Source organism: Euphorbia lathyris, chromosome 10 (genome assembly GCF_963576675.1).
Source record: "Euphorbia lathyris chromosome 10, ddEupLath1.1, whole genome shotgun sequence".
Classification (NCBI taxonomy): Eukaryota; Viridiplantae; Streptophyta; class Magnoliopsida; order Malpighiales; family Euphorbiaceae; genus Euphorbia; species Euphorbia lathyris.
In genome coordinates this window covers 67,180,278-67,252,366 of record NC_088919.1, presented here as the reverse complement: position 1 = coordinate 67,252,366, position 72,089 = coordinate 67,180,278, and the positions used below count along the sequence as shown (strand labels likewise).

At 34.6% G+C, this 72,089-nt stretch overlaps 1 protein-coding gene and 1 pseudogene across 2 annotated transcripts; both read right to left on the bottom strand.

Annotated features, from left to right (window-relative positions):
• Nucleotides 1–8,421: 8,421 nt before the first annotated feature.
• Nucleotides 8,422–12,592, bottom strand: LOC136208749 (nudix hydrolase 27, chloroplastic). 2 transcript variants are annotated; one of them, XM_065999900.1, is made up of 6 exons: nucleotides 11,358–12,592; nucleotides 11,219–11,269; nucleotides 10,889–10,981; nucleotides 10,253–10,347; nucleotides 8,954–9,068; nucleotides 8,422–8,871 (listed from the first exon to the last, which is right to left on the bottom strand). In XM_065999900.1, the coding sequence occupies exons 1-6, from the start codon at nucleotides 11,568–11,570 to the stop codon at nucleotides 8,716–8,718; spliced, it is 723 nt and encodes a 240-aa protein (XP_065855972.1). In that variant the 5' UTR covers nucleotides 11,571–12,592; the 3' UTR covers nucleotides 8,422–8,715. The 2 variants fall into 2 exon arrangements, with proteins under 2 accessions (XP_065855972.1, XP_065855973.1); XM_065999901.1 differs by having other exon boundaries at nucleotides 8,422–8,868.
• Nucleotides 12,593–23,908: 11,316 nt separating this feature from the next.
• LOC136208205 (uncharacterized) lies at nucleotides 23,909–39,699 on the bottom strand (annotated as a pseudogene).
• Between the last annotated feature and the right edge of the window lie 32,390 nt (nucleotides 39,700–72,089).

Genomic DNA, 72,089 nt, shown 5'->3' with positions numbered 1-72,089 from the left:
CATGAAAGAATAGAAGCTGAGTGGAGTAGAACTCAGTTTCAGAAGTCTTCTTCAAAGTTGCCAGAACGAAGCTGACTAAATTAGAAGACTCCTTCAAAATTGAATAAACAGAACAGAGCTGACTAAAAAGGAACTCAGCATGGAAGTTGAACATTCGAAGATAACGAATGAAGCTGAGTAACAGTCAGGACAGCATGAAGGATCCGTTCACTAAAGGACAAAGTCTACCAATCTTCTGCACCAATAATTGAAGCCTCGAAAATACACAGAAGACTAATTCCAAGAAACATGGGTCAATGGATTATTGGTAAAAGACAACTGGCACAAAAAGACAAGTCTGATGCAAGAAGACAAAACCTGACGCCTGAAGAAAACAGAGGAAGGGAATGGCGAAACAGTCTGAAGCTGACCAGAAGATGTTCCCTAAAAGAGCCGTTTTGGTGTTAACGGCTAAAACAATTCAAATGATCCATCTGCAGATTTCCATCTATAAAAGGACAATCAAGAACCTTGGATCATTGCCGAAGTATCAAAAGAAAAATACAAGAGAGAAAATCTTCAAAGCACTCAAATACACAAAGATCTTACACCAAATCTTCTATTCTCTGTGTAAATGCTAGAGTGATTCTGTGTAATCTTCTAAAGTGTTCTTTACTGAAAAGAGAACAAGTGTTTTATCAATTGTTATATTGAGAGTGTATGCTGAGTGCTTGGTTGTAAGCATTCAGTGGTAGAAAAATCTAAGTGCTGGGTTGTAGTACTTAGTAGGAGCTGAGTAGACGAATAGAGGACGTACTCTTGCATACTCACTGCCTTGTAAAGGGTTTGTGCTCTACCTTGAAAGAGCTCAGTATTGGATTGAAAATCCCAGGAGGAACTGGGGACTGGACGTAGGCAGAGAGGCCGAACCAGGATAAGTCGTGCTGAGTAACTTCTAAACTCTTTCTCTCAATATATATATATATATATATATATATATATATATATATATATGTGTGTGTGTGTGTGTGTGTGTGTGCATGTGTTGTTTGTTATATTTACTCAGCTTATAAATTGTTAAAACTGAAACTGAGTACATCTGAGTGCTGAGTTGGAAGCTGACCTCTCAAGTGTCAATTCCCAACTCTCAAGTCAAGCAGTCTTAGTCAGCATAGAACTAAAACTGTCTGACTAATCAATCGGCCGTGCTGACCAACACGCTGAGTTAATAAACTCTTAAAATAACATTTAGTCAACATAATTAAAAGCGAAAAAGTTACATTAGTTCCTATCCCCCCCTTGGAACTAATTACTAGGGACCAACACCAACTGCCCGACCTTGCGGTGAGGCGTGGGGCTATCACGCCCGACCACACGGTGAGGCGTGATATCTATACGCCCGACCATGCGGTGAGGCGTGATAGCCACACGCCCGCGTGTCGGATTGGCAAAAAAATAGAAATTTCCCTCCCCAAAACCCATGAAAGGGCATTTTCGTCCTTTCACAGGGCTAGGGGTGAGAATTTGGGGCTGGGTTTAACAACACCCGTTAAAAACCAACTACTCAAATCACTTGGAGCCTGCTTATCCTCTCTATTATTGAAGAGTTTCTCTTCACTCATAGTCTCATCCTTATTTCATTTTTTATTAATAATTTATTATTGAAGAGCCGTTCTCCTGTTCTTCATGCTCTGAGAACCTTTAATTATGCTTCCACTTCAGCAATATCTGACGTGCCAAGCTATTGTTTTTTTTGTCAAGTTGAAAAGAACAAATATATAGAAACTTGACCGCCAGCTTGCATTTAATTTAATCTTCACAAACTCCATGGTGGTTACTAAAGAAGTAAATCTCACTAATTGAATTAAATGAAATTTCACTATTAATTTTATAAAATGTTTTAGTGGCTACATTGGCTTTAATTGTACTTAACATAAACTAACCCAGTAAGATTTAATCTTCATTAAATGAATTAATTGAGGAAACAAAACATTCCAATAGTTCTTCATATAAGAGTGATTTTTTACTCATCCGAAAAAAAACATTTCATCTGAAAATTTTACTCTATGCCAAATTTTGTTCAGCGTCCAGAACTTCTGTTTCGATTCGTTCGTCTTATTTCTTGGTTTTTTGATAATAATATTATACACACGGTTAGAGTTTGACTCAACTCCGCCTGTGAGGGTCACTTGGTGGCCTTTACAGCCGGTCCCAAGCCTGGACAAAGGAGGAGGGTTGCGGTAGGTTTGTGGCGGCCAGCGTAAAACTTAGCCACATCTTATGACATGAACCATGATATAAATATCGTTGGGGCATTTCCTACTCAGCGATGCGCTGCACTTCCTAGACCCGGGTGTAGTGATAAATATGCAAGGGTTGCTAGGTCGTCGCCCCGAAGCGGCGCACCACCCCAGGACTCGGGGGTGGTGTCAAATATGCAAGGGTTGCGGGTAAATAAGCTAGTCCACGGTAATGGTAGGGGTAGGGGTAAGGGTAGTAGGTTACGCTTTGGGACATGGAACATAGGTTCTTTGACAGGAAGATTAGCTGAAATTGTAGATGTTATGAAGAGGAGGAGAATAAATATAATGTGCCTACAAGAAACCAAGTGGGTTGGAGCCAAGGCTAGAGAGATAGCTCATTGGGGTTATAAGCTTTAGTACTCAGGAAAGGATAAGGGTAGAAATGGAGTAGGTATTCTTATTAATAGGGAGTATATTGATGATGTAGTAGCAGTGTCTAGGAAGAGCGATAGAATTATGAGTGTTAAGCTAGTCATAGGGGATGAGGTTGTGAATGTCATTAGTGCATATGCGCCACAAATAGGATTAGATGTCTTTACAAGACAAGCTTTTTAGGAGGACTTAGAGGAAGTGGTGCAACAGGTTCCTAGGGATGAAAAAATGGTAATGGGGGTGATCTTAATGGACGCGTGGGTTCTAGGCGAGATGGGTTTGAGAGTGTTCATGGAGGGTATGGTTTTTGAGATAAGAATGAAGCAGGAAATGATATTTTGGAATTCGCATCAGCCTATGACTTGAGTATCATGAACACATGGTTTATGAAGAGAACATCCCACTTAGTGACTTATCGGAGTGGCGGTAATGCGAGCCAAATTGACTTCTTCTTAGTAAGGAGTGCTTGGAGAAAGAGTTATATTGATTGTAAGATGATCCCTGGTGAGAGTACGACAACCCAACATAGAGTAGTGGTGCTTGATTTTCGAAGTAGGAAATGTATAAGAAAACAAACACCACAAGTAGAGACTAAGATTAAGTGGTGGAAATTACAAGGGGAGAATCAACAAAAATTTGTGGATGAGATGACCAAAAAAGATATTTGGACTTGTAATATGGATTTAGATATAGATTCGATATGAACTAAGATGGAGCATAGTATAAGGGAAGTAGTGAAGGAAGTTCTAGGGGAATCTAAAGGTAGCATGCCATCGGGTAAGGACACCTCTTGGTGGACAGAAGAAGTACGACAAGCAGTAAAGAGTAAGCGAGAATCCTATAAAATATTGGGGAAATGTAGGAGTGACGAGAACTACGAAAAATACAGAGGCTAAAAGGGAAGTAAAGAAGGTCATACAAGATGCTAGAGCAAAGGTGAATCGGGATCTGTATACAAGATTGGATACGAAAGAAGGGGAAAGAGACATATATAGAATTGCTCGGATGAGAGATAGAAAGACGCGAGATCTCGAAAAAGTTAAATGTGTGAAGGATGTGGACCAGAAAGTCCTAGTTGGAGATAAGGATATCAAGGAACGATCGAGGTCCTATTTTGATGACTTATTTAATGGAGATCGCAGACAAGATGTTGGAGATATAAGTAAGATGAAGTTGAAGAAAGCAGTAGGACCTAATGGCATCCCTATTGAGATTTGGAAATGTTTGGGAGAAAGAGGAATCGAATGGTTGACGACGTTCTTCAACAAAATTTGGAGAAACAATAAGATGCCATCAGAATGGAGGAAAAGTATCTTAATCCCTTTGTATAAGAACAAAGGCGATGTCTAAGCTTGTGCCAACTATAGGGGAATCAAATTAATGAGTCACACTATGAAACTTTGGGAGCGAGTGATCAAACAAAGGCTAAGGAGGATGGTGAAGATCTCAGAAAACCAGTTTGGCTTTATGCCGGGAAGATCAACTATGGAAGCCATCCATCTAATGAGACAATTAATGGAGCACTATCGAAATAAGAAGAAAGACTTGCATATGGTTTTCATTGACTTGGAGAAAGCATACGATAAGGCACTAAGGGAAGTACTTTGGTGGGCCTTGATAAGGAAAGGCATTTCGCGGAAATATATTGGCATCATAAAGGACATGTATGAGGGAGCATGCACGAGTGTATGTACTAGTGTTGGGAAGACTGAAGAGTTTCCTATTACGATTGGAGTGCATCAAGGTTCCGCACTAAGCCCATTTCTTTTTGCCATCGTTATGGATGAACTAACAAGTTCACTTCAAGATGGTATACCATGGTGTATGCTGTTTGCAGATGATATTGCGTTGGTTGATGAGATGAAAGAAGGAGTGGAGAGGAAGTTGGAACTATGGAGACAAACTCTAGAATCTAGAGGCTTTAAGTTGAGCCGAAGTAAGACAGAATATTTGGAGTGTAAGTTTAGCGGCCATAGGAGTAGGGAGGCAGGAACAATCACCCTAGATGGGACAGGTTTTTCAGGCCTCGAATTGCTTCCGGTATTTAGGATCTATTATCAAACGGATGGAGAAGTAGATGGAGATGTTGCTCATAGGATTAAAGCTGGTTGGTCAAAGTGGAAGAGTGCTACGGGTTTCCTTTGTGACCCCGGCATGCCTAATAGATTGAAGGGAAAATTCTACCGGACGGTAATTAGACCAGCATTGTTATATGGTACGGAGTGTTGGACAGTGAAACACTGCCACATCCATAAGATGTCGGTGGCAGAGATGCGTATGTTGAGATGGATGTGTGGTCATACGAGAAAGGATCGGGTGAGTAATGAAATAATTAGGACAAAAGAAGGGGTCACATCTATTGAGAATAAAATGAGAGAAAACCCACTAAGGTGGTTTGGCCATGTGAGACGTAGAGCGTTTGATGCGCCGGTTAGGAGAACCGAAGAGTGGCAAAGGGATGTAGTGGTGAGGGGTAGGGGAAGACCTAAGCAAACTTGGAGGAGTGTGATCGAGAGTGATATGAGTTTACTGGGAATTGAGAAAAATATGGTAGTGGATATGACGGAGTGGAGGGAGCGAATTTGTGTCGCTGACACGACTTGATTTCACGGTTTTATATGATGGTTCATGTTAGCCGACCCCGAATCATTTCGGGACTAAGACTTTGTTGTTGTTGTTTTTGTTGTTGTGGTTAGAGTTTGACTCATACTTCTATTGTATCTAGAGAGACGGTTGTTGATTGCAACAAAATTTATATTAAAGGGACTAATCTCATCATGCCTCATAATTTTTTTCTTCCTTTCATTAAGTTCATCTGAATGTTTATTATATTTTGTAATTTCATTATTTATGTTCTTTAATCAATAAAATTATTATTATGTTCTTTAATTTGTGTTTTTCAACTAATGGTGAACTTAAAGGTAACATGTTCTTGAAAATTTGTGTTTTCTAAAAAGTCATTTTTAAGAATGACACATAATCAAATATTGATATGTAAAAAAAAATTAAAATCAAATTTCATTAATTGAATTAAATCGAATTAATATTCATTATCTAATTTTTTTTAAAAATGTTTTAACGTTTATACTGGTTTTAATTGTAGTTAATATGAATTAATTCAGTAAGATTAATTTCTCATTAAATTAATTAATTAAGAAAAAAAAATTCAATAGTTCATTTGTCATTTGTGCCAAATTTTTCAGAATTTCTATTTCGATTAGTGTTGGACTCACTCTTATGTTGTATCTTAGGATATATATATATATATTCATTTCTAAAAGTGACATATCACTAAACGTTGACTAATAAAACAAATTAAAATCAATATATAAAGCTCAATGGTGGTTATTAGAGAATTAAATTTCATTCGTTGAATTAAACGGAATTAATATTAATTATTAATGATTACACTGGTTTTAATTGTAATTAACATGAATTAATTCAGTAAAATTAATTTCTCCCAAATTAATGTTTATTATTAATTCTATCAAACGATTTAATGGTTAGAGCGGTATTAATTTCCATTTTTCATTAAAATATTAGTTTAGAATTCGCACAACACATAAAATACTTTATCCATATAGAAAAACCTAAAACCTAAAAATAATAAAACAAAAATTATTACAAAACTCAAACCTTTTATCAACCTCAATGATGACATTATCATCAATAAAATTACGCGATATAACCATATTAGATTGATATAAGTTTTCTTTGAAAAGTGATAATCCAATCCAATGATTGTCTCAAAACAGGAACATAATAGTGTTTTTTTCAAATCCCGTGGCTTAGCGCCAAGAATAAGTTGCTAACTAATATGGAAAGGAAGAGACGCCATCTTGTTGAGGCTGATACTTGTTGTAGGTGCAAAGTGCGGCCAGAGACCATCTGTCATGTTCTAAGGGATTGTGAGAGGAGTAAAATTGTGTGGGAGAAAGTGATTCCGAAGGAGTTGCTTCCTAACTTCTTTGCCCACTCTGATAACAATTGGTTATTAAATGGTATAAATGGCTTGTTATTGCCTCATTTGGAGCATGGGGCTATCCTCTTTGCCATTGTCTGTCACCATCTTTGGAAGTGGAGGAATACTGAGGTGTTTGATGGTAAAGCTATTGTGATTCCTAATTTGCCCGGTTTTTTCTCCAAGAGAGTTAACACTAATATCAATAGCTACAAAGGGGACTATTTAGCCAGCACTGGCCAGGGATCTGTGGAGCATCTTTTAGGCTGGTCTAGACCGGGGGAAGGGATGGTAAAATTAAATACCGATGGCTCGTGTCTTGTGGACGGCAGAATTGCTGCTGGAGGGGTTCTGAGAGATTCTGGGGGCAATTGGCTGGCTAGTTTTTCTCAGAATATGGGGATGGGCTCTTCCTTTTCTGCTGAGCTCTAGGGTATCTTCTCTGGTCTCAAATTGGCTATTGACCTGGGGCTTAAAAGACTGCTTGTGGACTCTGATAACCTTGAAGCAGTTAACATGATTGCTAATAACAAAGCTATGTGCTTGAGTAGCCGAAACCTTGTTAATGAGATCAGAAGATTGTGCTCTTCTTTCGAGACCATCTCCTTTTGTCATGTATACAAGGAACAGAATAGGGTGGCTGACCGCCTTGCGGCTGAAGGCCATGGAAGGATGCCGGGAATTTCAACCTTCTCTTCTCTTCCGAACTTCCTTTGTGCGATTCTGTCGGATGATCGGGTGGGGGTTAGCTTCCCCAGGCTAATCCCGGATTAGGTTTTGGTTTTTGTTATTTTTTCTTTCCCTTTCCTACCAAAAAAAAGAAGTAGACATCAAAAGATGAGAAGACGATTAGTGCATTAATTAAGACTATATAAAAAGAGAAATATAGGGAAAAGATGAGAAAACATATGTTAATAATAATTAACATATAGAAAGGGATGATTGAATGTATCCATCCGTACTAAATAATAAATATAAATAAAAAAATTGCACAATTTAAAAATTGAATGTTTTTTTAAATAAAACTAAAATAAATATAAGGTATTATATATAACGTGCAATGCACTGGTCTAACCTATAAAATTTATCTAATTGTTTATTATTTTTGAAAAAAATAATGACATCATTTCACAACTCGTACATCGCACGAGCTTTCAACTAGTTGGCAAATATAACAATATTAATGATAAAATGATAAATCATGAGTGAATATGAAGTCACACCTCAAATCACTAAAAGTTTATATTATTTTTAGAAAGTGAATTAAAAATCTCTCACTAATGCTCTTAATATTTTAAAATAGTTAAGTTGGTTTCAAATGTAACTATCGTATTTATTAATTAGTTATCATTCCCAACAACTCAAAACTTAATTTTTAAATTAAATTTTAATTTATAAAAATGACAAACAATTCATAACTAAAAACAAAAAAAAAGTATAAAAAACCATAATTTTTTAAAAATAACATTCGACATATAAAACATTAACGACATCCACTCTTTGTAGGTTATACGCTTTTAATTTTTTAGCCTCTAATATACCAAAACGACAATTTTAGGGTGTTGGAGGGCAAATATAATTTGCCCAACCCGTCACATTAGAAATTTTGCCAAAACTCCATAAAGTCGATGACAACACTGACCGCCAGGGAAATTCCTAACTCCGCCACTCCTATCGAACGATCGTCTAATATGATGTGCTTGCAATAAAAACCCCTAAATAGAAATTGTTGATTCCAAACATGTGATTGGAGGCATTTAGAATGCAAAAGACTTAGAGAATCATGAAAACTCTTGTTATTAATCATGTAGTTAATTTAGGGGCAAAAACCTAGCAACTAGGCTTTCATTAATTCAATAAAACTTTTCTTACAATTTAACATTTCAGCTTGAATAAAAGGTTAATTTGGTAATAAAGTTGGCAGCCAAGTTCAATTTTAGGTATCAACTCGCCCAGAAGTTGACAATATTTGATAAATTATTTGGACTAATTTGTTAAAAATTGCCAACTTCAGCGCTGAGTTGATACCTATACTTCGATTTAGGCAAACTGAACCTGTCTGGCAACTTCGGGGGACAAATTCACCCTTAATTCCTTGATTTATAGTGGAGCTGCCTCCATATGCATTTGATCATTTGTTTCATTTTGTTGTTGACAAGTTCCTTCTTTCTCTACATCTGCTTCAACTGCTTCAAGATATGAACTGAACATCTCCATCACTTGTTCATATACAGGCTTCTTGAAATCCACAGCCTGCTTCACACATTCAAACAAGGATCAAATTCCGAATCGAGAAATCGAATTAAACGTTTATGCAGCAGCATGATTTACTACTCACAAGATCCACGACTCGTTGTGGCAACATCCACGACCAGTCCTTGAATTCTGGCTTTTCAGTCCCGTCTCCCAAAAGGTTAATCTCTTCTTCCTTCCCCGTAAACTTGAAAAGGAACCTTGTTTTTTCATTTGACACGAGTTTCAGAATTCAAAGTCCAAAACTTGAACTAAATGGCTACAAAAACATCGAATAGATTGGAACTGAAGCGGAAACTATGACTTCATGTTCAGGAAATTGCAAAGAAAGCAAGTGATAGACAACTCTCGAGCAAACAACAGAAAATCACAGTAAACATACATGTACTCGAAGTCATTAATGAATACCAAATCGAGCAGCTAGTTATGGCATAATAAGATATGATAAATAAGACGTTTTTTCTTTCTTCACCGTAAACTCAAAAAGTAACCTTGTTTTTTCATTCCACACAACTTTGATTGGATGGGCACGATTCAAAGTCCAAAACTTGGGAAGAAATGGCTACAAAAACACCGAACAGATTGGAACTGAAGCAGATAGTACGACTTCATGTTCAGGAAATCACAAAGAAAGCTCGTGAATAAGTAGAAAACTCTCCACCAAACAACAGAAAATCGCAGTAAACATACATGTACTCGAAGTCATTAACAAACACCAAATCGAGCAGCTAGTTATGGCATAATAAGGTATGATAAATAAGACTATGTCTCTTCTTTCTTCCCCGTAAACTTAAAAAGCAGCCTTGTTTTTCATTTCACACAAGTTTGATTTGATGAGCACAATTCGAAGTCCAAAACTCGGAACGAAATGGCTACAAAAACACCGAACAGATTGGAACTGAAGCAGTAACCATAACTTCATGTTCAGGAAATCGCAAAGAAAGCAAGTAAATCTCGTGAATAAGTAGAAAAGTGTCAAGCAAATCCAGTAAACATACATGTAGAAGTCATTAACAAACACCAAATCAAGCAGCTAGTTGTGGCATAATAAGGTATGATAAACACGACTACGTCTTTTCTTTCTTCCCTGTAAACTTAAAAAGTATCCTCGTTTTTCAGTTCACACAACTTTGAATTTGAAGACCACAATTCAAAGTCCAAACATGGAATGAAATGGCTACAAAAACACCGGACAGAAACTATAACTTCATGTTCAGGAAAATCGCAAAGAAAGCAAGTGAATAAGTAGACAACTCTCCAGCAAACAACAGAAAATCGCAGTAAAAATACACATACTCGAAGTCATGAACCCGTACCATATCGAGCTGCTAGTTATGGCATAATAAGGTATGATAAATAAGACTATGGTAGTGAGTATGCTCACCATTTCTGTGCTTGACCTTTGTAATTTGTACCCCATCGCCGGTTAAGTCTCTCTCGGATTTGAAGAGGGAAGTCATAAGTCAGCCAGTATGGAGCCTGTATATCCAGTGTACAAATAATAGCGGTATCAAAACGTGTTATTGTGTTATAATCGTGTTATATGATGTGATTTATACATTCTGCATGATTATATATCACATATACGATAATCTTGTGAAACAGATTGGCTCTAAAAATCATGTTGTCGTGTCAGAAATTGCAAACTCTAACAAATAATTTCACTCATACAAGCATCAAAACAGGTCTTTCCCACATTCAAATATGGTATGCACTTATGCTATAAACACAGAGTTATGTTGCACAGACACGGAAACAGATAAGGACACATACGGAAACGTTATTTCTAAAATATAATCTTTCCCACATCCAAAGATGTCATGCACTTATGCTATAAATACACAGCTACGTTGCAGAGACATGGAAACAGATACAGAAACGATTAAAACATAACTTTCATAAACCAGCCTTCAAACAGAAACTGACACACGAAACACAGAAACGCTGCTAAAGAGAAGTGTCCGTGTAACATAGATACACTGCTAACATCTGACTAAGACGAACTGAAAAATCAAACTACCTCTGCTAGAAATTCAGCTGAAGTAACACCAGTTTCTTCTCTCAATTCTCTCATTGCTGCATTTATAAGCTCCTCACCTTCATCAGCTCCACCCTGTCAAACAACACAAGCACCTCACCATTTTTTCCCTAAATTGTAATTTGCCCAAAATCAAAATCTCAGGAGCTTCAATGAACTAAGCATCAATTAAAAGTTCGCTGAATTCGTCATTGAAATCCCAAATTACAACAAAATCAAATCCTTCAATCCGACATAATTTCTACTGCATTGAAGCTAAAAACAAAATTAACCATAAACGAAGAACAAAATCCAGAAAACAACTGAATCTACCTGAGGCATTTGCCATGTATCTGGTATGTTTATCCTCGACGCTGCAAATATCTACAAATTAACCCCAAAAATCGCTTAATTAGTCAATTAACAACCATCTTAGAATCTTAATACATATAAAATTAGCGATAACTCTGACCTGTTTCGATGGATTTACCAAACAAATCCCCACATTTCTTCTATATCCTTGAGGAGGCGTTTCCATGGATAAGGCTGGTAAAGATAATGAAGAAGATACCATAAATGGTGTATACCTAAACGTTACCAATGGCACGCCGATAAATTCGCCAAAATTTGAAGGGTAATTTCGACCTGTGAAGTTGCAATTCCCTTGAAATACATGATACGACATTGCGGCGTGTCGTTTTTGAACTCTCTTACTTGGTCCTCAAGACAGTATATGAAACGTCTAAATGGAAATACCATCTGGTTTCTACTTCTTTATCTGCTCTTTTAATTTCTTATATTCCCAAAATACCCCAACCGCCTTTCTTTATTTACATCTCTACCCTTCTGTTGCTTAAACCCGACATTCATATATAAACCCTTTCCTTCTTCCTCTGTTTTAACTTGAGAGCCAATCCTTTTAGCCTTCATGTCATATTCCTACCTGAACTCTTGATCTCCGGCGCAGCGATGATGGAGGCAAGGGGAGCTTCGTTCCCGGTTGTTTTCTTCGACGGTCAGCAGGAAACCAGCCTTGGTAAGGTATCAATTTCTATGTTCAATTTCAAACATTTTCAGTCGGCCGTCGGCGAGAAACTTGGTCTTTCTTCTCATCAATTCTCAATTTATCTCTCGAATCGGAAGAATCGTGGCTCGAGAGTACCTGTCACCGGAAAGATGGATTTAACGGCGGTTTCTTTAGAAAAGGATTGTATATTTCTCGTTATTCTTAAGCAATCGCGACGAGATAGGAGGCGAAAAAACCGTGGGATCGCCGAAATTATCCGCCATCGGTCCGATCCACCTGCTAATATGATTCTTTTGAGGCGAGACGGAAATACTATCGCCATTAACGGCGGAGGAGGAGCATTTTCCGGCATCGATTTAGATCGGAGCGGGTTTCAAAGGCGGATCAAAGAGTTGCAGATTGAGAAAGAGCGGTATTTAATGAATATGAGTTTCGGCATTGAAAGAACGAATACAACAGTAGTATGCCATGAATGCTTGAGAGCAAAAGAGAAAGGAAGAGATTCCGGATTCCATTGGTGTGTTCATGATACTATTACAGTAGGATTCCGATCACCGGCCGGACCGATTGCCCGTCCGGTGAAACAATCCGGCTGAGAATATCAATATCAATATCATCCCTGTTTAGCTGTTTGGCCATTTGTTGCGGTTAGATTTTACTCGCAGAAGCCGAGGAAGAAGAGGAGAAGAGACGGATATTCTATGGTACAGTGCGGTGCACGGTAAGGAACGGTGTACCTTACTATATGAGATATGGCATAGGGTAGAATTGGTAAAGTGTTTATAAACTTATTTAGGGGGTATATTGGAAGGTAAAATACCTTTTATACCCCTAGGAATAGGGTGATAGAACAACATATAGTTGGTGAGTTGGTAAAGAGAAAAAGAGGCATAAGATGGGTGAATAATGAAAGGGTTGGATTGTCTTTTTCTTTTCTTTTTTTTTCTTTTTGGGTTAAGCTTTAAAATTTATTAATGTAGCATCAAAATAGGAATTAAGGCATAATTGATGCTTTTTAGATTGAAATGTCTATTTTTGGGGGTTTTCTTTTTTTTTTTTTTCAATGGAATTTGTGAAGTGATTAAATGAAACTACTTCCTTTAATTTTGTATTTCCAATGAAAAAAAAGAGGTAGGTTGTTGTTTTCTCCTTTTACTTTGTTGCTTTGCATGAAAGTTACTATAATTGTGCAATGTTTGGTGGTTAGCTTTAATCTTTTATTAAAGTGATAATGTTTAAAATGGAATGAATCCAAATAAGAGCTAAGTTAATTCTTTAGAGCATTTCCGATATAGGATGCGTAAAAGAGTGTCAGCTGACGTTAGGGATGAGCAAAATAACCGGTAACCGATTATCAAATGGCAAAAAACATCATTAGGCCTTTATTTTTCATTTTTTTTAGTTCATTAAGCCCTTGATTTATTATTTGGATACATTAAGCCTCTGATCATTTATTTTTGGTCTCATTAAGCCCTTTATGACAAAAAAAAAAAAGTAATTTTGAACATAAAATTTGATTAACAGACTGTTAATCATTGCACCTGCATTCGAAATTTGTATTTTTTTCACTGGTTGAATGCAGTTTTGGATGTGTAATGTCGCGGTAGAAAAACTGTAGAAACCTTAATTCAAACTGTAAAAAATATGTTTTTAATAATTTCAAATACAGATGAAGTTAATAACGTATTTTTAACAGAATTAAATGTCCATAACTTACTAATTTGGTCGTAAAGGGTTTAATGAGACCAAAAATAAAAGATTAGTGGCTTAATGTATCCAAATAAAAGATCAAGGGTTTAATGAACCAAAAAATGAAAAATCAAGGGCCTAATGATATTTTTTGCCTTATCAAATCGATAACTGAACCGAAGTTTTAGTTTGGTTCGGTTATTTTAACATTCTGATTTGGTTCGGTTTTAATTTTGGTTTGGTAATTCGTTATCAGTTCGTTTACTGAAAAAATATATCGGTATAACCAATAACCGAACCGAACGTATTATATAAATATAATTTTATTTTTACATATATAAATAATTTATAAAATATAAAATCCAACCCCTAAAAAATATACTTTTATCTTTATATATATAAATTTTGGTTCATTAGTCTTTAATTTCTTCCATTGTAACTTTTATACAAGAGCATTATTTGAAAACCAATTAAACTAAAATATACAAAAATTAAATATTATGAGTTTTCGGTTATTCGGTCGGTAACCGAACTGAATCGAAATGTTTTGGTTAAATAAACTTCGATTACCAATCTTATTCGGTTCGGTTCGGTTATGAAAATAGCACCAATTTTGGTTCGGTTAGTAACCAAACCGAACCTATGCTCATCCCTAGCTGACGTGACATTAGGTTTGAAACTTTCAAATGGTGTCTACTATTGGAGTGATAGTGGGTGCCAATAAAAGTTGCCAATTTTTGGCAACCTTGCTTTAAGGTTGTCAAATTATCTCCTTTCACTATTAGTTGACAATATTTATAATTAAAATAAATTATATATAAAATAATAATTTGTGGGGTTATTGTGACAACTTTTAAAGTTGCTTACTATTAGACCTGGGCATGGGCCGGCGAGCCCGTCCGCCCGGCCTGGGCCCAGGCCCATTTAGCCGGGCTTGGACACATGGAAATACTGTTAGGTCTGGTCCGACCCAAGCCCGTATAAGCCCGTCAAAAACTGGGCGGGCTTGAGCTTTACAACTTTTATATCGGGTAGGCCCGGCCCGGCCCGATATACTATATATATATATAATATATATATATATATTTATATAAATTATAATATATTTTTATAAACATAAATATAAATAATTTTTTCAAAAAAAAACTTTGCTCTTATATATTTCAGAAAAAAAAATTTACTGTTTAACTTATAATATATATATATATATATATTATAATATATACATTTTTATATAAATTATAATATATAGATGGGCTTGGACAGGCGGGCTTGGGATTCATATCTTCGGTCCGAGCCCAGCCCGAGCCCGATTAAATTTCTTGCGGGCTGGCCTGGGCTTGGGCTCGCCAGACTTTATCAAAAGCCCGACAGGCCCGGCCCATGCCCAGGTCTACTTACTATTGAAACATTTTTTTTAACAAAAGTTACCAAGAGTGACGTAGATGATTAAATTAAGGGTAAATTTCAAATAAAACCCATGTGGTTTCACTAATTTTCAGATAAAGGACTGTGGTTTACTTTTTTGTCAAAACGAGGATTGAGGTTTTCAACTTTAGCAAAATAAGGACTTTTTCGATCGATACTATTAAAATCACCATTGACGACTTCAAAAATGACATATTTTAAGAACTACTAATATTCTAAGAAACTTTAATTCTTCAACCTTTTTATTTTGAGATTATTTAGATGATGTTTGGTAAAGAGAGAGAAAGTTAATGTTTAGAGAGAGAAAGTTCAAAAAAAGATGATTTTCGAAAATCGAAAATGTAGTTCCATAGAAAATATGACATTGAACGACTTTAATTCTTGAAAATTTTCATTTTCAGGTCGTTAAAGATGTGTTTAATAGCATTAATCCAAGTGTGAAACCTCAATCCTCCTTTTGACAAAAAGTAAACCACAATCCTTTATCTGAAAATTAGTGAAACCACAGGGGTTTTATTTGAAATTTACCCTTAAATTAATAAAATATTATATTTTAGTATGATGTGCTAATTTTTGACACTCTTTAAAGCAATCTATCCATTTTGGAAGGTCTACCAACGAAATAGAGTTTCATAATAGAAACTGTTTCACCATTATGATATTTGGTGTGGTAAGCGTGAAACTTATTTCTCCATTTTCGGATCTTGATATTTTCATACTCGAAACATTTCTCCACAACATGGAAGCATTGGTTGAAAGTGAGTTATCTTTGACGAAATGGCTTCTATGTTGGGAGGGAAAGAGAGAATTTCAACCATGATGAGCAAAGACCTTGAAATTCATAATTTCAAGAGATTAAAGGATAATATTTACAATAAAAGCTTGTTAGCCTTTGAGTTGGTTATATCGTATTGATGCAGTATCATAAGTGTTAATGAACGTTGATTCGTGCACAAATATTTGTTAATTAAGTTATAAAATTCAAAGAATTCTAGAAAATACGAAATAGTATTATTCAATATCGAAAGTTTTCTCATATACCTGTAAAATACTTAGCAAAATGATTGTTTCCTACAGAATCTGAAAAGATTTAAACAAAAACCAAGAAAACAATAAATTGCATTTTCGAAAGTCTAAATGAATGAATTTGGTTAAGAAAATACTACCAACCAAGTAGTGATTCTTGTTGGATAATCTGTTTCCAGCTAAAATAGGTTCTGAAAATGTAGAAAATCGAAACTAAAAAAGACGCAAAAATTACCAAATTGCTACTGAATTAAAATTTATCAAATTGTTCTAAGAACTTGCAAACCAATTTTTCACCTGCTTCATCATCTCGTACATTCATGATTATTGATATTAGAGCTGCAGCAGATTTGTGAGTTGGAATAAACTATATTCCAAAGGAATTTCTTTTGGAACCCAAGGTATTTCATTTTCCATCACGTAGCTCTAGTAAGTAGTAATTTGTTGACTTCGGATTGAATAATGGTCTGTTTGGTTTATTTGCTGTTTGTTGTTTTCTGTTACGGTTTATTGTTTGTTGTTGGAAAAACAAAGGTTCTATGCTTTATATATAAAAAAAAAAGCTAATTTTTTTAATTTTATATTTAGCACGGATGGATACATTCCATTAGCATTATTGTGTAGTCATTTTTTATATATAATATATATATATTAACATTATCAAATTTTAATATTTTGATTATGTGAGCAAAAAAATTCGACATTTTTATAATCTAATTTTTTTAAAAAAAAGCTTTAAATTCACCGTTAATTGAAGAACATAAAAATAAGAGTACCACATCAGCCAAGTGATAACATGTCAATTTCATTAAAAAAATTATTTTTTAAAAAACCTTTTGTCTTCACTCTTAAATTAATGGTTTTATTCAAATTATGTTAATTAATGCATTAACATATGTTTTCTCGTCTCCCCCTACATGCCTTTTTTTATTATATAGTCTTTCAACCATGGCTAATGTAATGATCCGTACTGATGAACGTGAGCAATATGCTCATGAACATGAGCAACATGTAATTCAGAAAGGGGAAGAGGTGTTGAATGAACTGCTTGTTTTGGAATGCATAACTAAAAAACAAGCTTTGAAAGTAGTTCAAATTCTAACTGCACACCCGAACAAGCTCTTGCTTTTTTTCAATTGTCCCGATGCTTTGAAAATCATGCTTGTCAAAGATTTTCTTGGTAAAAAGAACAATGAAGATGCTTAAACTCTTTCCGGTGATGAAGTATTATGCTTAGAAGACTATTGGCTTTTGTTTTTGTTTTTTTAATTTATATGAACTTTGTTAAGTTTAAATTTTAACTTTTATGAACTTTATGTTATTATCAATAAGGTTAGCAAGTGAGTGACGTTTTGGATTGTTTGGGATTATACATGAAGTTATTTCACGTTTTATGGAAACTATAGTAAAAGAGTTAGAAAAAATTTCTTTGCTTATATATGAAGTTAAAAAAAATAGTTTTGATTCCCTATTTGAACCAAACATCCAAAAAGGGAATGGGGTGGAATTGCATTCATTTTCCTAAACATATCTAAACACATAGGGAAATTAATGTTTATTCATTTCCTTTCTTTTAGTTTTCCTTTTTTTTATTCCTTTTTCTTTACCCCTTGTGAACGAAACGCCCCCTTAATGTTTTAAGATATATCTTCTCATCCTACCTACTTTTATTTATTTAATATTAAACAACTTACAAAGCACGTCCGGTTAAGGATTAAAAAAACTATTATCTTCATTTTATTTGTGGATTACTAAACCCAGCCATGAATTCCCACCCCTAGCCCCATGAAAAGACCAAACTACCCTTTACCCAAAATTTGAAAAAACACAAAACCTCTCAAATACCCTACACACTCTTTGATCAAATCCGGACTAATTTGTGAACCAAAACATGGAGTGTAACAACAACCGTAAAGGGAAAGCGAAAATAATAAGATTTACCGTTTTTGTTTTTTGATTTAAGCTTAAAAATTGAATCTGTGGGTGATTTTTTAAAAACGCCGGAATCGCAGTCGGGCGTATGAACATCACGCCCGACCTACGGTTCCGGCGTATGAATATCACGCCCGACCTGTGGTTCGGGCGTGAGGCTATCACACCCGACCTATGGTTCGGGCGTGATGTTCATACGCCCGCACCATAGGTCGGGCGTGATGTTCATACGCCCGAGGGGTTTTAATTAATTTTTTGTAATTTTTAGTTTGTTTAATTTAGTTTAACTAAATTTTTATGTTGTAAATTTTAGTTGTTGTAAATTTTATTTTGTTTAATTTAGTTTAACTAAATCTTTATTTTGTTAATTTTAGTTAAATTTTTATTTTGTTAATTCAGGTATTTACGGGTTAAATTCAATAGCGGACTAATTTTTTTACGGGTTTAATTCAACAGCGGACTAATTTTTTTTTACGTAACAGGTATTTACGGATTTAATTCAATAGCGGACTAGCTATTTTTTTTGCTCTCCCGACACGCGGGCGTGTGCCTATCACGCCTCACCTTGTGGTCGGGCGTGATAGCCCCACGTCTCACCGTGTAGCGATCACGCCCGACCACACGGTGAGGCGTGGGGCTATCACGCCCGACCACAAGGTGAGGCGTGATAGGCACACGCCCGCGTGTCGGGAGAGCAAAAAAAATAGCTTTTTCCTCCCCAAAACCTATGAAAGGATATTTTCGTCCTTTCACGGGGCTAGGGGTGGGAATTTGGGGCTGGGTTTAATAACACCCTTTTATTTTTGAGGGGATCCATTGGATTGGGCTCACACTTTTCTCTAAAAGAAAACTTATGTCAACCCAAGATGGTTATATCGAGTAATTCTGCAGATGACAATATCAATGATATTGCTGAGGCTGATACAGGTTGAGTTGTGCAATGATCCTTATTTTATTGGTTTTAGGTTTTTCTATATTGATGAAGAAGAATTTTGTATTGGGGGGATTCTGAACTAATATTTAATAAAAATTAATGATAATTCATATCACTGTAAGCACTAACATTTAATTACATTAATGATATTTAGTTATAGTAATATATATATATATATATATATATATATATATATATATATATATATATATATATATATATCTGAACTCAATGTAATTATAAGTAAAACTAGTGTAACCACTAGAACGTTTTACAGAATTAATAATGAACATTAATTTCATTTAATTCAATTAATGAGTTTTAATTTTCTAATAACTATTATTAAGTTTTTATGTATTGATTTTAATTTGTTTGACTTATATATATATATATATTCTAATTTCCAAAAAAAAAGGTAACTTCAAATTCACCATTAATTGAACAACATAATAATAATAATTTTATTAAATTGAAGTACATAAATAATAAATTATGATAAACTAGATATAATAAACCTTAGGATCAATGAAAGGAATAAGAAGATTATGAGACTCAGGACCGTCTCCAGCATTTTGGAGGCCCTAGGCAATCTTTATACTTCTTTCTACATCTAAATTTAATATTATTTTAAAATAATAAATGCCAAATAATAAAACCAGTATTTTATTAATTACAATTCAAATCATATGTTAATCTTGACAATCGAAATCAAATAATAATAATAATATAAAATTATGAAATTATTATTCTTCTTGTTTTTGTATATGTAAAATCAAGTTTATTCTCATCAGTCATGAGAGAAACAAGCAGACGATAAAGTACTAATTCCACCAAATTAATCTTGGACGCTTGAACTTAGACCTAATCGTAAAATTTTGTGGGGGGAAAGAGAATAATTTATCTTGATGTTTAGAGATTGGTTGAGTTGGACGTTTATTATAAATTACAAGGCCTAATATTGTAATTTGATCAGTTGGCCCTCAATCTATTCAAAATATTGTAATTTGGACTATGGCTTATCTCAATTGATGAAATTTCACCCCACTTTGAATGAAGACTTAATAGAATTGTTATTCTATTGACACTTGCTGATATTTTGATAATTGACAAATTTTAGTTGAGGGATTTATTTTTATTTGTTTTCTTGTTTTAATCTAATTAATTATTTCTACATAAGAAAATCTATGTAACAAATAAATTTTAAGACATGCAACGTGTCAAGTCCATATGTCAAAATATCAACATGTATCAGAGGGATAACGATTTTGTCAAGTCGCCATCAAAATAAGGTGAAATCTCAATTGGAATAGTTCAGAAGCCAAATGTGATAAAATAATAGATCAATGACCAGATAACAAAATTTTAAATAGATCATGGAGTAAATAACACTTTACATCAAATTACAAATTATAATTAGGGATATGGTACTAAAATAGACCTAGAAGTGTCAATTTAGGCACCACGTACAAAATAGCACCAATATAGGCTTAACGTTTAAAAAATGGTATCAATTTAGGCATCGATAACGGAATGTGACACGTTATTTATATTACTCCATTAAGTTCTGTCAATTGTACGTGGAGCGAGAAATCATAATTTAATGGAGTAATGTAAATGACGTGTCACGTTCCGTTACCGAAACCTAAATTGGTACTCTTTTTTAAACGTTAAGCCCACATTGTTGCTATTTTTTATGTGGAGCCTAAATTAATATTTTTCCAAATACCATAGACTATTTTGATACCTTATCCTTATAATTAATTTTATCTTGTTATTTATAAAAATTTAAGAATTTATAAATTATTACAAATTTGATAACAAAATGATACTTAGTCGTAATTTATGTTGTTTCTCAAAGTTCTAAGACAGCTTGCTCCAAAAAAAAAAAAATTCTAAGAGATGATGGTAAAGGAAAGGTCTAGAAAAAGAAAAAAGAAAACCAAGCGGAAATTGAAGGCCCCGTTTGTTTAGGGAAAAATATTGTGTTCTGGAAAATTTTATGCAGTGAAAATATTGTGCAGGAAAATAAAATATTTTCCTCTGTTTGGCAACAACACTGGAAAATATTTTCCGGTGTTTGGCTACAACACTGAAAAATATTTTCCAACCACTAAATATAGATTTTCTGTATTTTTTTATTTTCAATTATATATTAAAACACAAAAAATATCTAGAGACGTGGAAAACTGTGAAAACGTGAAAAGATGTGGAAAACACGAAAACATGCAAAAATATGAAAAACAGAAAAACGTGAAAAAACACAAAAAAAAATTATAAAAATTTATTAAAACCACAAAAAGTGGAAAAATGCGAAAATTACGAAAAGTAAAAAAATATTAAAAACATGAAAAAAAAGTTGAAAAACATAAATATGTGAAAAAAATAAATATAAAAACACGAAAACATTTTTTCACATTTTCGGTATTTTTTGTATGTTTTCTCGTGTTATCAACGCTATTATGTTTTTTTTTGCACTTTTTCTTCTTTTTTGTGTTTTCACGTTTAGCTTTTCGGTTTTCAGTTTTTCCCTTTTTCACGTTTTCTTTTTTTTTTTTGCGTTTTTTATTTTTCGCATTTTGTTACTTTTTCGTGTTATTCACGTTTTTTCATGTTTTTCGTATTTTTCACGTTTTTGTGTTTTTACGTTTTCGTGTTTTGTTTGCATTTTTCGTCTTTTCATGTTTATCGTGTTTTTCACGTATTGTCACGTTTTTGTGTTTTAGCATTTTTTGCGTTTTCGTATTTTTTCACATTTTTGTGTTTTTTGTATTTTTCTTGTTTTTGTATTTTTCGTATTTTGTCATTTTTTCGTGTTTTTTTTTGCGTTTTTGTATTTTTAGCATTTGTTTACATTTTCATGTTTTTTGCGAGTTTTTTTTGTCATATTCTCGTGTTTTGTAAGGTTTTCATATTATTTATATTTTTCGTGTTTCATATTTTTACATTTTTTAACGTTTTCCCAATATTTCTCTGAACGCGTATGTTTTGGGGAAAATGTTTTACCCTTTTGAAAAGGGTAAAACATTTTCCCTTATTTCTTCCTTGCTTTTCCATTGACTTGCAACTTATTTTCCGTTGACTTATTTTCCTGTCCAAACAAACACTGGAAAATTGGGAAAATATTTTCCTGCAGAATATTTTCCCCCAAACAAACGAGGCCTGAGTGAGAAACTTTTTTTTTTTGTATGAAACATTAACAGTGTTCATGAGGCATTTTTTTACTTAAAAAAAAGAGAGGCCCTCACCAAAGGTGAGGCCCTAGGCGCCGGCCTAGGGGAACTCCCCCTAGAGTCGGGCCTGATAAGACCTGATGAAATTAGTCTCTTTAAGACATATTTTACGACAATCGACAATCGTCTCTCAAGATATAACAGAAGTATGAGTCAAACACTAACTGTGTGTGTCGAACTATCACAAGAATATCCAGAAATAGAATGAACGAATCGAAACAAGGGTTTTGGAAAACGAACAAAATTTGGCACAATTAATATTGGAATGTTTTTTTTTCCTTCAAGAATTAATCTTACTACATTAATTCATGTTAACAACAATTAAAACCAGTGTAAGCACTCAAATGTTTTTCATAATTAATAATGAATATTAATTCTATTTAGTTTAATTAATGAGATTTATTATCTAATAACCACAATTGAGTTTTTTTATTTATTGATTTTAATTTTTTGACACATTAGCATTTGTTGATATATCACTCTTAGAAATGACTTTTCAGGTTAAGCTTATATATATATAATTTTCAAGAAAAAAGTATATTTAAATTCACCATTGATTTTCTTAAAAAAATCGCCATTAAAGAGTATAATTAAAAAAAATAGAATAATATAATTTTATTAAATTGAAGACCATAAATAATAATAAACATTTAGATGAACTCGATGAAATGAAAAAGAATATTATGAGGCTTAATGAGATTAGTCTCCTTAAGATAAATTTTACCGAAATCGACAATCGTCTTCCAAGATACAATAGAAGTGTGACTCAAACTCTAACCGTGTGTGCGAATTATCACCAAAAAACCAAAAATTGAACAAACGAATCGAAATAAGTTATGGACACTGAACAAAATTTGGCATAGAGTCAAATTTCCAGATGATCTGTCTTTCTATTTCGGATGAACCAAAAAACACTCTAATAGGAAGAACTATTGGAATATAAACTTTTTCCTCAATTAATTCATTTACTGAATTAATTTATGTTAATTACAATTAAACCACTATAACCACACTCAAATATTTTATAGATTTAATAATGAATATTAATTTTATTTTATTTTAATTAGTAAGATTTATTTCTCTTATAATCACCGTACGGTTTGCGAAAATGTAAGATGACGTGTCAACTTTCTATATAGCTGTTCTTCTCAACTTGACAAAAAACAGTAGCTTGACACGTCAAATATTACAGACATGATGTTTTCAGAATTCAACTATTATATATTATAGAGATTTGTAATTTGTTCCATGTTGAATTAATGGCATGTGTTGGATTAAGTATTGATAATTTCACAATTACCCTTCTACTATGTTTATAGAGAACATTTAAGTAATTAAGACCTTAGTATACTCTAAAAGATAATTTTAAGGTATTTAGGAGATAATGCAAGAAAATTTTATTAATTATATTTGTGTTGCTTAATCTTATATATGTTTGATTTTAATAGACAAAATTCACATTTTAAGTCATTGGTGAAAAAAATATAGGCTTAATACATCATTTGCCTCCAGAACTTGTCCCGGTAGCTCCTCAACTTGCATAAAATATTTAGTTAGCTCCCTGAACTTACGTAAAATGTAATCAATTGATCACTATGTTACAAAAATGTAAGTTAAATGTGGATGATATATTCCACGCATGATAATTAATATCTCTATAAATTAATAAAATTCCATAGTCCCAACATTATTAATTTATAGAGGTTTTACTGTACAAAATTGGGCTTTGCCGAGAACATCAAGACATAATCCAAGACTCACATTAATACTCCTTCCATATTGTTGAGGGCTTTCTTCGCAATCTTGAATTTGTTCGCAATAGCTTTGTTATTCTTTATGACAAACTCTTTTATGAAGAAGTTGATGCCATTGCAAAGGATTTCTAGGTCGGGATCGATAGCTATGCGAGTAAACATGTTCCAGACAAGATTATCAGGATAAGCAAATATCGCCTCAAAAAACATGTGAAAATGCATGATCGTTTTTTGGGCGAGCTGCCCAGCCTCCATCAGTTCTACCTTCTTTACCACTGAAAGAGATACGGCAAAAGATGCAACCATCTCCGCTTAGAGGTGTCAAAATGGCTAAAAAGATTGATCCAACCTATTTAATAAATGGGTTGACCCAATCCAACCCATTTAATAACTGGGTTGTAATAACCTATTTGTATAGAGGTCAAAATGACCCAACCCATTTATTAAATGGGTTATATGGGTTGACCCATTTAACCCATTTAACTAAATCTAATTAAAAATTAAATAAAAAAAAAACGTAGAAACATAAAAACATGAAAATGTAAAAATTACATGGATCGACTCATTTAACCCAATTAACTAAAATATAATATAATATCTGGTTATTCATCCTGTTATATGATATAGTCTCTTAGTGTAATTAAAATTCAATTTAAATTCAACTAAGTACAAAAAGAACTAGCGTAAAAAACCTAGAAATTTGTTCATTTGAATTTCAATTAACATACACGTAAAAAACTATTAGTCCAAATAATGTAATGTTCTATAAAATCAAACAACAACGTAGTAATCATCCAAATCATCAAGAATTTTTTAAATTCCAGAATTTTTGAAATTTCGGAATTTTCAAAATTCCAGAATTTCTAGAATTTCAGAATATCTAGAATTTCTGAAATTTTTGAAATTTCAGAATTTTTGATATTCCAGATTCTGAAATTTCAGATTTTGGAATTTTGGAATTTTCGAAATTCTAGAATTTTAAATTTTAGAATTTTTGAAATTCCAGAATTTTCATATTCTGGAATTTCAGAATTTTTGAAATTCTAGAATTTCAATTCTTCAGATTCTGAAATTCTAGAATTTTTCAAAATTCCAAAATTCCAAAATTTCTGGAATTTCTGAATATCAAGAATTTCTGAAATTTCAGAATTTTTTATATTCCAGATTCTGAAATTTCAGATTTTAAAATTTCAGAAATTTCGAAATTCTAGAATTTTTAAAATTTTAGAATTTTTGAAATTCCAGAATTTTCATATTCTGGAATTTCAGAATTTTTGAAATTCTAGAATTTCAATTCTTCAGATTCTGAAATTCTAGAATTTTTCAAAATTCCAAAATTTTTGGAATTTCAGAATATCTGGAATTTCTGAAATTTCAGAATTTTTCATATTCCAGATTCTGAAATTTCAGATTTTGGAATTTCAGAATTTTCGAAATTCTAGAATTTTTAAAATTTTAGAATTTTTGAAATTCCAGAATTTTCATATTCTGGAATTTCAGAATTTTTGAAATTCTAGAATTTCAATTCTTCAGATTCTGAAATTCTAGAATTTTTTAAAATTCCAAAATTTCTGGAATTTCTGAATATCTGAAATTCCAGAATTTCCAGATTCTGAAATTTCAGAATTTCAAAAATTCAGAAATTCCAGATATTCTGAAATTCCAGAATTTTTGAAATTCTAGAATTTCAGAATGTTCATATTCTGGAATTTTAAAATTTTTGAAATTCTAGAATTTCCAGATTTTGAAATTCTTCAGATTCTGGAATTGCAGAATTCTTCAGATTCTGGAATTCTAGAATTCTTTAGATTATGGAATTCCAGAATTCTTCAGATTCTGGAATTTCAGAATTTTTGAAATTCTATAATTTTTGAAATTCTATAATTTTTGAAATATGAAATTTCAAAAATTCCAGAGCTATGAAATTCTAAAAAATTCTAGAATTTCGGAATTTTAAATTCTAGAAACTTATTGAATTTTAGAATTTCTGATCTATGAAACCATGTGTTTTTTTAAATTAACCCTTAATTTTATAATTTTTCTTTTGAGAATATATATAATTTAATATTTCGTGGAATTAGAGAATATTATTTTTTGTTTTAGACGTTTTGTATGAGAAATAAAAATATATATTTATTAATTATTAAATAAATGAATGTTTTGACGAAATTATTTATTGGATTGTCGTCACAGCCTTACATCCTCACATTTTATAAATAAATATATTATTTCAAAGGAAACTATATATAATCAATTGAAAAATCTACTTATATTAAAGAATAAGTATGAAAAGAATAATATGAAGAGAATAATTCTGATTTAGTGGATAAATAATTCAAATTTCATTCAATAATTCAAATCTACTAATATTAAAGAATAAGTATTTGTGGTTGTTTTAAGATGAATAAGAAACTAATGGGTGATTCAAAAAAAAAAGAAATTAATGGGTTATTGGGTTGACCCTGCCAAAAACCTATTCAACCCTTTTATTATATGGGTTAAATGGTTCAACCTCTTTATGACCCAGTCCATAAAAGGGTCAACCCTAACCTATTTAAATGATGGGTTAAATGGGTCAATAAATGGGTTATGACTCATTTTGACAGCTCTATCTCCGCTACAAATTTTGCAAGGTGTAGGGATCTTAAAAGTTGCATTGACTCGAGCTCATTGTATTGGTCCCAAATGCAAAACTGTCCAATTGAACATATAACTGTTAGATTCTTAAGAAAACAAAACATCTATGCTAAAAATGTTAGATTCTTAAGCAAACAATTAATCTGCCTTAAGAATGTTAGATTCTAAATAATGATCTGTCTTAAGAATGTTAGATGTGATTAACCAAAAAAACAAATCGAACAGAGAAAAACATATGAACAATAAAACTAGAAATTAAAAGGAAAGAGTTAGACAAATATGAGGCATGTATTAGTAGTTTCCTTAAGACAGATGTCGTCGCTATTGACGATCGTCTCCTAGGATACGACAGATTACGCAAGCGAACTCAAACCATGTATATGTTCATTATCACCGGAGTACAAAACAAAAACCCTATGAACAGATAAAATGTTTTTCAACAGCTTTTTCAACAACTTTCAACCACTTATGAATTTGACAATCCATTCTATATAAATAGAACTCGAAAGGATATATTTTTTCACAAACGAACACGACTGTACACGGACAGACACGACTGTTCACAACGGACAGAGCTGGTCATGAAAGGAGGTACTTGTTGGTATTTAAATTAATATATAATTTTATTCAAAATTTTCCAACAATAACAACAACGACAACAACAATCACATATACTAATTGAGGTCCTCTGAAATCACCGAATCCACGGTTAAAACGAACACTATCACCGAATCCAACAATATGCCATCATTTTCCTAAAACTATAACAAAAATAATTACCTGTAACGTATATTTTTGGTCTCTCTCATGCTCGCATAACTTGGAAGCTAGAACAGTGTAGTACTTGTTAAACACCTTCTCTTGCAAGCAGCATTCCAAAAGGACCCTCATAATGTCTCTGTCCTGCATGGATATGCAAATAAACCTAGTGAGAAGTTATGAAATAGAGGAGAAGACAGCTCTGAATGGGGGAACACAAAGTAGGATGGCAACGGGTACTGTACCTGCAGGTATCCGACACTACCCGACCCTAATGGGCCTATCCGTATCCTGTATAAAATGGTATGAGACGAGTATGAGATCAAAACCATTACTTGTTAGGGTGATGGGACGGGTATGGGAATACCCCCAGGGTACCCGTTACCCGTCATAACTTTTTATATATTAATAAATATCATTATTTTTTTTAGATGTAAGACGTGAAATTTGAACCCCCAACCTTTTGTTTTTCAACCATTGAGTGATACTATTACTACTAAGCTACTTTATTCATATTAATTAAGGTTTAATTTGTTCAATTTTTTGATAGATGATTTATTAAATTTATACTTTGTTAAATTTGTAATATTTTTTGTTTTATTTATTGATTCGTAACGGGTAATGGTACCCGCGGGTACCCGCGAATTAAATGGGACTGGTATGGAATGCAAAAAGTATACTCGCGGTGTTGGATCAAATAAATAAACTTTCAGAGGTACAGAGGAAGAGTATAATTGCTGGAAGAAATTCTCTTCTGATTCTCTTGCCTTACTACATGTATTGATAGGTATTTATAGATTACAAACATGACTCTTAATAAACCACATTAACTCTCTATAAATACAGATACAGACACAGATACAGAAATGACTCTTGGACAATACACTGAACCAAATTAAACACTATTAATTATAAGTTTATTATTTCAACACACCCCCTTAAACTTATAATTTTTTTTATCCCTTCGTAACACCAAAAACAGTCAGTAGTCTGTAATCTATTTAAATCTTCAAACTTCATCTCTTCACTTTAGCTGCCATCAATCCCATAATTATCTCCAACGTTTTCTTCGAAATTCATTGTTATCGACATCTTCACGGTAGCTTCCATCATCCCCATTAGTATCTCCATCATTTTCTTCTTCCTCATCATCATTTTCGTCAGTACCACCATCATCACTATTATCACTGTCAACTGGTATTTTGGGGTTTGGATGTGGAACATAACTTGTAGTGCACCTTCTACATGACATTGACATAATACTACTCATGTCAGTTCGCTGGACTTCTTTCACTCTTTCCTTCCTCTTTTCAACTTCAGTGATGTCTTTGGGAAACATCTCACTTGATTTCTTCATTAACTCGACTTCACATTTGTTCTCTGGCACATGTTTGATTTTATCAGAGGATTTCTCAATACCTTCTGCACTTCTGTTGTCTTTTGCTTCTTCTTCCACATGCTTGCTCTGCTTCTCTTCTGATACTTTGATTTCTTTTTCAAGCCTCTGGCTCTTCTTAGATACTTCCGAATTTTGCACATTTTTCTTCTCTGGTTTTACTTCTTCATCTTCATCCTGATCGTCGTCTCTGTCTGAAGACTCTGAATTCTCATCAGCCCATTGCAATACGTCATCTATATGATTGCTTATATATTTGTTGAATGGATCAAGTGCAAATTTCTCAATTCCCATATCTTCCTCTAACAGTCGACAAAGACGGACCGTTGTAAGTTCCTCATAATTGGCTTTAATATAGGAAACTCTCTTCATCATGGCCTTGCTAATGTTGAACTTACTTGGAACTTCTTTCTTCTTACTGACTGGATCAGTTTCTGGCAAAAGACCCATCATAGGAGAATCTTTCATTTTCTCCTCATCATCAGATACATGTTCTTGTACCTTCGCATGTCTTTCACCAATTTCTCCTAAATCCTCAGAATTCTCATCATCATCATTTTCTAAGGATTCCACCAAACATTGCATGACAAATTTTTTCCGTCCATCCAATGTATATTTCTCCAATCCCAATTCCTTCTCCAAAAACCTCCTGATCTCCTCAAAGGTCAAAGAATCAACTTTTTCTTTGATGTCATCTATGCATAAGCGCATAGCTTTCCAAATCTGGGACTTGGTCTCCCACGAATCAATGGCGATTTCTCTTTTCACCATTATTCTTAATTTTCAGGAGAATTTTTGTTGGCTCTGATACCAATTTGTTGGATCAAATAAATAAACTTTCAGAGGTACAGAGGAAGAGTATAATTGCTGGAAGAAATTCTCTTCTGATTCTCTTGCCTTACTACATGTATTGATAGGTATTTATAGATTACAAACATGACTCTTAATAAACCACATTAACTCTCTATAAATACAGATACAGACACACAGATACAGAAATGACTCTTGGACAATACACTGAACCAAATTAAACACTATTAATTATAAGTTTATTATTTCAACACGCGGGTATCCGCGAATTAAATGGGACGGGTATGGGATGCAAAAATTATACCCGTTAGGATAATGAGACTGGTACAAATAATTAAAAAATAAAAGGGTAAGAGTTTGGGGCAATAATAGGTCTGTAATATCCTTAGATGTTCTGGGCCGCACGCACGCTACACTGATGTATTCAACGAGTCTATAGCCTTGGCCGATAGGCCCGGGTAATCTTTGAAATTGCATCGTGATGGGATAGATCATTGCAATTGTTGGTCTTCAACGAGGAATTCCTAGTAAGCGTGAGTCATCAGCTCGCGTTGACTACGTCCCTGCCCTTTGTACACACTGCTCGTCGCTCCTACCGATTGAATGGTCCAGTGAAGTGTTCGGATCGCGGCTACGTGAGCGGTTTGCCGCCGGTGACGTTGCGAGAAGTCCACTGAACCTTATCATTTAGAGGAAGGAAGGTTTCCGTAGGTAAACATGCGGAAGGATCATTGTCGAAACCTGCACAGCAGAACGACCTGCGAACATGTTTGCAGAACGGGGTCGGTGCGGGATCCGTCTGGGATTACCGGCGGATACCTTACCCTTCGCCATCCCTAAGCACAAGCGAAGCCAGGTTGTAAGAGAAAAGATCCAAGAGATCACACCTGGTTTCGAGGCAAATCCAATCTTAGAAGTTTCTGGAATGCATCAACATAGTCTTCTGCGCTCATTACTATACAAAAGATGGCCTTTCTGGTATCAGTATTCATCCTTTGTGATGCAGCAAGCTGCAGCATTTTTTCTGCTTCCAAAACCTCTTTGTCAATTGTATTGGCAACCTCTTCAACATTAGCCATATCGCCCAACAGCCACCATTGCCTCTTTTTCCCAGGATCTAGCAGCTTGCTCCATTTCAGCCCTCTAATAATAGTTTCCTCAACTCCTATCAGAAATGAATAGAAATCAGTTAAAATTCAGAATGATAATAACAGATAAATTACACCCATGGCCACTGAACTTTACCCGTTTAACATTGTGGCCACTGAACTTCAATTTTTAACAGTATGGCCACTGAATTTTACACTTTTTTAACACCGGTGGTTACTCAATGTCTCAAAACGACTGCTGACGGTCTGAAAATAAAAAACCAAAGAGTTAATGATATTCTAAGGAACTTTAATTCTTGAAAATTTTCGTTTTGAAGTCATTTAGGTGTTGGTTGGTTAGAAGAGATTGAGTGGATTTTTAAAGAGAGAAAGCTCCAAAAAATGTGATTTTGGAAAATAAAAAATGTGGTTTCATGGTAAATGTCGTTCTGAACAATTTTAATTATTGAATATTTTTATTTTGATGTCGTTAACGGTTATTTTGAGGACTTGGTTAAAGTTGAGTAGCGACCAGTGTTAAAAAGTGTAAAGTTTAGTGGTTATACTGTTAAGAATTGATGTTTAGTGACCACAATGTTAAAATAGGTTAACTTCAGTGGCCATTGATGTAATTTACCCTGATAATAACCAATGGAATAACAATGAATGACACACCAAGCACCCACATATGATCTTGTATAATCATGATGGAACATTCTTTTGAAACGGAAGCTCTTATATCATAAGAATGAGTTTACCTGTTTAGTGGCTTAATCTCCTGGTTAGGGTGTAAACGAGTATTGGTAGTTCGCAAACTATTCGAGACCGGTTCGGTGAAAGCTCGGCTCGATAAGGTTTGACTCGAGTTCGAAATCGGCTCGAGCACTAACAAACTGACTCCGAGTTTCCTCAGGTTCGGCTTGAAAGCTCGCGAAGAGACTCGATTATTTTTTGATATATTTTTCATTGGTTATTATTAGATTTCATCACAATTCACAACTCAAATAAAGATTTAACCCATAAAAAAATGACACGAAAAAGCTTAGACATTTGAGTCTTTAGCTAAACAATTAGGTTTTGATAAGGAACAAAATACATTACAAACTTCAATATATATTTCATTGTTTGAAAATTTTCTCCGAGTTTGTGTTTTCCGACAACAAATACCGTCTACTATTCTAAAATCTCGATAATAACATGATTGTTTTTCTTTATAAATATTTTAAACTCATATAGAATATGTTGTAAGGTTTGTTTTTTCTTTTCTACGCTACTTATTCTATGCAAGCTCGATAAAAACTCGGTTTGAGATGGCTCAACTCGAGATATTAACGAGCCAATACCGAGCCTACCTAGGGTTCAGCTCGGCTCGGCTCGTTCACACCCCTACTCCTGACACATAAAAGCGAATATGTTTAATGATTCTCTTCTTGTTGCTTTTTATATCACATATTGTTTCAAACATGTATTCCATCTGAAGGAGGTAAGAATAGCTTTGGAAGTAGCAGCAGAAACACTTAAATAGCATTCAAAACTAAAGAAACCTGCAACAAAAAACTTACTCTTTTGCCTGTTTTTGCTTGGTCTTCTCCAGAGGAAGCCTTATGTATACTCTGAATAAAGTCCTTCATGGCAGTAGGATCATCACTCCGTATAGTTTCATGCCACAACCTGCAAAGCCGGTGATCATTTATAGTAGACATGATTGATTTGCTTAAAAACACATAAACATGCTAGCAAGTAGGGGTGTAAACGAGTCGAGCCCAGCCGAATCCTAGGTAGGTTTGGTATTTGCTCGTTAATATCTTGAGCCGAACCCTCTCGAACCAAACTTTAACCGAATCTGACCGAGCCGAACTTCTAATGAACTTTAACTAAATGCATCATATATACATAGAACAAGTAAGTAGATAAAAAAACATAACATACTCCATATGTGTTTAAAATATTTATAACAAAAAACAAGCATGTGTTATTGTCGAAATTCCAAAATAATAGACGGTATTGTAGTCGGAAAACACAAACTCAGAGAAAAATTTCAAACAACGAAATATATATTAAAATTTATAAGTCTTATAACATACTCCATATGAGTTTAAAATATTTATAACAAAAAACAAGAATGTATTATTGTCGAGATTCCAAAATAATAGATAGTACTTATAGTCGGAAAACACAAATTCGGAGAAAAAATTCAAATAATGAAATATATATTAAAATTTGTAATGTATTTTTTTCCTTATCAAAACGTAATTGTGTACAGGGGCGGATGTAGGGGGTCAAAGGGGGCATTATTATTAAATTCACCGAATTTATAAATATTAATATCCAATTTTATTATTAAATTACAAAAAACATTATATCTTTTTTTAGAACAAATTGATATGCAATTGGTGCAAAATAAAGAAAAAAAAATGACTGTATTTTATAATAGTGTCTGAAATTGGAGTTCTTATATTAAGGACCGGGTTTTTCATGTCACTCGGAGGACCCCCAATTCACATTTGGACACGTGTATTGTGACCTCACGTAATAATTAAAATAGTGAGACGTCTTATAATATGTGTGAGTCCATGTTACACGTGTCAAAATATGTATGGAAGGTCCTCCCTTTGACATGGAGAACCGGGTGCTTTTAATAATTTGCCCTGAAATTGATCCAATCTATCAACATTAGGGGTAAAATTGCTCTTGGCTACAAACATTAGGGGTAAAATTGCACCATTTTAGATGTTAGGGGTAAAATTGCTCCCGACTCAAAACGTTAGGGGTATTTTATCACCTTAACCCTAAAAAGAAGCAGTATAGGTAGAGGCAGCATATCGTTTTCAAGCTATAACAGATCGTAGATGTCAATTGCCACCTCGTAATCGTCGATCTACCTAGCATTAGAAGTTTTTTTTTATTATTTTAAGACATTTTGTATCGAATAACAATTATGTACTAAAGTATAATTTTTTTCAATTAATGTTATTTTGTCTAAAAAAATTTTACATAGAGTTTTGTCCACCCCTTCCCTCAAATCCTGGATCCGCTACTGCTAAAGACTCAAAGGTCTAAACTTTCTTAAGTGATTTTTTTATATGGATTAAATCTTACGTGAGTTGTGAATTGTGATAAAAATTAATAATTAATAATATATTAAGATATATATTAAGATATATATAATAATTAAAAATAATCGAACATGTTCGCGAGCTTTTGAACCGAACCTGAGGAAGCTTGGACTCAGCTCGTTAGTGCTCGAGCCAAATCCGAATTCGAATCGAGTCGTATCGAGCTGAACTTTGATTGACCTTTCACTGAACCGAACTCGAATAGTTTACGAACTACCAACTCTCGTTTACACCCCTGGTAGCAAGTTAATAAAATGCTATAATTATCTAATAGAATATCACGGCTAATCCAAACAAAAGACCTACATTGTAAAACTGTCAAGACAGTTGAGACATCAATCTCTGTCAACTCCTTGCTCAACATGGTTAGAAAGTCGTATATCAAATCACTGAAAAGATGAAATTAATGCCATCAAGACATGTTTTCGTGAGGAATTAAGTAAATGTTTTGGGAATACAGCAATGGTGACATGCACCGTTAGATTTAGTCTTATTAAATTTAAGTCTTAGAATGTTTTGAATCTCTACAATAAGCTTAAATTTAATGGTGAACGACCAAATTTTACATGGTCATTAAGATCAATGTGATCAAAACCGACAATCTAATATCAGAAAAAGGATTGACCTCCATGTCAATAAGCATAATGCACATTTAAACTAGGCCTAATTCATTATCAGCTCTCTGAATTTGTCCAAAGTAGTAGACTGACTCTCCAAATTTTGCAAGTATCTCACCAGTTCTCTAACTTATTTTTTTATCACCACCTCCCTAAACTTGTCCATAAAAATAGATTATCTCCCTAAACTTTGCAAGTGCCTCATCAACTCCCTAAACTTGCTTATTATGTAACAACTAAATACAAAAACTGATTAAACCTAAATTCTAAAAACACGCCTTCATCTATTCGAGAGGTAATTTTTTCGCTTCTCCTACCTTTCAACCTATTATAAGAGTTAGTATTGCAGGTTTGAGATATTGAATGGATGAGGATCGAGAGTTAGTATTATGGTTTTTGTATTTAGTTGTTACGGAATAAGCAAATTTGGAGAGTTGGTGAGACACTTACAAAGTTCAGGGAGCTAATATATTTTTATGGACAAGTTTAGGAAGGTGGTGATACGAAATAAGCAAATTCAGAGAGCTGGTGAGACACTTGTAAAGTTCAGTGAGCCAATCTACTATTTTGGAGAAGTTCATGGAGCTAGTGATGTATTAGGCTTTTAAACTATTTCACATCTGAAGGGAAAATTTTAGGGTACTAGTAATACTTCCAACCAATGAATTCACGACACATGTATATATAGTTTTTTTTCAACCAATCATGTCCATGTAGTAGGATTCAAAATGATTTTCATTGGTTGGAAGTATTACTTTCCGGGTACGTACTATAAATTATATTTGTTCGTCTTATTAATTTTTGTTTAACAAGATAAAGAGGCAGCGTACCTAGAACAAACTCCAAATATATATAAATAGGATAAAAGAAGAGTGAGATTTCACGGAGAAAGATGGTCTTCTTTATGATACTCATCCTGCATGGCAAAGGAGAAATTATATTCAGTAATTTGGAATTATTCTGACGATACAAGCAATGAAATTTTGAATTCTCTCCAACAATAACAAAGTTTTAGTTCCGAAATGATTCGGGATCGGCTAACATGAACCATCATATAAAATCGTGAAATCAAGTTTCTCCTTCCACTCTGTCCTATCCACTATCATATTTTCCTCAATCCCCAATAAATTCATATCACTCTCGATCACCATCTTCCAAGTTTGCTTAGGTCTTCCTCTACCCCTCACCATTACATCCTTTTGCCACTATTCAGTCCTCCTAACCGACGCATCAAGCGTTCTTCAACCACTTTAGTCAGTTTTTCCTCATTTTATTCTCAATATATGTAACCCCCTACTTTTAGAGGGCGAGCCTTGGCGCAACGGTAAAATATTGTTGTCGTGTGACCAAAGGTCACGGGTTCGAGTTTTAGGAGCGGCCTCTTGCCAAAAAATTGGCAAGAGAAGGCTTGCCCCCAGTACACCCTTGTGGTAGGACCCCTCCTCGGACCCTCACTTTGCGGGGACGCATAGTGTACCGAGCCGCCCTATATGTAACACCTACTTTTGTCCTAATTATTTCATTACTCACTTGATCCTTTCTCGTATGACCGTACATCCATCTCAACATACGCATCTCCGCGACCGATATCTTATGAATGTTACAATGTTTCACTGACCACCACTCTGTACCATATAACAATGCAGGTCTAATTGTCATGCGGTAGAATTTTCCCTTCAATCTATTAGGCATGTCGGGGTCACAAAGGAAATCCGTAGCACTCTTCCATTTCTACCAATCAGATTTAATCCTATGAGCAACATCTCCATCTACTTCTCCATCCGTTTGGATAATAGACCCTAAATACCGGAAGCAATCCGAACCCTGGACAACTCTCCCATCCAGGATGATTGTCCCTACCTCCCTATTTCTATTGCCGCTAAACTTACATTCCAAATTTTGAATTCTTTGAGGCAAAAAAAAAAAACTAAACTAATGCTCTTCAAATGGGTAAATTACATCCATGGCCACTGAAGTTTTGCCATTTTAACATTGTGGCCACTGAATTTCAATTTTTAACGGTATGTCCACTAAACTTTACACTTTTTAACATCGGTAGCCATTCAACTTTAACCAAGTCCTCAAAATGACCGTTAACGATCTCAAAATGAAAATATTCAAAAATTAAAGTTGTTCAGAACGACATTTACCATGAAACCACATTTTTTATTTTCCAAAATCACCTTTTTGGAGCTTTGTCTCTCTAAAAAATCACTCTATCTCTCCTAACCAAACAACACCTAAATGACCTCAAAACGGAAATTTTCAAGAATTAAAGTTTCTTAGAATATCATTAACTCTTTGATTTTTTTTTTCAGACCTTCAGCGGTCGTTCTGAGACGTTAAGTGGCCACCCAGTGTTGAAAAGTTTAAAGTTCAATGGTCATACGGTTAAGAATTGAAACGCAGTGGCCACAATGTTAAATGGGTAAAGTTCAGTGGTCATGGGTGTAATTTACCTCTCTTCAAATACTTGAATGTTTTACCCTTTGAAACACAGCTAAAGGTCATTAAATTTGAAACCATAAAATCAAAGAAAAAGATGAGCTACAAGGATGTGATTTGTTTCAAAGAAGGTGCACCTGAAAAAGACTTAGCAAGTGAAGCCAAAAGCTCTGCACTGAAGCTCATCCCAATAGAAGAAGCCATACCCGCAACAAAGGCTGCAAAAACAGCAGCATACCGAACTTTAATTACTATATATATTTGATATATATTTCATTAGTTATTATTAGTTTTCATCGCAATTCACAACTCAAATAAGATTTAACCCGTAAAGAAGATGACACAAAAAAGTTTAGACATTTGAGTCTTTAGCTAGACAATTAGGTTTTGATAAGGAATAAAATGCATTACAAACTTTAATATATATATTATTATTTGAAATTTTTCTCCGAGCTTATGTTTTCTGATTATAAGTACTATATACTGTTCTGGAATCTCGACAATAACATGATTATTTTTCTTTATAAATATTTTAAACTCATATGAATATTTTAAACAGCAGCATACCTTTTCAAAAAAGCACACGCAAAATCAGTCATGTATTTTACCAAATAACAATAGCACTCGCATTATAGAGATTAGGGGTGTAAACGAGCCTTGGTAGTTCGCAAACTATTCGAGCTCGGCTCGGTAAAAGATCGATCAAAGATCGGTTTGATAGGGCTCGACTCGAGCATTAACGAGCTGAGTCCAAGCTTCCTCAGGTTCAACTCGAAAGTTCGCGAGCAGACTCGATTATTTTTAATTACTATATATATTTCATTATATATATATATTTTATTGGTTATTATTAGTTTTCATCACAATTCGCAACTCAAATAAGATTTAACCCATAAAAAAGATAACACAAAAAAAAGTTTAGACATTTGAGTTTTTAGCCAGACAATTAGGCTCGGGAATCAGTCTTTTGACTGATTCCCGGCCCCACGGCTCCATGTTTCGCCCACGACTTATCCACCTGCAATATGAAACAAACTCGGTTAGGTTTAGGACTCAAATTACATCTATAAATAGGATTTTTCAATTGTAAATTAGATATCTTTCATTATTTCTAATTTTCCTTAGCTTTCACCCTTGAAAAATCCTCTCCACCTCCTCCATCTCCTTCAACCTCCATTAAAGAACTTCTGAAGCTTCGCTCACCGAGGATTGTTCAAGGTCCATCTTTAAGTCCTAGGAAGACGCCTGCAGCGGTAGACAGGTTCCCTGAAAGGGATTTTCTCAATTCTTTTCATAGTTTGTTTAAACGCTTGATACAGTCTATGAATCCTAGGCTAATTGAATACATGTGACAATTTCTCTCCATCTTTAATATATATGTCATACAAGTAAAATGATATAGAACTCACTGTTCATTGCCACGAGGACCAGTAAAACAAGAAGCCAAGACCTGATCGCTAATAATTTGAGAACTAACACTTCGGTTAAGAGACTGAAATCAAACAAATTTAGAGTCTTAAAAGCCATTCAAAAACCACTACTTAGACTCTGATCTTTATTACTTAATTTCAGTATCAATCAGTTCAGTTCATTAATCAATTTAGTTCAGTCCAGTAAGTCATTTCATACATCTAGTACACTACTCAATTAGCTTGATTTGATATTTGCAGATAATTTTTTATCGTTATACTTCACTTTGTAATAGAGCAATAACTTCAAGTATTAAAGAATTACATTAGATATATGTCCTCAAAAGAATTGTTTAATAGCATGATTTTCTCTGCCAATGTTCCAAACATATGTAGAATATATGCAGGGGCGTATACAGAGGGGTGGGGCCCCGGCCCTTCCGGCCGCCGGAACCACTTTAATCCCAGGTAGTTTCGGCCCCCTTAAAAAAAAGGACGGCCCGTTGTATTACGCGTCCCCTCTTAAGCGAGGGTCCGGAATGGGTCCCACCACAAGGGTATACTGGGAGCAAGCCTTCCCCCTGTCTCAAACAAAAAAAAATATTATCCGGGTGTTGAATTAGCTCTCCAAAATGGCTCATTACGTGTTAGGCTTGTTCAAATTTCAATATTTTGAGCTGATAGGTACTCCCTAAGTCCGAATTTCTAATTTTTTTTGGACCTGTTAGATCTTTCTAAATCTAAATTTCTAATTATTTTTTTGCCTGTTAAGTCTTCCTAAATCCAAATTTCTAATTATTTTGGTCTATTAGACCTCTTTAAATCCAAATTATTAATTTTTTTTTACTTGGTCTATCCGGATAAGGTGTCTCTACTGGCCTCTTACTTGGTCTTCGACCTGAGGATGGGGGTGACCTACCCCATCGGGATGACCTCTACCTTGGAGGTGAAGGTGACTTTGATCGCATGTTGCTTCCCTTCTTCCTCTTTTTGTGTCTTCGGCCTCCTGATCCGCCTTCTGGGAGATTCGACCGTGGGCGATTCGGGGCACCTGATTCGCCTAGACGCACCCTATGGTTTCCTGGTCCCCTCGGGAGAGTTTGGTCATTCCTTCGGCTCCCTTCTGCATGATCAGAAAATAGTTGTCGATTGAGGGGCGGGTTACTAGCTGCGACGGTAGTAACTACCATGGAATCTGTAGGCTGAATTTGGAAGAATGAAGAATCATGGGCGTTTGATCCTATAGCTGCTAGTGGCCATTGAGATGTTGTAGGTGCCGTACGCCGAAGCTCTGGAATTATCATGAACGACCTTAGGCGGTTCTCCATCTCTACTCCAAACTCTCTTCTTATGGATTCTGCACATGTTTCGATGAATGTATCTGGCGACATACTTCTTTCGCCATGCGTCATAGGAGCATTTGTATCAACGCGACCAACGTTAGTTACAGGTTGGCTTGATGGTGTTACCAACGGTGTTTCAATCCCTGAAGAGGGATTCTGCTCTCCATTCGTCATGTCTTATTGTGAACGAAAACCCCCTTTTATTTGGCAAAGGGTCCACGCTCACCGCACCAATTGATGACTTGTGGAGAATTTCCGATCAGCTTTCGTCCCTGTGGGGGGCGTCGTTGGGTTCGACGGGGGGAAGCTCCGATGCCAAAGTCAGTATAAAGTTGAAAGAGTAAACTGAATTGACAAAGTAGGGTTTCTAGGATTGTGTGAATGTGTACCTTGATAGCTTGAGATGCAAGCTATATATAGTCATGAAGTTGTAACCTTTAGTAACTAGAAAGTCTCCATTAATGATTCATTAATGGCGGTTATTGGTTTCCTTTAAGTATGCCCGTTAGCTTATTAATAGCTCATTCATGGTCTTTATTGCGAGATCGGCTCAGCTGTTCCGCTGGCGGATTGAGAGGTTATGGCGGATCGCCACATAGACATGACTGCGGATCTCTTGTGGCGAAGTCTTGGTGATCCGCCTGTCAGATCTCTTTGCCTGATACGCCATCACATCTTGATATCAGGTGATCAATACGTGGCCGTTCTAGGCGAATATCTCATTTGATCCTTTGGATAATATCCCAATGTTATCACTCTTTTAACGATTCAAATAGTTAAACCATTAATCCAGAGTTAAACCATTTAATCTCTACAAACTCATTTATTAATTAACTGAATCATAAAACCAATTAATCTCGCCTTAATCGTTTAACATTTTCATATATGAAATAACGGATTTAATGTTCGCTCTTATACAACTGAAGAAAAATAGACAAACCTAGGCACTGCGGAATTATAAAATTTTATCTATTTTATCTATTTCCCTTTTCCAAGATCCATTAATCGTTATTTCATATAAAGAGAGATTAAACATATGTACATTTGTTGACGAACTATCTACTGTTGCAAACGAAGTGCCCACGAGGATATCACCGTCAATCACAAGCACAAACAAAGCCAAAACTAAAACGTTAGTAATCAACCAATTAAAGCAACCAAGTGTAGATTGCCTCTAACGGTATCCACACGAACTAAGAAACGAATGGAACGAGAAAAGTAATTTATCGAATGAGAGACATGAAGAATTTTTCTTCTCTGAGAATGGGCTAACCAAAATATGCAACATAGGGGTGTATTTATAGTGTTTGATTTTTCTAACTCTTATTCCCATTAGGTTTAATTAATTAGATTTTCAATTCCATTGGTTTTTCTAATAAATAAAGCATTTAATAAATATAATTAATAAATACAACTCCAATTCTATTAGAGCACTCAATTAAGTTAGGATAATAATTTAGAGATATAATCAAAATTATACTATCCAATTAATATTATTCTTTAATTGATTTAACCATAAATATAATCTAATTATAACTATCTAAATAAATCAATTAATTCAACTTAATAATCCTCTATATATATTTTGGCCCATACATGTTCTCCCTCTCAAAATTATCATTCCATCATTCGGTCTTAATTTTATGTGTGACCCATTAGGTTCTTATCGCATATAGCCGTATATGTTTATTTAAATTACTTTTACCAAACATATTTAAACTAAACATATAACGGAATAAGTGTGCAACCTGTTTTATCAGAATCGTCACATTCCCCTAGAGCGATAAGAAGTCAGGTTGATTCTGATGGTTACCTTTCCGTATTAGGTCCAATATACTTTGATCATTCATCAGCTACATCCGTAGACGAAAGTTGTAACTATGGAATATGTCAAGTTATATATAGCGAGACGTCCGTTTTACTTGTCCATGTAGAATTAACTCTGATTAGATAGGTTAAGTGAAATCTCCATTTCTACTTTTAACCCTATCACCTTGCAAGGATTTCCCGTTAGTTCTCCACAAGATGCCATGTATATATCTCCTATTTATCAGGAGTGATGAATGCTCAATCTAACATTAACTATCCTGCGATTATTTTATGTGATACCCAACCCTACTCTCACACACCCATTGGAAAAATGACGTTTATACTTGTTAGATTTAAGGCATAGTATCTATTTGGTTGTCCAAACTAAAGCTTCAAAGTCAATTAGGATCTTAAATTATTCAAATCATTAATCATGTTCTTAAACTAAACAAAAATCATTAATTGAATTCTTATTCTAAACAAAAATCATCAATTGAGGCCTCATCGAAAATCATTCAGTTGAACAGTATCAGACCATCTTTCTTAAACTCCTTTTGAATTAACGCGGAGATTATTACACTCTATAACAAATAGTCACGGTTTTTATTTTAAGATAGGATAGATACTCAGTTGATGTTTTTTTTTTCTTAATTCAGAGACTTGATTGATAATTTTGATAGTTTAGGATCCTAATGGACTTTGAAGCTTTAATTTGGAGAGCCAAATGAGTGTAATGTCTAGATTTAATATATCATTTGTCCTTTGAACTTGTTTACAAAGTTTGATTGATCCCGAAACTTTCAAAGTGTCTCGATAGCTCCCTCAATTTGCATAAAATGTCTGGATAGCTCTCTCAACTTCCTTAAAATGCAATCAATTAATCGCTAGCTTGGTTGTAAAAAAGTAAGTTGCATGTGAAAGATGTGTTGCACGCACCTTAAAATGTTGTTAGATAATTCACGGAACAGATTAAAACATATTAAAAAAGAAATTCTTATTTGCTCAAATGTAAAATTCGTCTTCCCTAATATTAGAACCGTATCCATTGACTTTGGTTTTACTTTTCCTAGACGCATGCAACATATATTCTGTATGTAACTTTTTTTTTTTTTTGCAATTGAGTGATTAATTGATTACATTTTGCAAGTTGATGGGGCTATTAGGACTCTTTGAAAATTTAGGGGTCAATCAAACTTTTAGACAAGTTTAGGGGGCAAATGATGCTTAAAAATAGGCTGTGGGTTTTTATTGCAAAAAAAGGACTGTGGTCTTTGTCCGTTTGCAAAATTAAAAACTTTTAGGTTTACATTTCTAATTTGACAGTTGATGATCTCAAAATAGAAAATTCCAAGAATTTGTGATATTCTATCAACTTTATTTCTTCAACTTTTTAACTTTTGATTCATTTAGGTGTTGGTTGGTTAGAAAAGAAAATTCATTTGTAGAGAGAAATTTTTTATTTGAAAAATAAAAAACGTGGTTGCAATGGTAAATATGGTACTAAATAAATTTGGATAAATAATTATAAGGTACCTGCGTTTTTACATAATATATTAGGTCTTTGTATTTTTAGAAATGATTATATAGTCCCTCAGTTTTTATTTTCGTCAACTCTTTAGTCCTTATATAATTTTGAGTGAATGGTCAAATTGGACTAAATAAAATTTAAAATACCAAAATTACCTTTTACTATATGCTTTAATAATAAAATACCTATTTTTCTATTTTATATTTTTTTCCTTCATAATAATAATCTATCCAAAATTAGTTAATTGTTTTATTAATTTAGTAGTGTAGAACTTATTCATTTAAAAATGAATAATAAATATTATGAAAATATGAATAGAACTATATAAAATTATAAAAGTGATTTTTTTTAAGAGAATAAAAAATATAATTTTTTTTATAATTAATATACACAATTATAAGAATTTCGGTGTATATATACCACATAAATTTCATTGAAACTATTTTGATTAAATTTGAAAACTAGAATATAAGTTGTTTTATTTATATAATTAGGGGCAATTTTGTATTTTCATGTATAAAAATAAACAAAGGGACTAAAAAGTTGATTAAGGTAAACTCTAAGGACCTTATAATAACATGATGGACCTACCACTACAAAAAAAATGGTCTATTACGACGCTAAAATTTCTGGTTTAACGACGCTTTTCAGCGTCTCTAAATGTTTACCCACACTTTTTAAAGTGTCGTCACAACCGTCGTTAAATCGCGTGTCGTTAAATTTAACGACACATAAATCTTATGTGGGTAAATTAAATCCGACGACATTTCATATACAAATGTTGTCATGTTGCCAACACTTATATTTTAAGCGTCATAATTTTCCAATACGTTTTAATAAAGCGTTGCAAATTTGACGGCATATAATTTTTATTACGTCGTTCTTTCGCTTCAGAAAATATTCATAGCGTCATAAACACATCAACATTTTAAATTAAAATGTCTCCAAATTCAGGACATTAAGTTATATAAACGTCTAAATTTAACTAGATGAAAGTCTATTATATCCTTTAATAATTAATGATACATATTTTTTAACCTCTCCAAAATTAAGAGACTTCAATATGATTTCTTTTTATTCCAAGTGTAATGAAATTTCTTTAATAAACAATTTCTGAAAATGAATCTACATGAACAATTATGCAGCATGTGAATGAATGCCAATAAAACAATACAAACATTTTATTAAACCATTTTAAAATCGGAAAAAAATATGTACACATAAAAGATCATTACAAAGATTCTGAATATTGAAAATGAAAAACATATACATATTCAGATAGATCTAAGTATCAGTGTACAACAACATCTGAAGCTTTGACTGTTAGATTTACTGAAAAGCTGAATTCAGCCCTCAACTTCTTTTCCTCAGCAGCAGCATCACGTTCTTTCACTTTTACTCCACCTCAAAAATCATGAAAAAAAACAAACCAAGAGAGAAAAATATATTAATAAAAAGTAACACCCATCTAAATTTTCAAAATTCACAAACTGAGGTGTGCTGATGTTCTTGCAACCTTTTGTCGAGCCAAATGCTTTTCTCGCTGCTCTTTCTGAAAAAAAAAATAAAGAAAATTAATACAAAGTAACTCAGAGGACAAATCGAAATTTATAATACTTTGTAATGATTCAAAGAGAGATAGAGAGGTACAAACCATGAGGAGGAGAAGAGGTTAAATCAATTTCGCATACCATGGATAGAGGCGGCCTTACATGGAAGATGGAGGAGAAGAGAAGACCATGAGAATTCAAAAGGATAAAATGCTACACGACCGAGTTAGTGGATGAGAGATGAGGTTATTTAATATTTATTGTGGGTGATTAGGTTTTATTTTGCAAATGAGGTTTACATTGTGGACCACGTTTAACACAACCAATTTTATAGGTTGTAACATGCTAGTTTAACTCTGTTTTTTTCAATAAGAAAAAAAACCATTTTTTTTTACTGATATAAATAAAGATCTTCATAAATATATAGAAAAATAACATAACTGTAAAATATATATTTTTTTTAATCAACTATAAAATATATTATTAAAAAATGAGAAATAATTTTTTTATATAAAAATAGGATTTTTTTTATATTTATGATATAGATATAAACGAGATTTAATATTAACTTTTTTTGAGAAAATTTAATTTTAAATTTTAAGATTTTTTGTAGTTATATTTTTAAAAGTAGCAACAAAAATTAAAAAACGTCACTAAGAGATTATAAAAATCGGCACAAAATGAAAAAGCGTGGTTCAATTTTTAGGTACAGAGATAATAAAATAAACATATGTTCAAGTAAAAACTATCGGGACACTTTCTCACGTCACAAACTATTAACTGTCTTTAACTAAAAGATAACGACACATTTTTTAAAAGCGTATTTAATTTTCTAAAACTACCATCAGATAAAAAAAAGCGTTGTTAAGTGATAACAAAATCCAACACAAATACAAAAATGTGGCTAAATTTAATAAAAAATCAAGACACGTACTGAAAAATGTCGTTAAAAAAGTGTCGTAATAGACCACTTTTTTTGTAGTGAAGGCGACACAAATTAAAAAGTGTGGTTGAATATTAAATACGGGAACAAAAAATAATATTATATTCAAATAAAAAGTATCGAGACACTTTTTCACAACGCAAATTCTAAACCGTCTTTAATTTTAAAAAAATGTCGATGCATTTTTTTAAAGCGTAGTTACTTTTTTATAAATACCAACGCATAATAAAAAGTGTCGTTAAGTGATAATACAAACCGACACAAATACAAAAGTGTCGTTAAATTTTAAAATATGGAGACACATATGATAAAGCGTTGTTAAAAAAGTGTCGTAATAGATCCTTTTTTTTGTAGTGTACTAGTGAGTTAATTAAAAACACAGGAATCTTATAATTATTTACCAAATAAATTTAATTCTTTGATTTTTCTATTTTGAGGTCATTAATGGTGAAATTGTTAATGTCAACCTATAAGCTCTTGGTTTTGCAAAGGGCGAGAATCTCGGTCCTTATTTTGCAAAGAAAAAAAAAATCACACACACTCTCATCTGCAAAGCAGCGAAAGCACAAGAGTTATCTTTGAAATTATCCTTTAAAAATATAGCGGAAAAAGTTTAGAATGTTATTCGCATGCACTATGTCATTGTATTCTACTCCATAAAATAATTTCAACGGTACATTATAAATTCAAAACAGAAAATAATGAATAAAAATTTGATACTCAAAGTACATCGTTTGGAATGACTTTGTTGATAAAAACGGAACTTATATCCCATGTTGCTAAAAAGTGAAAGAAGCAAATGGTTTATAAGTTGTTCTAATTTATTAACAAATAAATAATTAGACGATTCTCTCATGCACAACGGGTTCAAAAAAAGCCTAAAAGGACTTGGGGGCGCATATGCACGTTATGAGCGAGGTGAGTACCAGACCGAAATGGTTTTCTTGGCCGACCTCCTATTAATTTAGTTCTTTGGTTGTGTTTTCTTTTCATGTATAACTATTATGCACATGGTAGAGTTCGACTAAATATACATATTGTAATTTAGAAGGCGATTGCCAACCACGATAAATTTTGTCTTAAAAAAAACTGACTAGTTTAGGCTCCAACTTAATCTTCTGCTATTCTTCCTTTTCATTAAAAGGTTGACGTATTTTATATTTTAATTTGTAATTCGAGATTATAATTAACATTGTTGTTGTTTTGTTATTTTTTTGTTCGTTTTTTTATTTGAATTGATATTATTGTTAACAATCTTAAAATATAATCATATCTATCTATACTATATATAATAGCGGAAGCAGAGAGAAAAGAGGAGAAGTGTTTTAGAAGCCTTTTTGATGAGTTGTCAACTTAGTATAAAATCAAAATAAAAAAGATTTAATTAATTAAAAATAACAAATTTATATTTATAATATATTAAACAATTATTACCCTATTAATTAAAATAATAAAAGACAGTAAGAGTTACAGGAAGATGAAAAAACACAAAGCAAATGAAATCCAAAAGTCACAAATAAATTTTTATATAAAGCATGATAGGTAGTATTCCACCATGCATTGGCCATGATAGACAGTATTATATTCTGAAGGTAATTATTCGATTTTTTTCATATGTTGTAGTTATTTTGTTCTCAATTGTATTGTTGTTTTATTTTTAGTAAACAATAGTTGTTATAGTTTCATATTTCAGATCTATTTCTGCCGTTACTCAGGTTCTATACCTCTCGCTATCTTATCCATGTTTTCTTTTTTATTTGTCCATTTTTTTTTCCAAACCGATATCTCCAATTGAAGAAATCCGATAGAAATAGAAGATGCATGGACAACTAAAATCGGGAAACATAAAGATGTCAAAAATTACAAGAAATTATTATGTTTCTCAAGGTAATTATTCAATTTTTTCATATGTTGTAGTTATTTTTGTTCTCAATTGTGTTGTTTTATTTTTATTAAACAATAGATGTTATATTTTCATCTTTCAGAGATGAAATTCCATTTCTGTCGTTACCCAAGTTCCGTATCTCTTGCTACCTTATCCATGTTTTCTTTTTTATTTGTCTTTTTTTTCAAAATGATGACTAAAATAAAGATTTTGTATATTTGCATTCTTTTTTAGTATATGTTGGTAGGTGTTATCGTTTCGATTGTTAACTCTAACTAAAATTTAGATTTTCGGCTTTATATGAACTCAATTGTTAGCTTTAATGAAAGTTAGATTAATTTTTCTAATTCAGAACCTGTTAAAATCCACTCATTTTTAGTTTGAGTTTATCTAACTGATATGGATTATATTTTTTATTTTTATGCATTTTGGTACAAATAGATATAAAGTTTCACACAATAGTTGTTCATTGAAGTTAGAGACATATTGAAGAAAATATTAAAGAGGAATTTGAAATGTTATACTTACAATGAAGTTTATTTCAATTATAAATTATGTTATATTATTATTATTATTACTATTATCAAGAAGGTATTTCTTCTCAGTTCTCTAGACAAAGAGATTGTAAGCGTCTAATACACTTGATAAGATGTCTATTCTTGAAAAATTTGGATTATATTAGATACGGATTCAAAATGAATGTAAATAAAAATAAATTTTGATGCTCAAAATCCTAAAAATGTACATTAATTATGAGATATTGAGATAATTGTTTTTGCAACATTGGCTTATATAGTTTTTAATTATTATATTGTGGTTTGTACGAAATTGTTAGTATTTAAAGAGTTTTTAACAGATGAAAATGAAATATCATCATAGGACAATTGTTGGAAGTATTAATTAAAAAATATTATTATTTGAATCTCTTCAAATTCTCAAATATTGAGCATAATGATTCTAATTAATAGAATTAATTTCACATATTGATTATAAAACGTTTTTTTATTTGTAATGAGTGGTTACAATTGCGATTTAATTCTATTTAACTAAAATTAATTTATAGACTTAATACTTCATTAAGAAAAAAAATAAAAATTTAATTAATATGCAAAAAATATTTTCACTCTCCTTTTTATATGTTTATATCTTGACATTCTCTCTTATTTTTGAAAAAAAAAACGAGAAGAAGATAGTTCTCTCCTAATTATTTTTTTTGTCCCTTCATTTTTGCTTTCTATTCTTTTGTTTGTTTTTCTTGCTTACGAAATTCAAGAATTTATAATTATTAGAAAATATTAATGAAGGCAAATAAGTGATATTTGCGAGCGTGACTGATATTCTATATAATGAAAGAATGAAGAATAAATTAATTGAATGTCTTGAGATATTACGAGATGAAAATAGGAGAAATCATCACCTTAAGCTGATTCAATTGGATATAATGGGTTATTGTAGTATAATGAATAATTAAATTCAAATACTTGGTTATCATGAAATTCCATCAAGCAAAATAATTATCATCAAGATGAATTTGTGACTAATTCTTATGAATTTTATTTTTTTTTATATGTAACATATTGAATTGATAAAGTTTCTTCATGTGCAACATTAGAAAAGTATTGATTATAGTAGTTTATAGCATAATATATTGTTGCTTCTATTATAACATAGATTATAATTCTTTTGTATCGTAGATATAATATTTAAGTAATTGTAGTTTAATTCAATTTTTGTTTAATATAGATTGTAATTATTTTGTATCCTAAATATAATATTTAATTTTAAATGTAGTTTAATTCAATCTTTGGGTTTTCATTATATTATAATATATTTTTTAATTAATCTCCTATTTTATTATCATTGTTTCACAAAATTCCAGTTATATAAAAATGTATTAAAATTATTAAAAACTACAAATCATTGAATTTTGTAAAAATAAATAAATCATTCACCTTTAATGAAAATTCTATAAAAAAAATTAATCAATTATTTTCAAAATTAATTTAATTTAATTTGAATTATCAATAAAAAATATATATATTAATTTCAAATATACATAATATAAATTTTTTTTCATAGGATGATATAAAATTACTTAAAAATAAATATGTCAATTTATTTATTTATCTAAATTATATAAAAAAAATTCATATCTCGTGCATCACACGGGTTTTCGACTAGTATCTTTTTAACGATGGGAACAAGCAGCGGCGAAGCCAATCCCTCCCTGGAAACACAAAAAATAACGAAGTTTTAGTGTGTTGGAGACTTAAATAAAATTACCTTAACTCTTGATAACCTCGACGAACATACTATATTTGGACAAACTAAAAACATAAATTTTATTTATTATTCATTTATGTTCTTGTATAACATATTGTTTCTCACTTAATCTATTTGTATTTCGAAAAAATGGTTGAAATTTTGAATGAAGATGGATTTGGTCCACATACTCTAGAGGCTCACACCTGACCATGGTGTGAATTTCAAAGCGTAATAATAGAAAATGTTGTTTTACTTTAATATGCATAAAATATTTGTTATTATTATAGTTGCAAATAATAAAAATATAATATATGAATCTGCTCCAGTTTATCGAGTTTGGAAGGTTTAATGTGACAATTAAATAAAAGTCAAACTATGTTTTCAAATTTTCTGTAACATAAGGCTAAAGTTGATCCTGTTTGTCAACGTTAAGATTAAATTTGCACAATTTCATACGTTAAGGCTAAATCTACATTTCTTTAAAACGTTAGGGTCAATTTTGGTCTTTATCCTAATTTTTTAAAAATGATATATTGTTACAATATAAATAAAGATATAAAGACCAAATTTAACCTTAACGTTTTAAAAGAAATACAAATTTAACTTTAACGTATGAAATGGTACAAACTTAAACCTGACATTTCCAAGTAAGGTCAATCTTAGCTTTATATTATTGGAAATTAGTAAAAATGGGTTTGACTGGTATTTAACTGTCAATTCAGACCTTAATTTTTTGGGTAAGTACCTGGGGATTCCCCTCCATAGTGATAGAGTCTCGAAAGCTTCTTTTAAGGAGACGTTGGATAAAACTAATAGTAAATGTGCCATTTAGAAAGCTAAGACTCTTTCGCTTGCGGGCCGCCTTTCTTTAATTCAGTCAGTTAATTGTGCGGTTCCTAATCATATTATGCAAGCTTGTCGGCTGCCTGAGCCTGTGCTTAATGATCTTGATAAAATCAATCGTCGTTTCTTGTGGGGGGATTCTGAGGAGGGGAAAAAATTCACCCCGTTCCTTGGAAAGAAGTCTGTCAACCTAAAACTATGGAAGGGTTGGGGATTAGAAAAGCCAGAGATAACAATAAAGTGTTACTGGTGAAGCTTCCGTGGAGGATGTGGCAACTTCCTTCTGCTCTTTGGGTTCAGCTGTTGTGCGGAAAGTATAGAAAGGATAGGATCTTTGGGGGTTCTAAGGAGAGAGTTATCAACTGTTCCTTTCTTTGGAAAGGCCTTAGTGCTGTGTTCACTGAGTTTTGCTCTGGGATTGGCTGGGATGTGGGTAATGGTAAGTCAATTAGCTTTTGGAATGATATCTGGATTGGTAAGAAACCTTTATTAGAGGTTTGTGATTCCATACCGCCTGTAGATATTCGAAATTGGAGGATTGCAGATGTGGTTGATTCTGAGGGTGATTGGATTTGGTCTAGGTTCGATTCTTACCTCAATCTAGAAATGCTCCTGAAAATTAGAGGAATCAAAGTTAGTAGCAAGGAGGAGGATAGGGATGGTCACTGTTGGTCTTTGACTAACAATGGAGCTTATTCCTGTAAATCTGCTTTTGAGACCTTTAATCAAGGATTGGAGACTTCGTACCCGGAGCTGTGGAAAATTATTTGGGACTTGAAAGTCCCTTACCGCATTAGGAGCTTCTTATGGCTTGGTGTTAAAAATAGACTGCTTACTAATACGGATAGGAAAAGACGGCATTTGGTGGAGTCTGGAGCTTGTAGTAGATGTAGTGGGTATGAAGAAACCATTTGACATGCTCTTAGAGATTGTGTTAAGAGTAAAGAGGTGTGGAGGAAAGTTCTCCCTGACCAGTTGTTTTCTGCGTTCCTGTCTCATTCTAATCTTGACTGGTTTGTTGATGGTGTTAGTGGGAAACTGCTGGCTGATCTTGAGCATGGTGTGACCATTTTTGCAGTTGTCTGTCACCAGATTTGGAAATGGAGAAATGAGGAGATTTTTGGAGGAGAAACTGTAGTTATACCCAATCTTTTTAATTTCTTCTCCAATAAGATTTGGACTATTGTGGATAGCTTCAAAGAGGACACTTTAGCTGGGTCTATTCAGAGAAAGGATGTCCATCTCTTTGGCTGGAGTAGGCCTAGTGAAGGGATGGTGAAATTAAACACAGATGGCTCTTGCCTAAAAGATGGTAAAATTGCTGCTGGAGGGGTGTTGAGAAATGCAGGAGGTGGTTGGGTGTCTGGGTTTGCTCAGAATTTGGGTACGGGGTCTTCCTTTTCTATGGAGCTTTGGGGGATTTATTCTAGCCCCAGGTTAGCTATTAATTTGGGGTTGAAGAAGCTGCTCGTGGAATCTGATAATATGGAAGCTGTCAGAATGATCTCTGATATTAATGCTATTTGTTTAAATAGCAAGAACTTAATCAAATGGATTAGAAGGTTAGTTTCTTCCTTTGAGTCCGCCAGTTTCTGCCACATTTTCAGGGAGCAGAATAGGGTGGCGGATCGTCTTACAGCAGAAGGCCATGTGAGGATTTTGGGGGGTCTCTACCTTCTCTTCACCTCCTAGTTTCCTTTCTTCTCTTTTGATGGATGATATGGTGGGGGTCAGTTTTCCTAGGCTGATCCCGGGTTAAGCTCTTTGTTTTTTGTGGTTTTCTTTCTTTTCCTACCAAAAAAAAATACCAACAAATAATGTACAGAGCTGCTTCAATTTATTGACAAACTTGCTTGGAATGTCTAATGTAACAATTAAATAACAGTTAACCAGTCTTTTTAAATTTTTGATAACACATAGCTAAAATTGATCTTGTTTTGAAATATTAGGATTACATTTACACCATTTTATACATTATGACTAAATTTACACTTCACATCAAACGTTATCTATATTTGGCCATTTTTCCATAAATAAATATATTTGTGGGGTAAGATGCAAAAATACACCTAACGGTTACAGGCGGGAGTAATTTTACCCTTAACGTCTAAAATTATGTAATTTTATTCTTACCATTGGCAGTCCGGAGTAATTTTACCCCTAACATTGACAAGTTGTGTCAATTTTAGATATTATTACAAAATACATATATTTTGTTTTTTATTCTGCACCAATTGCACGTAAGTTGAAAAAAAAAGATTTCATTTTTTTTTGTGATTTAATAATAGAATTGAAGATTTCGGTGAAATATTTAATTTTTTTGTCGAACTCGTACAAATACAATATATATTTTTTAATTTTTAAAAAAAAAACATGTTTAGTCATATGTTTATGATCTGTTACTAATGAGTAATAAAATAACGTACATGTGAAGTGTAGATGATAAGATTCATGGCCAATAAGATAATTTGATGAATAGTTTCTCCAATTGATCAAATTTATCAATGTTAGAGTAAAATTATTCTTTGATTTTCAATATTAAGAGTAAAATTATAAAATTTTAAACGTTGGGATAAAATTTCTCCTAACACATTATCCATATATTTGTTTGTTTATTATATGCTTAATACATCATTTTCTCTCTAAACTTGTCCAAAAATCTTGATTGGGCCCCTAAACTTTTGAAGTATCTCGATAGCTCCTGAACTTGTATAAAATGTTCAGTTAGCCCCCTAAACTTGCGTAAAATGTAATCAATTGATCATTCAATTGTAAAATAGTAAGTTAAATGCAGAAGATGTATTCCACATGTCTTAGAATGTTATTACATAATTCAAGAATAGATTAAAAATAAACTTATTACTTGCTCAACTAGAAACCTTGTATTCTCTAATATTACAACCTTATGCCCCCGATTTTGATTGTTTTATTTTTTTTAAGACTCATACAATACATTTTCCGTATTTAACTTACTTTTTTATAATCGAGTGATTAATTGATTACATTTTATGTAAGTTTAGTGGACTAACTGAATATTTTATACAAGTTTAGAAAATTATCAAACACTTTGAAAGTTTAGGAGCCATTCGGGGGCAAATCATGTATTAAGCCTTTATTACACAACAAACATAGGATACTATTGCTATGATTGCTTTCCTAATTCCTATAAAACATGCACCAAAAGTCTCCGTTGAATATACCACACAATAACAATAGTGGACAAGACCACAGTTTGATAGTTTCTCTATAATGAATTGACACGTGTCACTAAAAATGATAGACTGATACCAGAGATTTTATGCCTCATCTTATTTCACCCATTTCAATGTAACATTCACAGCAAATAAAATAAGTTTCTACTCGCTAGAAGAAATGGCAACGTGGACAGGTGTGCCACGTGTATATCTGTTGAGGCGAGTAACCTTTGTATCTACGCGCTAGAAAGTGGATAAAATCATAAAATCATAAAAGTTGACAAGGTGAAAGGACGAAGCTTAAACGGACCTCAGCAGTACGTCATCTTTTAGCCCGAAAGCAAAACATTAGGGCTTGTTTGGAATACGCTTGTTTCTTTTGTACGGATTATTTTTGGATGGTCTAATATATAAATAACCCCGTGAACTTGTCCAAATATTATAACTTCCCTCTTCAACTTTCAATTGTAATAACTTATCCCTTAAACTTATCTAATTATAAAGCATAACTCCAAATTTGAAATTTTTTTACCCCGTACTTGAAGCAGCCGTAAAAACGTTTCTCCGAATTCATATCACGTCAAATATCTGATTATCACACTCCACGAGTGTTGTAGCTTTTGTATTTTATGTGTTTCTTCAATTGCAGTTCATATCAGCAATTTGAGGTTATATATTACAATTGGATAAGTTTGAGGGATAAGTTGTTACAATTGAAAGTTCGGGAGGCAGTTGCAACATTTGGATAAGTTCAAGTGGTTATTTGTGTATTAGGCCTTTTTGGATTAATTTGATTTATATATAGCCATAATATCTGTTTGGATCCCCAAACTAAAACTTCAAAAACAATTAGGATCTTAAACTATCAAAATCATCAATCAGGTCTCTAAATTACATAAAAATCATCAATTGAGTCTCATTCCTAAGAAAAAATCATCAATTGAGTCCTCATCGAAAATCATTCGGTTGAACAATTTCAGACTCTCTTCCCCACATCCATTTTGAGCTAACACAAAGATCATTACAATCAATGTCAAATAGTCACAGTTTCTGATTTTAGGATAACATAAGGACTCAATCGATGATTTTTGCTTAGTTCGTGGACTTAATTGATAATTTTAATAGTTTGAGGTTCTAATTGATTTTGAACTTTTAGTTTATGGGTTAAAATGAGTGTTATGCCATATATATATATGGAAAAAAATATTATTTAATTGGCTTAATACCCTCTCAGCCCCTCAAGTTGGCCCAATATTGCAACTGACCCTGTACTTACACTTTTAACAAGTAACCCTCTCAACTTGCTTATTTCGAACAAATAACTCATCAAATAGGTTATTTCGGGAGTTTTTTTGCCATTTACTTAATGTATCACTAGATTAATTAGATGTAGCAACCGATAATTTGAAATCTTTTATTTCTGATGTAATATTATGTTGAATGTTTTTTTTGGGTTTAGGGGTTATTTGTTTTAAATAAGAAACTTGATGAGTTGTTTGTTCCAATTGAGCAATTTGAAGGGTTATTTGTTCGAAATAAACAAGTTGGGGAGTTATTTATTAAAAGTGTAAGTACGAGGGGTCAGTTGCAGTATTTGGCCAACTTGAGAGGGCTATGAGGGTATTAAGCTTAGTTAATTCATAAAAAAAATAATATATCTTGAGATAAATAATTAAAAATTACAATAAAAAAATAAATTAGATAATTTGACTCTGGTTCTTTAATATTATAGATCGTGATAGAATAATAGAAGACAATGTTTGAAACTGTTTTTGGTACGACGACGGGAAACAAACTTCATTCAAAATCGATATTAGAGTCTTTTCTTCAGAAATTACTTCATAATCTTTAAATAAGCCAAATTTATGTAACGGTAGATAAAACTCTTTTGTTTTTCCATGAAGAAAAATATGATAACATTCATATAGAGAGACAAATTGCAACCATGAGTGACACACCACGACTATCTATATACGGAGAGAAAAAGAAAACAAAACATTTGAAATAAAGGAATCTATCAAACTTATCATGATTGTAGATTGATTAAAAACATTATTCGATAAAGAAAACATCAAAGCAAAATAAAGAAAAGCTCATCTTCTGATTAAAAGCTTGAAAAAGACCCAAAAACTAATATAAAAAACTTATGATATACCAAAGTTTTGGATATAAATAAAGTGAAAAATTATAGAATTTCTAAATTTCATTTTTATTCTCTTTTCAAAATAATTATATAATTGTCTCGAACTTAACACTATTTAAACTCTTTGAGAACACATTTGCAATATGTATTAATATGTGTTAAAGCAATCTCTTCTTGCAACACCTTCTCTCTAATAAAATGGTAATAAACTTCTACATGCGTATTTCTAGCATAGTAAATTAGATTTTCTGTCAAAAGTATTCCAGATTGATTATCGCAATACAAAGTAATTACATAATTTGTTGGTTTACACAAATCTGTCAGTAGTCATACAAGCTAAACACTTTCTTAAGCTGTCATGGCTGAAGCTCGGTATTCTGCTTCTGAAAATGATAGAGACACAATTAGCTACCTTTTGCTACACCAAGAAATTGCTCTAGATCCAAGTATAAAAACGTACTTAGTAATTGAGTGTTGAGCATTATGGTCACTGGCGTAATCGGCATCACAGTAGCCAACTAACTTATAATCTCCACCTTTCTTGTACAGTATACTATAATCTATCGTACTCTTCACGTATCTAAAAATTCGTTGAACTGCTGCCAAATGGGGTTTCTTTGGAATTTGCATGTACTAGCTCAACACACCAACTGCAAAAGAAATCTTAGGTTTGGTTAAAGTTAAATTAAACTTTCCACCAATTGTCGATACATTGTTGTCTATCCTAGATCAATTCCTTCACGAGCACATATTTTAACATTTGGCTCCATGGGAGACGAATTGGTTTACACTCGAGCATGCCAAAATTGTGCATCAAATATCTAGAATACTTTCGCTGACATAGAAATATCCCTTTTTCAATATTTTATATCTTTCGCAAGAAAAAATATTGAGTTGACTAAGGTCTTTCATCTAAAAGCAAACTAATAAATTCTTCTTTGTTCGAATAATTTCTTCTTCCCAATCTCCTATAAATCATCCACATATATCAACACAACAACTATCTTGCTTTTATTTGTTTTGACAAACAAACTAGAATCTACAGATTTCACCGAATAACCACTGAAAACTAGGAATTCAGTAATTTTACCATACAAAGCTTTGGGTGTTTGTTTCGGCCCATTCAACACTTTTCGTAGCTTACAAATGTACTCAAGATGATCTTGACTTTGAAAGCCCATTGGTTGATTCAAGTAAATCTCTCGATTTATCTCTCCATATAAAAAAATTGTCTTTAACGTCCATGTACCATAATTTCCAATCTTTATTAGCTGTTAAAGTAAAACTTGAACATTTTTAAGCTTTACAACTAGACTAAACATTTCATCATGGTCTAGTCCATATTATTGTGAGAAACCACAAACTACCAATTGAGCTTTAAACGTCTCGATTGATCCATCTGTTCACTGTCTTATTTTATACACCTATTTACAAGAAATAAGTTTAACATCCTTAGCCTTTGGTACAAGCTCCCAAGTCTAATTTTGTTCTAATGCAACAATCTCGTTAGCCATAGTTATTTTGTAGTGTGTAGTTCTTTGTTAGAGTCAGGTGTGTTCCCTTCTCATTTATTCAACACTAATGTGGTTCTTATTTCTAAGGACGATGTGCCTAACTCTATGAAGGACATGCGTCATATATCTTTGAGAATAGTGGCAGTATTCTGAACAATTAGAATAAAACGACTTTTGGACATGTTGCTTTTTGTTGAAGAAGCTCAATGATTATCTGGTTGAGGCTAAGTCAAAACCAAGTTTTGTTGATTCTGATCTTTTGACAAGGAAATTAACTAAAGAAACTATTTCCTTGCAAGAAACTGAAGAAAATATATGGCTGCAACATTCTCGAGTTAACTAGTTAAAAACGAGAGATAGAAACCCAATTTTTTTATTCAAAGACGAGTGCAAGGAGAAGGGTAAATTCAATTAAAAGGTTGAATGATGGTGATGGAGTTTGGCGTGACAAAGACAATGAGGTTGAGGAGATTATTGTTTCTTACTTTAATAAAAAAAAATCTTATTCAAATCCATTAAGTTGCCTAGAGATTCTTATTTCTATTGATCTTCATCTTTAGATCAAATAGATTTTTTGAATCGGTTGTTCTAATAGGAGGAAGTGGTTTCTTCGTTAAAGGAAACGGATGGTTCTAAAGCACCTGGTAGATGGAATGTCGGGTATCTTTTACAAAACTTATTGGGAATGATGTGGTGAATCTTGTTCTTAATTTACTTAATGGTGGTTCATTTCCCCCAATGTTGATTCAAACAATTATTACTTTCATTCCTAAGGTGAAGGTGTCGGGTTCTTTGAAGGACATTCGTCTGATTAGCTTGTGCAATGTTCTATACAAGTTAGTTTCAAGAACTTTAGCAAATTGTACGAAATTATATATTTCTTCGATCATACATTCTTCTCAGAGTGCATTTGTACCAGGACGATTGATTACGAATAATGCTTTAGTTACTTTTGAGTTATTTCATTTGTTAAGCCCAAAATATACCTAAAATATCATTAATATTTACATCAATATTGCTACGAATTTATGCTAGTTATACCTGTTTAGAATGCTTTTACTCTCGAATATGTTTCTTTCTTGCAAGGTACGTAAATATTTGGTAAAATCCAAATAGGAACGAAAAGAGCTTAAAAACAGAATAAAACCCCTACAAAAGGAGTCAAAAACGACGAAGATCAATTACACCTAAACGAGGACAAAGACGAGGTCAGAAACAGAAGAAATGTCAAATTCTCGGTTGAGAAAACCAATTCTCGGTAGAGAATTTTATGAAAGCCGCAACCGAGAATCCACAATTCTCAGTCACGACACGCGTTCTTCAGCAGCTCCTTCCCTTCGTTCGAAGACCAAATAAATGCTCCCCCATTCTCGGCTGAGAATTGCCATTCTCGGTAAGTGCAGAAATTCTGCCAAGTACAATGAACACATGTTAAATTACAAGAAATGCGTTCGTTCAGGTGGATAAAGACGTCCTTTCACAACAGACACGACACTTCAACCACGACTCTTCAACATCTATAAATAAAGAGTTGATGGAGAGTTGGAAAAATATAGAAGAAAGAGATTAGTATAGAACTTATGCAGAAATTCCGAGTCAAGTGATTCAGAATTTAGATTTCATTTCTGTAAAAAGCAATATGATGTACACACATTGTTTATTCAATAATAACAAACACAGTAGCGTTTAGACATTGTTCATATTTAGTTTACATTTTGGTAGTAGATAGACCAGTCTCTATTTCGAAGATTCAGCGAGAAGATTGAGTAGAGAATCCGCCCTGAGCCTGACAAACTCTAACGAAACCCAAGGAAAGGATTGACAACCCATTCACTTGCACGCCGTCGAATGTTTTCATGCTCCTTGTTCTCTGTAAACTTGTATCAATTTATATTTCATCTAATAAAGTCTGTTCTATTCGATAGATTTTTATGCAGCACTTTGGTAAAGGATTCGAAGTGGACTGCTGGTGTTTTCATTAAAACGTAGTTTAATTCAAAATCTTTACAAGGAAACTTTGTTGAACACTTAGACAAATTATTATCTCGGTAGAGTTTTAATTTGGTTAAGGTAGCGATCTAACCCGACCGTAGGATGATTGACTACAGTTCAAAGCCTAAAAATTAGAGGTTCCGTCATTTATTTCATCGTTATAATTTATACAAAGTTTAAAGTTGTTTTCTTTGCTTAATGCAAACGAATACATTTGTTTACTTTTCTAAAAAGTACTAAACGTTCCTGTCTTGCAAATTCATTCCTAAATCAGAAGTATTTTCTAGACATCTTCATACACTAATCTAATTCTCATTCTAGCAATTTCAAAACCAAATCCGATTTAACGATTTTCCTTATTATAAATTTTAAAAGTATATTTAACCAATTCAAAATAAGTTTTTGTTAAAAAACGTTCCCTGTGGGATCGATTCAAAATAAGTATACCGTGCACTTACGGAAATCGCTCAACATCATTCTATGAAGTTTATGATGAAAGGCAAGAAAGGTGTGTGTGCTTTAAAGTTAAATATTAGCAAAGCTTATGATAGAGTTGAATGAAGTTTTATCAAGGATTTGATGTTGGTTATTGGTTTTTCGAGTTGGTTGGTCACTTTGGTGTATAAATGTTTATCTCCAGTTTCCTGTTCTTTCCTTATAAGTGAGGATCCAAAAGGCATTGTTAGGCCAACTAGAGGTTTTCGACAAGAAGATCCAATTTCACCCAATTTGTTTTTAATATGTGAAAAAGATTTATCAATGTTGATTAAAAAGGCTGGCAGTAATATAGTTTTGCATTGTATTTGGGTTAGCCATTAAGGGCATGTTATTTCACATTTATTTTTTTTTACCGATGTTTCTGTCCTTTTATTTCTGGTGACTGCTACATAATGTTTAGCTGTTCAAAGTGTTGGTCCCTTGTAAGGTTGCAAGTATAGTTCCAAGGGGGGGTTAGGAACTATTTAAACTTTTTCGCAATTAGGGCAGACTTCTTTTTCTAAGGAAAAATGTTTTGACAGCGGCGTTGTAAACAGCAAGACACTGGCTTAGTCAACTAGTGACTAGGTCAGTTTCTTAGCTTGAGTCAGGAGATAGCACTTAGAGTCTATTCCTGAGCTCAGATGTTCAGCGCGCACAACTCTACTTGACCTCTTTACTTGGTCAGTTTTTGGTTATTTTAAGCAAGCAATATATATAAGGAGTTAAAGGTAAGAAATACTTCACTCAGCAGATTTATCCAGGTTCGGCTTCTTCTAAGCCTACGTCCTATCCCCGGAACACGTTCCGAGATTTTAAATCCTCTACTGAGCTCTTTAAAGGTAGAGCCTCAAACCTTTTACAATCTTAGCAACTGAGTATGACAAGAGTACCTTCCTCTATACCTCTACTCAATCCTAATCTCTCGCTGAGTACTAAAACCGAGTACTCAGCCTCTCCTTTCTATCTCTAGAAATGATAAGTGTTTTGTCCTATACAAAGATTTGCTAAGACACTTTAGACGATTGAAACAATCACTCTAGACTTTTACACAGATATAAGAATTGTAGTGTAAGATTTGCTTTGCTTCTTTTCTTGTAGAACTTGTGTAGAAATTTGGTCAGCGTAATGGCTTGATCAAGTTCTGTATTGAGTGAAGCTTCTGATGGCACTATTTATAGAGACGTCTGGGCATCGATCATTTCGAATTTCGAAATAACCGTTGGAGGGAAACGGCTACCTGTCGTTGTCATCCTGACTTGCTCAGAGCTCTCGGCCAATCAGAATTGTGTATCTTCTATCCTCGGTCAGCTCAACAGACTGTCTCTCCTTTTATGGTAAAGTCAACTAGACAGCATACTGTGTCGTCTGAACTGCTCACGGGCCAGTGGCAAGATATCCGCAAGATGTTCGTCCGTTGGGACAAAGGTCAGCTTGATCTCACCTTTGAGTACATGGTCTCTAATGAAGTGATGTCTGATGCTGACATGCTTCATTCTGCTGTGTTGAATTGGGTTCTTTGAAAGATCAATTGCACTTTTGTTGTCACATTTGACTTCAAGTGTCTTTGTTTGAATACCATAGTCTTCAAGTTGTTGCTTAATCCATAGGACTTGAGCAACACACTGACCAGCAGCAATGTACTCAGCTTCAGTGGTAGACAAGGCTACTAACGCCTGCTTTTTGCTGAACCAGGATACAAGACAGCTTCCTAAGAAGTGACATCCTCCAGAGGTGCTTTTACGTTCCAGCTTATCCCGTCCATAGTCAGCGTCAGTGTATCCGATGAGTGTAAAATCATGAGTATTTGGATACCATAAACCTGCGTTCACTGAGCTTTGCAAATATCTAAGGATTCTTTTTACAGCAATGTAATGAGATTCCTTAGGGTTAGATTGATATCTAGCACAGTAGCATACTGAAAACTGAATGTCCGGTCTACTGGCTGTTAAGTAAAGTAGAGAGCCTATCATACCTCGATATAATTTGCTGTCTACTGACTTACCATTCTCGTCAGCGCAGAGGACAGTGTCAGTGCCCATAAGAGTGGATATTGGCTTGCAATTTTCCAAATCATATTTCTTTAATATCTCCTTGGCATATTTGGCTTGACTGATGAAGATGCCATTCTTTCCTTGTTTAATTTGAAGACCGAGGAAGAAGTTGAGTTCTCCCATCATGGACATTTCAAACTCAGTCTGCATTTGTTTGCTAAACTCCTTGCACATTGATTCGTTAGCTGCACCAAATATTATATCATCAACATAAATTTGGGCCAGCAGGGTTACCCTTTTTCTTAATGAATAAGGTTGTATCAGCTTTGCCCCTGACGTAATTTCTAGTCAACAGGAAACTGGTCAGCCTCTCATACCAAGCACGTGGTGCTTGCTTGAGGCCGTACAGAGCCTTTTTGAGTTTGTAAACATGGTTTGGGAACTTAGGGTCCTCAAAACCTGGAGGTTGATTTACATAAACCTCCTCGTTTATAACTCCATTAAGAAATTCACTTTTGACATCCATTTGGAATAATTTAAAGTTCATGTAAGATGCATATGCACATAGAATTCTAATTGCCTCTAGCCTTGCCACTGGGGCAAAGGTCTCACCATAGTCAATACCTTCTTGTTGACTGTAGCCCTGAGCTACAAGCCTTGCTTTGTTCCTGACTACATTCCCTTGTTCATCCATCTTGTTTCTGAAGACCCATCTTGTTCCGATGGTCTTTTGACTTTTTGGATGAGGCACTAGCTCCCATACATCGTTTCTTCTGAATTGATCGAGCTCCTCTTGCATTGCGTTCATCCAGAATTCATCGTACTCAGCTTCAGTGAAATTCTTCGGTTCTTGAACTGAGACGAAAGCAACATTGCTGAGGTACTTCCTGAGTTGATTCCTCGTCATCAGGGTATTCCCAGCAGAATCAAGGATCGCACTCTCTGAGTGCCCTCTTGGGATCCTTATCTCTTTAGGTAGATTCATGTCTTGTGTTGTTTCTGTTTCAACAATCTCTGCAGAAGTAGATGGGTCAGTAAAAGTAATCTTAGGTTCACTCTTACTCTTGGTCAGCCTTTTGGTGAATGACTCAGTAGCTGGATCTTGGTCAGCGGTGGTTACTGAGTGTGGATCATCTTCGGTCAGCGGCTGGTATCTACCTGCAGGGTCAGTTTCGTCGAACTCTACATGTACTGACTCTTCTAAAACTTGAGTTCGCTTATTAAAAACTCTGTATGCTTTGCTGTTTGTTGAGTAGCCCAAAAAGATAGCCTCATTAGCTTTTGAATCAAACTTTGCTAAGCTATCTTTGGTATCTAAAATAAAACATCTACAGCCAAAGGCACGAAAGTATCCAATATTGGGCTTTCGTCCTTTCCAAAGTTCATAGGGGGTTTTCTTTAATATAGGTCTAACTAGAGCCCTATTAAGAATATAGCATGCTGTGTTAACAGCCTCTCCCCAAAAATACTTTGGAAGCCTATGCTCATCCAGCATTGTCCTGGCTATTTCAACCAGAGTTCTGTTCTTCCTTTCTACAACCCCATTTTACTGAGGTGTTCTAGGAGCAGAAAAATTATGGTCAATGCCGCTGGCTTCACAGAATTCAACAAACTTTTGGTTTTTGAATTCTCCACCATTATCACTACGGATGTGAGCTAATTTTAGGTCTTTTTCATTTTCAATTTTTTTAACCAAATTTGAAAATGTCTCAAAGGTTTCATCCTTGCTGGTCAGCAAGATGACCCACGTATACCGAGAGAAGTCATCTACAATGACCAAGGAAAATCTTCTTCCACCCAGACTCAGCGGCTGGACTGGACCAAAGAGATCCAAGTGTAGTAACTCTAATGGACGTTTAGTTGAGACAATATTTTTGCTGTGAAAAGATTGTTTGGTTTGTTTTCCAGCTTGGCAAGCGTGGCATAATTGATCTTTTTCAAATTTAAGTTCGGGCAGTCCCTCAACCAATTGCTATCTTGCTAATTTGGCCAGGAGGTCCATGCTTACATGCCCAAGTCTCCTGTGCCATAGCCAGGAATTCTCTTCCTTTGATACTAAGCACACAGTTTTTAAAAACTTTTTCTCTAACTCTAGCATAAAGACATTATCTATTCGAGGGGCAGTTAATATTAACTCATTTGTTTTACCCTCGTATATTTTACATCCAGTAACATCAAATATAACTTTTCTCCCATTGTCACATAGCTGAGCTACGCTGAATAAGTTATATTTGAGTCCGCTGACTAGGGAGACAGATTCAATAGTAGGATTACCTCCGATGGTTCCTGACCCTACTATCTTACCCTTCTTGTTGTCTCCAAAACTTACACTTCCTCCTCGTTTACGCTCAAACGTGATGAACTGAGTTTCATCACCCGTCATATGCCTTGAGCATGCGCTGTCAATATACCACATCTTTGACTTCTCGGCACATCTCAGGCTTACATGCATTGTAACTAGTTACTTTTAGGTACCCAATTCTTTTTGGGTCCTTGCTTGTTAGGTGCAATAGGTAAAGCATCATATTTTATTTTATGGCGACATACATGGATAGTATGACCATTCTTTCCACAGAAGTCACAACTGACCTTCTGTTTAGGATGTTTCACTGACTTGTCAGCACCCCAGTGCTGAGCGTGCCAGCACACCTTTGTGGTGTGTCCTAACTTCCCACAAAAGTCACACTGGACTTTTCGCTGGGGATTCCATCTCTGCTGAGTACCTTGGTACTGAGTTCTCACAAGACTGTTTCTTTTATTTGGAACCTTTAGTTGGTTCTAGATAGTTGTGACGTCCTTTCTCAGTTTCTTTGAAACTGACTGGACTTCAGAGACAGACTCATGTATGATCTTCATGTTATCATGCAGAGTTGAGTTGTCCTGAAGAAGGAATCTGAGGTCACTCAGTTTGACCTCTTCCACTTCGTCACAGCGCCTGCTGAGTGCTCTAACTTTCTTATTACACTTCTTGACAAGTGTATAGAGATCACTCAGGGCATTAACCATATCGTTTCTGAGCTGGGGAAGAGAAATTACCTCATTTGATTGCTCCTCGTCATCTGATAGGTCAGCATGCTCAGAGACGCATGGCTCAACAAGTTCGTCAGCCATGAAGCATATCTTCGCTGACTCGGTGGCCTCAGTTTCTGTAGATGAAGACTCATCGCTGTCACTCCAAGTAGCCACCATTGCCTTCTTCCCACTCTTCTTGTCTTTCCTCAGCGTGGGGCAGTTTGACTTAATATGGCCAGTTTGATGGCACTCAAAGCATGTAATGAGCTTTGAGCTGTCCTTTTTGTATTTGCTGTCACTTGAGTCAGCCTTATACTTATCAAACTTTCTATAAGGCTTTTTAGAGTATTTGTCACTCTTCCTGAATAGCCTTTTCATCTTCCTTGTGAACATAGCCATCTCCTCATCGTCAGTTGAACTCCCGTCAGTGGAGTCAGCTTTCATGACAAGGGATTTCTGCTTCTTGTCTTCAGATTTTTCCTTCACCTCAAAGTTTTTCATGGATATCTCATGGGTCAGCAATGAACCGATGAGTTTGTCATATTTGTAGGTGGTTAAATCCTGAGCTTCCTCAACTGCTGTCTTCTTTGCTTGCCAATCTTTAGGAAGACTCCTGAGTATCTTTTTGACTTGTTCTTCCTCAGTGAAGATTTTTCCAAGTCTCTTGAGCTCATTAATGATGTTGGTAAACCTTGCATTCATGTCTGAAATGCCCTCATCATTGTTCATCTCGAACAGCTCGTACAGTCTCATCTGCTGATTCACCTTGGACTCCTTTACTTTATTGGTTCCCTCATAGGTGACTTCCAGCTTTTTCCAGATCTCTTGTGCCGACTCACAACCTGAGATTTTATTATATTCTGCAGCATCGAGCGCACAGTGAAGCATATTGATAGCCGAAGCGTGATTTTGAAGCTTCTTAAGATCATCCTCTGTCCATTTGTCCTCAGCTTTTACAACTGTTTGGCCAGCCACAACTTCGACAGGTACAAATGGGCCTTGGACTATAGATAGCCAGACACTCATGTTTGTAGCCTGAATGAAATTTTTCATCCTATTCTTCCAGAAGGTATAGTTTGACCCGAAGAATAGGGGAGGCCTAGTAATGGACAGCCCCTCAGGCAGTATCTGAGTTGTTTGGTTTCCAGGGAGACACCGAGTGCTGTTTTCGCCCATGGTAGGGATCAGCTCAAGGTTGTTAGACCTTTTACAGTGAGCTTTTAAGCTCTGATACCACTTGTTGGTCCCTTGTAAGGTTGCAAGTATAGTTCCAAGGGGGGGTTAGGAACTATTTAAACTTTTTCGCAATTAGGGCAGACTTCTTTTTCTAAGGAAAAAGGTTTTGACAGTGGCGCTGAGTAAACAGCAAGACACTGGCTTAGTCAACTAGTGACTAGGTCAGTTTCTTAGCTTGAGTCAGGAGATAGCACTTAGAGTCTATTCCTGAGCTCAGATGTTCAGCGCGCACAACTCTACTTGACCTCTTTACTTGGTCAGTTTTTGGTTATTTTAAGCAAGCAATATATATAAGGAGTTAAAGGTAAGAAATACTTCACTCAGCAGATTTATCCAGGTTCGGCTTCTTCTAAGCCTACGTCCTGTCCCCGGAACACGTTCCGAGATTTCGAATCCTCTATTGAGCTCTTTAAAGGTAGAGCCTCAAACCTTTTACAATCTTAGCAACTGAGTATGACAAGAGTACCTTCCTCTATACCTCTACTCAATCCTAATCTCTCGCTGAGTACTAAAACCGAGTACTCAGCCTCTCCTTTCTATCTCTAGAAATGATAAGTGTTTTGTCCTATACAAAGATTTGCTAAGACACTTTAGACGATTGAAACAATCACTCTAGACTTTTACACAGATATAAGAATTGTAGTGTAAGATTTGCTTTGCTTCTTTTCTTGCAGAACTTGTGTAGAAATTTGGTCAGCGTAATGGCTTGATCAAGTTCTATATTGAGTGAAGCTTCTGATGGCACTATTTATAGAGACGTCTGGGCATCGGTCATTTCGAATTTCGAAATAACCATTGGAGGGAAACGGCTACCTGTCGTTGTCATCCTGACTTGCTCAGAGCTCTGGCCAATCAGAATTGTGTATCTTCTGTCCTCGGTCAGCTCAGCAGACTGTCTCTCCTTTTATGGTAAAGTCAACTGGACAGCATACTCTCACGTCATGGATTTAATGGTCGTGGACATTTGGGAGAGTTCCTCGGACGAGGAGGATGCCAATCGAAGGGTTCCTATTAACATCTGGGACGAATCGGATGATGAGCCGAAAATTGCGGTAATGACGAGATCAGGTCGTGTGGCCGAGGAAAAGGCACCAATGGTAGAGATTGAGATTGGAGAAGGGTCGGCTCCTAAGCCCGATGACCAAGTTCTTGAGCAGTTGAAGAAGACGTAAGCTAAGTCTACGGTCTGGGAAGTTTTATGCCATTCTAAGTACCATCGTGAGAACCTGATGAATGAGTTGCAGAATTTGGTTATTTCCACCGATACTGAGCCGGCAGCGCTAGTAGGGGCAATTATGGCTCGAAAGAAGACTGAGATCACATTTACCGACGAGGATCTCCCAGAAGAGGGGAAGGCTCATAATAAGCCATTACCCAAAGTAGAAATACTTTGTTTGGAAGTTTTCATTTGCCAGCTGCTGTCTTGTACGCTTTGTCGAGACTACTCAGCAGCTTCATCTTGAAGTTATTCCCGAAGGTCTTCTAGATCCTTCTCATGCTGAGTTGCGTTTTGTCCAGAACGGCAACGTTTTGACAAACGCGGGCCGAGTTGTACTGAGTTGTTTGACATGGGCCTTGGCTTCCGTATTGGGCTTTGGGCCTTCTAATTCTTGTGTCTTATAAACAATTTAACTCAACATTGAACAAACACATTAGTAGAACATTTAAACTTAGTGTGTTTAGAATATGTATTTTAATTATACTTAAACAATTTTGTCAAATCAAAATTTATGTGGAAAGGTATTTCAACACAAAGTATCCTTCAAATTTATGAACTTGCTTCAGGCCAATGTGTTAATTCCGAAAAAATAGATATGATTTTTAGCCATGGAGTTGTCTCTGCCATTAGAGATAGACATTATGCTATCTTGGGTGTTCGTGTAGTATAATCTTTTACAAATATCTGGGATCACCAACAATTGTTGGAAGATCAAAGAACGTGGTTTTTTATTTTCTTCATGAAAGGCTCTCTAAAAGAATTAATGGATGGCAAGAGAAATATTTATCTCATCATGGTAAGGAGCTTTTAATTAAGTATGTTGCACAAGCAATTCCTCAATATATTACGAGTTGTTTTCTCCTCCAAGAGTCTTTTTGTAATGAGTTTCATCAGTTAATGGCTCGTTTTTGTTGGGATAATGATTCTATGACTAATAGAATTCATTGGTTAAATTGGGATAGACTCTGTATTTTGAAGGAAGAGGGTGGTATGGGTTTTCGAAATATATATGTGATAACTTGCTGGATCCGCTTTGATATCCTTTGCCGGAGTTACCTGCAAAACAAAACCGGATACAGGATCTCCGAGAAAACTCTCTGACGATCAAGTCAGTTTTTGTCAGAATGAGTCTATAATTTAGCAATAGCTTTGTGGGAAAAAATGTGAAAAACGTACCTCCTCCCTTATTCTTAGGGCCTTTTATAGGTGTTTTTTGGGTAACCGCCGAGGGCGGTTACTCCTTAGTGGGCCACGTTCTGAGGGCGGTTACCCTTTTTTAGGCCCTGTCCCTTTCGTGGTTTTCATGGCAACGAACGTGGTTCTGAGTGGGAGTCTTGGCGCTCCGTTTAGGAATTCAGGGCGGTTTACTCGCTGCGCCCGCTTCCTTCATTCGGGTCCCGTCCAATCTTAGCCCACGGGGCTTTAATATGGGCTGGGCTTGCGAAATGAATATAACCCGTTTTGGGCTTCGCGGGTTATCACATGCCTCCCCCTTGGTCTAGTAAGAGCCCTTTTAGGGTCTTTTTATAGGGGACGCTTCGTCTTTGTCCGATTATTTCAAAGTTTTGAACTTGTGCATTTCCCCTCTTTCGTTTTCTCCGGCGTCGACCTTTTAATTCCGTTACTTCTTTTCCGGCGTTGACCTCTTAATCCCGTCACTTCACTGTGTTGTCTTTTTCATGTAAGTTTTTCTTTTCACATTTGTTCCTTGTTCAGCTTTTTGCTTCTGTTTTCCTTTTATCGATCATGTCAGACCTCGACTTCGCGCCGTTTGACGACGATTATGTCCGCGAGGTCTCTAACGAGGTCGAAGAGATGGTTGAGGAAGCTTCGACCAGCTCTCCTGGGTGTAATTCTCATCCCGCCGACTTCCTTCATCTGGCGAATACAACCGACGAGGGTTTAGGTTTTGACCCCAAAAAGTTGATTCCGCCACCTGTCCCAACCCCTCGTTTGTTACCAAAGAAGGAGAGGTCGGGAAGTCTGGTTTGTCAAGAGACAATCGATGATTTGCGGGAGCATTATCCCTGGCTCCGAGGTCTCGAGATTATCATTCCTGGGGAGGATAGGGGACCGGGCGATTACCCAAAGGGGTACTTCACTATTTTCGTGGCCCAGATTATCTGCGGCTTCACTTATCCACTGGCGGATGAGATTGCTTCCGTCCTAGGCGGTTACGGAATCGCGCCCGGGCAATTGCATCCTAAGGGCTGGGCCGATTTGACTCTGGACAAATTCTTGGTGGATTGTTTGGAGGTTCCCTTTTCGCCCAAAATCTTCTCCAAGCTCCACCATTTCAAAAGCTCGGCGGGGTATTTCACTTTCATCCGCCACAGCGGATACTATGGTTTTGACGAGAAGCTGAACAAGATCCGCGAGTGGGATCGATCTTACTTTTTCATCAAGTTTAATGAGGAGAACCTGAACTTCCTTCGTTGCTGGAGCCGACCCAACGTAAAGAGTTTGAACTTCGGGTATCCCAGCCAGGAAGAATCCGCCGTTATCAAGTTCCTGAAGAGCACTCCACCTTTTGTATGGACATACGATCAGGCCTTTCATATGCTAAGGAGCCGAGTAGCGATTGCATACCGCGAGGGGGATCGTGTTATCTATATTCCTTATCGCGTTTTTGTGCAAGGTACTTTTTATTTCCAAGTTGATGGTTTCTTTTAACCCTTTGCAGGGGTGATCCTTTATCTCAAATCGCTGCAGATCGGGAGGCCAAAGCCCTGGCGAGAAGAAAGAAGCGGATGACAGAAACCCCTCCCATTGTAGGGGCGGATCCTTCTGGAGGGACGATTCCTTCTATTGGGGCGGATTCCCCGGTTAGGGCTTCCGCTTCACAAGGTCCCGCTTCTGCCTCTGAGGATCTTCCTTTAACCAGGAAGCGGAAGATAAGTGCGGATACAGAGTCTTCTCGTTCTAAAAAGAAGAACACTTCTGTGTCCCTTACTATTGGCGGCGCACCTGTATCAGCCTCATCTAAAGGAAAGAGCAGTACCCCCATTCACGAGGTATCTTGATCTACTCCCTCTCGTATTGCTACTTTTTCCTCATGAGCTATCTGCCATTCTCTTGATATTTTTCTTTATGCTTTTGCAGCCAATCCCCGATATTAGCGGATGGTGGACTAGGACTTTCGGCCTGGCCGTGAATTTCTCTTGCAAGGATATTGTATCTTCCATATGCAATGTCCTCGGGCGACTTCCCTCTGCCTCCCGTGTGCGCGAGCAAGTATCGCTCCCTACTGCTGTGGAAGGGATCGAGAAGCGTTCTGTAGAAGTATATTATTGCTTTGTCCTTTCGCTTTCAAATATCTTATGTTCATTGTAACCGCATATTTCTATTCGCCCATTTTTATTTGTGAGACGTGTTATATGCAGATTATCAATTTCGCTGAGGGCATTCTCCGAAGGGATGCAGAGCGAGCCAAGGAGTTGGAAAGTCTTGGTACGGAATTGGCGACTCAGAAGTCGCTTTATGATGATGTCCAAGGGAAGGTGAAGGTCCTAGAGGGCACCTGTCAGAAGGCCGTGGGCGAGAAGGAGGAGGCCCTTAAATCCCTTCAGGCCAAGTCCGATGAACTGCAAAAAGCCCTCGACGACCTAGCTGCCTTCAAGGAGGCCCAAAAGAAGAGGGTTGAGGAGATTTTGGCTGAAGATGGCGCCCGCATCTACTGGTATGGGGAGCGGATTCATGCGGCTTATGAGCACGGGCATCAGGGTCTAGTACTTAACCACCCCAAAGTTCCCATCCCTGAAAAGGATTTAACTGGGGAGTGGGATAAGCTGGAAGCCGAGGATGCTGATATGGATGAGGTACTCTTCTTAGATTGGAAGAGTCTTCAGGATCCTCCGATTGGCTGCGAGATCCCTATTCAGCCCGCGGAAGGAGAGGCACCCCAAGCCGTTTCTCAGCCTGTGCAAGAGGTACCTCTCGCCGAAGAGGTTACTGAAGCGGTTACCGATTCAAGGGTTGAGGATTCGCTTGAAGTAGATCCTCCTATCGAAGGAGATGAGGGAGTCGCCGCAGTCCAGGAGGGCATTAGGGGCGAAGGAGAGGAAGCTGTAGCATAGCTTAACTTATATTTGGACTTTTGTATGAAAAAACCATGTAACAAACCGTTCTGATATATATATTTTCTTTCGGTTGTTGCTTTTCATATGTGTGTGATTGTCACTTTTTTGCCCTTTATATGTGCCCTTTGTCTTTTTGCCGACTCCATATTTGTGTTTCTTCATAGCTAGGGTGGCCAGACCCTTTTTGCAATTTTGAGTACTCGTTTATTCGCTTAATTTTATGCCTTAACTTATAATTCTTCTTTCGAAAATAGTCATAAGTTTTGATCATAAGGTTTTGCGAGTGATGCGTAATCATGCATCCGCCTTTCTTTAACAGGCAACACATTTATGTGTTTTTGATTTTAACCCTAAGGTTTTTTACGAGTGATGCGTAATCATGCATCCGCCTTTCTTTAAGAGGCAACACATTTATGTGTTTTTGTAAAGAATCCGCATTTTGTTGTAACATACTGAGTGAATGTAATAACTTTTATTGATGATGAGAAAAAGTTTATTACATATGTACACCAATTGTGCGGGATCGAAGCCTCATTAAAACCTTTTATCAGAAAACCCAGTGGGAAAAACTCATAAAAGGAAAAAGAGTACTCGTCATTTCCTCGAACTACTCGGCCTTTCTATATAGGCGTAGATTCTCTAGATTCCAGGTGCGCGGGAGCTTCTTTCCGCTCATTTCTTCTATTTCAAAAGTGGCTGGTCCCAGCTTCTTGGATACTTTGTATGGTCCGATCCAGTTGACGCCCAGTTTGCCTTTGCCATCTCTGGATTGTATTTTATCCGCTTTTTTCAAGACCAAGTCGTTTTCGTTGATTATTACTTTTCGCATTCTTCTGTCATGGTATTTCTTGATTCTATTGCGGTACATTGCCATTCGCATG

Bases quoted from the DNA above. Each gene is read 5' to 3' on its own strand.
- LOC136208749 (XM_065999900.1), bottom strand. From the start codon at position 11,570: ATGTCGTATCATGTATTTCAAGGGAATTGCAACTTCACAGGTCGAAAT. The intron at 11,270-11,357 runs GTCAGAGTTATC...GTTAATTTGTAG, and splicing joins TGGTAAATCCATCGAAACAG to ATATTTGCAGCGTCGAGGAT. The intron at 9,069-10,252 runs GTGAGCATACTC...TGAAAAAACAAG, and splicing joins AAAGGTCAAGCACAGAAATG to GTTCCTTTTCAAGTTTACGG.